The sequence below is a fragment of the Hemibagrus wyckioides genome, linkage group LG01 (genome assembly GCF_019097595.1).
Source record: "Hemibagrus wyckioides isolate EC202008001 linkage group LG01, SWU_Hwy_1.0, whole genome shotgun sequence".
In the NCBI taxonomy this organism is placed as follows: Eukaryota; Metazoa; Chordata; class Actinopteri; order Siluriformes; family Bagridae; genus Hemibagrus; species Hemibagrus wyckioides.
This window is the reverse complement of record NC_080710.1, coordinates 6,735,577-6,798,255: the sequence shown is the minus strand read 5'-3', so window position 1 is coordinate 6,798,255 and position 62,679 is coordinate 6,735,577. Positions and strand designations below refer to the sequence as shown.

The following is a 62,679-nucleotide window of genomic DNA, read 5'->3' as shown; positions in this document are numbered from 1 at the left end:
AAAAATGCATCACTCAAGGTGTAGCATTGAGAAATATTATTTGTTTGCCATAACCTTAGTATTAGCAGGTTTGGTCCAAATTGTGGACCTACAAAGGGGTACAAATAGTGACTGTTCCAAACTATCCAGAGCATATCCCCATTTACATACAGAAGTAGACTACTAGAAAGGGACAATATAATTTATATTATCCACAAAAGAGCAGCTCTGATAATACAGTAGAGAAAACTATTCCTTGCAAAACCAGCATGAACATTTTATTTAGGTTTGCCAAGGACAAAAGGAGGAAATTTTAATATTTTGTAGTTCTTTTTCCTTTGAAAACATTGGGTATCATAAGATTATGAGTGCATTTGATACTTTGATAAATGACCTTTTTAAGAAACCACTGCCACGTAACGGTGGCCTCCACAAAGCAAGATCAGACCCAAAGTGCAGGGCTAGCAGCCAGTCGGGATAATATACTTTGAAACACTGGGGAAAAACTAAACACAAATTAAAATCCAGAGAACAGAAGAGGCACACAATAACAACGAGGACTCAACAAAAAACAAACACAATAGAACCCATATAAATAGGGAAGGTAATTAGTGAAACACGAGGGACAGGTGTGCAGAGGTGGGAACGGGCTAAGGATCGGGCAGGGCAAACACGCAAGAACACAAAACATAAACAAAGACACATGGCACAGGTATAAACAAACCCTGTCAGACCGCCCTCTGGTGTTCAGGCAGGGAACTGTCTAGCAGTCCATGACAACCACTCCGTGTGTGTATGTGCTATGAGTAGTACACAATTACAAACTGGAGCTTTCGGTTCAGCCGTGTTAGCAGTAAGACGTGGTCAGACCTAAAACTGTCTGTATGAAAGGTGAAAAAAAGGGGGAACTGTCGAGTAGCACATCCTGGGGTTACTTTCAAAAAAACTAGTTTGTGTGTGCGTGTTATAAATAAGGCAGCATGACCTGAGAGAGCGTCTCTAATCTGCAACTTGTGTGTAGTAGTTTGAATTGACCCTTATGCAGAAGATCTAATAAACGTGTTATTGACTTGCTCTTACCCATTGAGACCATTGAGTCTTTATTTTATTACTTTTTCCACTTTAAAGTCTTTTACAGAGCACATTGTCTAGCTTTTGCTCATTGTTTTTTTTGTTGGTTGTACTCTCTAATCTGTACCCTCTAATCTATTGATTGTGTTTTATTTAAAAAAAGAAATAAAGAAATAAACTTAATCTGCACTTGCATCTGCCTCCACTTCCAATGTTAGCAAAGGCTAGCAAACTTCATTTATATTAACCTTAGCTCTAGTGTAAAAGCAAACTTGAATACCAAACAAGTCTTGTTCAATTTACTATGTTTGATGTAAGGGGGGAATAATGCAAATGTAAGATTTTGGTGATCAACATTTATACACGTTTGAATTGTTTACTGCACAGAGACTTTTCTGCTATTTCTTTTTTCAACTTTTGATATTTACAAAACAACCTCACCAGTGGCCTATCCATTCTTTTACAAGAATGCTTGTGTTGCTTGGGTCATGTGTGAACCTGGCCAAACTGTAAAAAAAAAATACTAAAGACTCTGAATTAAGTCTATTAAAAATCTACCACAAGGAATTAATAAATGAATCATTTGTACAGTGAACACAAATATTCTCTAAACTGGTTAGAAGCATATGCTCACATACTTTGAGATAATATCTAATTTTTAAAAAAAATTTTTTTTTAAAAAAAGCAAAACAAGCAAAAAATGTATAGGAATGAATATTAAAATTGAATTGGTCTCTACATTTCTCAAGATTGCATATTTTAAAATGAGACCTTTGGTCATGATACCTGTCATGAAATGTACACAAATAATAAATAAATAAATGCATAGCAAAATGTTTACTGCATATGTTACAGTTCAGTATCTAAGTTACTTTAGTGTATACTGGGCCATTATCCCTCCAAAAAAAGGATATTAAAATGCTCGTTTTTATCACTTTAATGATATTACCGAACTAGCTGCTTGATTGTTAGCTAGCAGAGCTAACATTTTTGCTATCGTTAGCGCTGCAAGCTATCTTGACTTCAGTGCTCCCCCAGGCTCATGTTCGGCCGAGGCACGAGTGAAAAAACTATATATTTGTGGAATTTTTGTAATGTAGCTATTTTAACTTTCAGAGCAGATGCGTGATTTAATTCTTACAGTACTAGTGCTCACGAAAATGTATAGGGTTTGAATTTTGTATCTGTGCTCCTGTTGGTGCCCCTGGAGCCTTGGTGCTCCAGTTGTCCATATGATTCATCCTCCTATGTTTGTAAATAAATATGATGTTTTCTAAAACATATTTTGTTTTTTTTTTGTTATATTTAATAGTTGAAGAAAAAACTTACATTTTCTTCTTTACTATTAAGTATCTTTGAGAACAGGTTTTCCTACTTTCAGCTTAAGAATACTCCTTTTCAGTAACAGCGTCCTCGACAGATTCCTGATGTGAATTGGGGGAGGTGGTCTTAGGTCACATGACTTCAAACCATCCTTGTGGACCCTTTGTTGTTGGCTTTTTGGCAGGGTTATCGTAATCGAGTGTAACGCTTTGTCTTTTGTCATATGGTATTTTTGAGCGCCAGTACAAGCCACAATCAGTGGAATAAAAAAAAAAACAGCTCGTAATTGGAGGCAAGAGAGAAGTCACAGTCGAGATGCACACAAAGACGGAACAGAAGAGAAGGAACGATTGAAGGAGTTCGGCATAGCCACGAGAAGGACCAAAGGAAGTGTAGTGGACTACTTACAGCAACAGAGTGAAAATTTTAAATGCACGGTTTTTCTTATTTGTGGTGAATTAGACGTTTTCGCTTCTACATTTTCCGGAACTATCCCACACCCGAACCACGGGTTTAACAAGAAACATCGTATTGTGGTAGCTGTATGCATTAGCGATAGATTTTTCTCCGTGTGTTTGCCTCATAATTAAAAATTAATAAACGAGCAGAACTGCACTCGGGCAGCACTCTGTCATCATGATATTAGGCTATCAGCACATCAGGATCGGAACACTACGATGCCGCCATCTCCACTGCATTCTCTTTTGCCTCTTGACCATCGCTGCTGTGCTCGGTGTCCAGTCGTCCTATCCCCAAGGCAGCGACTGTGCGCCTGACAAAGGAAAAGAATGTCCAGGTACGCCTTGTGTATCGACTGCAATATTACACCGTTAACTTAACCTACTTTTATGTTTGCTGTCTTTGTGTCGGGTTAGGCGAGGCACAATTTAAAAGATATCCTGAGCCCCACCCTTCACGCAGCTATAATGATCTAAGGTATCTACGTCCAGTATTTATAACCATGCAATTAAACGGGGAAACGTTTCCGTTTAAAACGGCCGTCTTTCCTCGAGTAGTTACAGACAAAATACAAGTATGAGTTAAATTACACGAATGAATTAATGGACAAGGGAACATGGCATGGCTCCTGGGCCATACCGTACCAAAGAAATGATTGGTCGGGCTCTGCAATTAGATACAAAAAATCCACCATATTGTGCAGTGTACCCGAGTATTTAGGAGTGGATGCATGTGCGTTATTCGGAGCTGCCTAATAGTATAGCATCCTGGCTAATAAAACATTAAAACATTGTTCCAAGATTATAAAACAAACGGGCCTTATAAATGATATTCCTTTATTTTAATTTTAGTCACATTCTAGGCTAGATAAAGCTTTTGTTTATGTCCTTCACATTTATAAACCATATAAATAGATCAGTGATAATAATAGACATTTTGAAGGATTTCGAAAGCTCAAAGCTCAATATTTTGGCTGTAATTTTGGAAGAGGGAGGGACTTTCATAAAAAAGATCATGGGGTAAGTCTCTCGTGCTACATTACATTCAGCATCTTGGTGCTTAGCCAGCAGCATAAACCACCACAAAACCATATTACACAATATATGTAATAATTTAAGGACTAACAAATTTCATCATTTTAAAAAGTCATTTTAAATTCAAAACTGTTGGATTTGATTTGTCTGGTGTTTTGTATGTATAGAGTTTATGTCAGCTACACAGTAATAGACAGAAGCCAAGAAAGGAAGTGAGAGCATTTAGTTCAATACTATAATAAGAAGAGAAAGGATTCTGTAGTATTAGAGTTTAGCTGTTTTATTTTTTCCGTAAATTGGCTAAGCTAATGGCTAACTCAATTTGTTTGCTGTTTTGGTGTATATTTGCATTTTAATCACTATAGGATTGGGCAAGAGCAAGATGATGAATGTTTCAGATTTTCAAAGGTTCAAATTTTGATAAATGTCAAAGATCTGTTTATCCTCTGATCTGTTTTTGCTAGCACATTAATATAACCGGGCTAGTGGATTTTTGGGAGTTTTGATATGTTCTCTACTTTTGCGTTTAAAACTGTCATTTTACGGTTGAGTGAGACAATCATGGCTTCTTCATGCCTATAGAAGATTTTTCATAGATGCTTTTATATTCTGCTCTGAGCAAACAATAATTACTATATTAGCTGCCTATTGACTAATGGTACTTTGTGATTCTCTGTACATTTTTATCATTATACCTTTGTAATACTGGAGAGAAAACAATACCTGAAGCACATTCAACCATGCTACACTACTATACTAATGTTATTACACCAATGGTGTCATTGCTATTTAGGCATCAAATTAAAAGCCCATGGCAAAAAACAAAAACTTTGTGACACCTCTTTAAATAATTATTTATCAACCTGTAACTACAATTTAATTATAACATCTACAAAAAGATTTGCATATTAATTGCCAGGAATGTCTAACCAACAATGTCAGAGTCAAAGAGTCAGAGGTCAGGGCCAGCTTTATGTACAGGACATACAGAGGATTGATATATAAAAAACAATAGGAAAGTAAATTAGGAAATATCATGGAAAAGTTCAATATTTTTTGCAAGTTACTTCAGAAAATGAAAAGTGTAAATATTCTAGACATGTGAATGTACAAAGCATTTTTTTTTTATTTTGTTTTTGATAATTGTGGCCTACAACTCAAAAACATTGAAAAAGCGTAACTCACAACATAGAATATTTCATTTCCACTTTAAGAAAATCATTTTTTATGCAGTATAAATACCACAGATCTCCTAGTCAGGTTCAGTACACACTACCACAATCATGGGGAAGACTCGATGGTTGTCCAGAAGACACTATAAAGATGGTAAGCCACCACATACAGACGTGTCCAGGAAATGGGCTACAAATGTCGCATTCCTAGTGTCAAGCCACTCTTGAACCAGAGACAATGTCAGAAGTGTCTTACCTGGGCTACTGAGAAGATGAACTGGAGCATTCAGTGGCATGGTCCTTTTTCAGATTAAAATAAATTTTACATTTAATTTGGAAATCAAGATCTTAGAGACTGGAGAAAGAGATGAGAGGCACAGAATCCAAGCTGCTTGAAGTCCAGTGTGAAGTGTCCACAGTCAGTGATGATTTGTGCCGTGTCACCTGCTGGTGTTGGTCCACTGTGTTTTATTAAGTTCAAAGTCAATGCAGCCATTTACCAAGAGATTTTAGAGCACTTCATGCTTCCATCTGCTGACAATCTTTCCAGCAGGACTTGGCCCTTGCCCACTGGTTTGCTGTCTGTGGTATTACTGTGCTTGGCCAACTCACCTGACCTGAACACTATAGGGTATCTATGGGGTATTGTCAAGAGGAAGATGCAAGACACAGACCCCACAATACAGATGAGCTGAAGGTTGCTATCAAAGCAGCCTTGGCTTCCATTACACCTCAGCCTTGCCACAGGCTGATCGGTTCTATGCCACACCGCATTAGCGTAGTAATTTGTGCAAAATAAGCCCCAACCAAATATTAAGTGCACAAATGAACATACTTTACTCAGAAGTTTGACCTCTCTGTATTATAAATCCTTTCTTTGATTATCTTATGAAATATTTTAATATTTTGAGATACTGGATTTTTATTTTCATTAATTGTGAGCCATAATTATCTAAATTAAAAGAAAAAAAGGCTTGAAATATTTCAGTTCATGTGTAATAAATATATTAATTTACATATTAAATGTATTAAAATATATGAACGTTTCAATGTTTCAATTAAGGGTGAAAAAAATTGTACATAAAATTAAATTACAAATACGACAATATTAGCAACAAGGCATTGGAGGGTTTTCAGTATATGCACAGTGTTAGTGTAAGAGGTAAGCTGCATATCTAGTGCATGTAAACAGCTAGGAATTACAGGGTAGCACTGTAGCACTTCGTGAAATTTCTTCCCTCTTCAGGTACTTAAAATAGTGTAGAGTTGTGGGTTTTGCTGGCAAGATCAGCAGATTTTATTCATAGATTTTGGTGGGCCAGGAAACCATTAATAATAACATGGCCGTAAACCAAATTAAGAGGCTCACATTTATTCTAAAGGCATTGGAAAAGCCGTAGTAAAAAAATCTTGTTTTTCATGTTATGCATGGCTTGATTCTTATTTCATCACATCTCCCTCACATTCTTTACAGTATATTTTACAGAATTGGTTCTGTACATCATAGGCACACTGTTTGTATGTACACTTTACCTTTTGTTTGCAGACATTTACTAGAGATAATTCCAATTATTTGCTATAAATAAGACCTTGATAGTTATGGCATATTTTTTTAAATGAACCTGCCTCAATGCTGCTCTATATGCTGCCCTACTGTTTTTGACCACATTTAACTAGGAGCTGTAATTACTTTAAAGCTCTAAGTGGGGCAGTGAACTCATTACCCCATGATTGTGCAATATCAATTGAATGTCAGCTTAGATTTGTCAAAGAAGTTGTGATAGAGGACTTTATAAAGATTAACATTTGTTGAATGGCTGAAATACACTATATTGCCAAAAGTATTCGCTCACCTGCCTTGACTCGCATATGAACTTAAGTGACATCCCATTCCTAATCCATAGGGTTCAATATGACGTCGGTCCACCCTTTGCAGCTATAACAGCTTCAACTCTTCTGGGAAGGCTGTCCACAAGGTTTAGGAGTGTGTTTATGGGAATTTTTGACCATTCTTCCAGAAGCGCATTTGTGAGGTCACACACTGATGTTGGACGAGAAGGCCTGGCTCTCAGTCTCTGCTCTAATTCATCCCAAAGGTGTTCTATCGGGTTGAGGTCAGGACTCTGTGCAGGCCAGTCAAGTTCATCCACACCAGACTCTGTCATCCATGTCTTTATGGACCTTGCTTTGTGCACTGGTGCACAGTCATGTTGGAAGAGGAAGGGGCCAGCTCCAAACTGTTCCCACAAAGTTGGGAGCATGGAATTGTCCAAAATGTCTTGGTATGCTGAAGCATTCAGAGTTCCTTTCATTGAAACTAAGGGGCCAAGCCCAGCTCCTGAAAAACAACCCCACACCATAATCCACCCTCCACCAAACTTTACACTTGGCACAATGCAGTCAGACAAGTACCGTTCTCCTGGCAACCGCCAAACCCAGACTCGTCCATCAGATTGCCAGATGGAGAAGCACGAGAACGCGTCTCCACTGCTCTAGAGTCCAGTGGCGGCGTGCTTTACACCACTGCATCCGACGCTTTGCATTGCACTTGGTGATGTATGGCTTGGATGCAGCTGCTCGGCCATGGAAACCCATTCCATGAAGCTCTCTGCGCACTGTTCTTGAGCTAATCTGAAGGCCACATGAAGTTTGGAGGTCTGTAGCGATTGACTCTGCAGAAAGTTGGCGACCTCTTCGCACTATGCGCCTCAGCATCCGCTGGCCCCGCTCCGTCAGTTTACGTGGCCTACCACTTCGTGGCTGAGTTGCTGTCGTTCCCAAACACTTCCACGTTCTTATAATACAGTTGACTGTGGAATATTTAGGAGCGAGGAAATTTCACGACTGGATTTGTTGCACAGGTGGCATCCTATCACAGTTCCACGCTGGAATTCACTGAGCTCCTGAGAGCGACCCATTCTTTCACAAATGTTTGTAAAAACAGTCTGCATGCCTAGGTGCTTGATTTATACACCTGTGGCTGATTCTGATTATTTGGATGGGTGAGCGAATACTTTTGGCAATATAGTGTATGTCATTTGTGGACAAGTCAACATTGAATTTTTTGGTATTTCCTGTGGAATTACCCTCTAATTATAAATAATTATATAAAGCTACAATGTGCCTACCATCATTGTTTAGGTGTAAAAAGGCTGAATGAACAAGGAAAGTCAGATGTTCATTCTTTTACAGTTGGTGGTAAATTCAACTCAGAATCTGTAGAAAAACGCTATTTATGAAAATGAGTTTAGAGGGGCATTCATGTATAGAATGTGCTTTAAAATTCTCCTTAAATGTATACTGATTTGTCTCTCTCAGCAATTAGTTTAATTTGTGTGGAGGAGAAGGGAGCGGCACAACAGGGGTTAGTTGACTAGCTTAAAATAATACTTTTCTAACAGAGAACTTAAAACTCAAAAATCTTACATCTCAGCAACTTTAAATTTGACACTAGAGCTACACAGAATTTATGAAAGGAAGTAAGTATTTGTATTCCTGGGTATGTACCTAGTTAGCATAGCCCAAAATAAATTACTAAATTATCACACACGTTTCATAAAATAACAGGATAAACCTGTAGGGCTATAGATAAAGATGTAGACAGCTAAGTGTCTGAGACTAGACCAGCAGCCACATTACAGAATGTAATGAGAGAATGCCTTGATGGACCTAGTAAAGCTTCTTCCCTACTAATGATATGATGATAATATATGTATATGTATATATGCACTGCATTACGACCCAGTCTAGAGTTAGGCTGCAAAGAGTTACCAGCTTGGGATTCAAGGAATTGATACCTTTATAATGGAACCAGAAATGACGAAAGGTTTCCACAAAAAAAGTGTTGGTACACTATATTGGTAAACGTTTTGGAACACCCCTCTAAAACACTGAATTCAGATGTTGTTTTTCAGGGGTTGGGATTGGCCTCTTAGTTCCAGGGAAAGGAACTCTTAATGCTTTAGCATACCAAGACTTTTTTGGAAAATTTCATGTTCCCAATTTTGTTGGAACAGTTTGGGGATGGATGCTTCCTGTTCCAACATGACTGGGCACCAATCAGTCTCTGCTCTAATTCATCCCAAATATGTTTTATCAGGTTAAGGTCAGGACTCTGCTTCCTCAATGTCAACCTGGCGTCTCTCCTCCTAGACACTGTCATGGTCAAATATGAAGTCCAGAGCTTCATGTGCAGCATGTCTCTTGGACAATGTGCTGCCACAGACTGAACTGTGAGCAAGGCCTCAAAAAAGCTGTGTGGTTCCCATAGAGTAAAAATTATATTGTCCATAGGTTCCAGTGGGGGTTGCCATGGAAGCCAAAAAGGGGCATAAGATGTGTGTGTGTGTGTGTGTGTGACACCTGTGTGTTGAGGTGTGGTAAAGGAGTGTAGAAATGAGATTGAACCCTGTTTTATACACTAATTGTAGTCTTACCCATTCATTTCCAATAACCGGTCATTTTGGCCGGGAACACCATGGGGGTATACAAGTTCCATAAAACACACACATTTTTATAAAAATATTTCAGATTTATTTTATGTGTTCAAATGCCAGGTGTAAACAAAGTCATGGAACATCATGACAAATGGATGAAATTTACTGCATGTTTTTAGAGAGGAAATTTGTAAATTGGTCAAATTTGACCAGAACACAACAGGATTGTTAAAAAAAAAGTATACTAAGGTAAAAATAAAAGGTATTCCTCCTAGTCATAGACCCCACCCACCCAAGTCAATTCTCTTTTAACTCCTCCCCTCCGGGAGGTGCTACATGCACAGTGCACCAAAACAACTTGGCACAAAAACAATTTTCTCCCATAGGCCATCTCCTTAATAAATATTTAATAGTGGGCACTTATATTCTTTCAAGTACAATTGTTGAGCTGTAGTGCAGTATATTACTGCTACCATGCACTATGTTTATTGAACATAGCTGTTGGGCATATGCCATACTGTATATTGGTTATAGTCTTTTTTATAGTGTTCTATTTTTTCAGTATAAGTAATGGAATCACCTGCAAACCAGAAACAAATTCCTTTTGTGTGTAAGCATACTTGGCCCGGTTCCTTTCTACTTCAGTTCTTTTCTAATTTTACAATAAATAGCAGTGACTCCTATTTATCTTTAAGCATGTACCATACAAAAATTACTTGTTGGTAAGTAGTTTATATTAAATATACAAGCCACCCTGAACTGTTTTTAAAAACATCCTTTTATGAATAGCTTTTTTGTTAACTAAAACATTTGTAGTAAAAAAAAATACAACACTAAACAATTCAACGATGGTCTCATTGCTAATTAACCAGGAATCAGTGGGAGAAAGTTGCTGTCTGAGTGTAACTGTTACATGTCCTCTCCCAATAGCATCCACAAAATTTCTTAGTAGCTTTAGTCCCTCACTACACTATGAGGCAACTAATTACCTGTCAAGATTCAAGTCACTATTAACTGTGTCAATGTCTGTGCAGGTTACCTGAAAAGTATTCTATAAAATGGCAAATATTTTACAGGAATTTATACATTTAAACAATAATAGTTTCCACAGTTAATATTGTACAGGAAGCACCTGGAATGCAAGGTTGTTGCCTCACTGTTAATTTAATTTATAAGGTAATCAGTCTAATTAGTCAAGCATAAAATCTTATAAAATATCCCCTTTCATAAATTCTTTCATAAAGTCTTTTAAATTAGAAATTAATTAGAAAAAATATAAGAATGAATGAAAGAATTTTAAATAAGTTAAAATGATTATAACCTCAGTTCTGTTTGAGAGAAATAATAAGCAGTGACTTGGATTCTGAAGGATTAGTTCTGAATAGTTTGGCTTCTTGCAATACCAAACTTATGACCAAGAAAAGGTAAAAAGGCATTAAAATGTTGAATAAAATAGAATTCAGTGAAACAGGGAAATGGAAAAAATATCAATCAACAACTATGTTAATTATAAGCATGGATGATACTCTTGGCTATTATTTATTTGTTTGTGTATCTGTAGAGCAAGACTAGCAGGTAAAATCTGGTTTAGAAACAGGTTGGGATGCTGTGTTTGACATTTTTCAGTGTGAATTTCCCTTTGGGATGAATAAAGTATCTATCTATCTATCTATCTATCTATCTATCTATCTATCTATCTATCTATCTATCTATCTATCTATCTATCTATCTATGCAGAGGCATAAAATAGCTGTATGAGTGAATAGGACTAAAAGGATTAACTGAAGTCTAAGAACAATAGTGCAAATTCTCCCTTCCTTACAATGTTGGGTTTTTTTTTTGATGAGAAGATTGATGTAGTCAGCTTCTTAAACATGAAATATTTGCTCAGATACCACTTTGCCCTAAAGTGTTTTTTATTTACTGCAGCTGATAACAGTACCCCACCGTTAATGATTAATGAATAAAATACTTACCTGGCATTAAATACTATAAATATTAAATATTTATTGACAGTATATTTCATATAAAAGTGCCATGCAGATAAAAATCCATGTAAACTATATGATTTATTTGACATTAAGTTGAGGTTTGCTTTAGTTAGTTTTCTTTTTTTTACTTTTGACTATAAATATTTATGAGTAAAGAACACAGAATGACTACCAAATTTTGTGTGTACCCAACTTAAAAATGCACCTGTTTGTATCCATATTGATAAATAAGGTTGATTTGGTGTCTAGTGAGCATACGTTAGTGACTCATGCTGATAAGTTGAAAGAGCAGGTTCACTTGACTCGGCATCAGTGCGCGACTTGTGCTTGTGACCAGTTACTGATTACCAGTTTTCTCTGGATAAAGGCGTCTGCCAGATGTGTTAAGGCATATTTTTTGGTCCCATGACCAAGATTTCAGCTCTCTTCAGGGAAGTGGAGAGCCCTTGCCTCTGGCAGAGATTCAGTGTCTCGAAAATCATATTCAAAAGTAATGATAAAGAGTATGAGATTGACAAATGGATCAAGTCACTTGTAGCAGAATTTGTTACATTCAAGGAGCTGTACACAGTAAATTCATTGTAGAGAAATGTTTGGTAGCAAGTTCCAGAGCTGTGCTTACAGACAACGGCAACAACATTCAACAACAACCCCCATCATTCTTTATCCACTGAAAATTGTACTCATTTCAGTGTGACACCAGTCATTTTGATCATTTTATAATCAAAATCACTGAACTTGCATTAGTGAGAGATGTGATGTGAGGCAGCGATGAGCTTAGCCTCACCTCGGATCCCTCACAAACTGGATTGAGCACATGTAATTGCCTGTACCTGCTGCTATCTCTTTGTATATCACCATTGTAATGTTTGTAGACACTTTTATTATATTTCCTCTCTTTCCATAGTCTAGGTAATGTATTTCGTGTATGTGTATAACATATTTACTCTTGCTGATCTGACATAAAACTGCATGAAAAAAGCAGGAGGTGAGGCAGCCAGTACCTCAGCCCCACTGATGTGTGAGCCCACAGGTGTATGCTTATTCTGCTGTTTTTCTTCTTCTTCACAAAGATGACAAGCACTTTATATGCTAGCTTAAAAAAATTAATCAGCAGTCCATTTATTTTTATTTTTTCTCTGGCAGCAACAATAGAAGATTCTATATCAAAGCTTAAATGTTTCTCAAAACAAGAGGTAATAAACAACCATTAATCAACGTGCACGCAGCCAATTGAATGTTGAATTTAAGCTACTCTACTGAATCTCTGCCTATCCTCACTGGAAGTGAGCTACTGGAAAGTAGCTTCTTCTAAAGCATTCAGTGTTTGCTTTCATCATTTACAAGACCTGCCAGTATGCTCATTTGCATCTGATATTCTTAAACTGGGTGTAAGTGCCTTTCAGTACTTGCTGAGTCGCTTGTAAGTATTACTGTGGACCACTGTAAAGAACAGGTCTGTCTATACAATATGCTTTAGATCAATACTGGTAGCAAATTAGCAAAACCTAAGAAAAGAGTGTAAAGTCTATGAAATAGAAGTCTCTGATCTGACAAACTGTTCATGCCAGCAGTTTGGTTGAAAACCCAGATGTATCCAGTTCTAAAAAAGGTGGAAGCTTCCTAAAAAGTGGACTTTAGCTGTTTGCAATCAAGGTTTTTAGAGAGTATGTAAGGCTGGGAAAAATGGCACAGGCTTTAGTCATATTTCCCAGGTCAGTCACAGCTTGCTCTCCTTCCAGCACAATTCTAACGTCTTTCTGCTTACCCCTTTTGCAGACAGTGATCATGTGCTGCATGTGTTGATGTGATGCTATCACATCATGGATCACAATGAATAATCAATATTGAATATTGATTATCTTCCTGTAACATTTACACTGTAACCATTGTAAACACTGTAATTTTTTGGTTATATATTTTAATAATAAACATGAAGTAATGATGCAATAGTAAAAAACACTTTAAATTTCTGAATAGATGCTATTGTTACTATTACTATTTGAATTAGATCATCTTCCTTTTCACTCAGGAAATGGACCAAGCAATGATTGACACTCTTGTGTAGTCAATGTTATTATCATTTCTATCAGTTATGAATTGAAAAAGAGTACAACTGAGGAGAAGCAGGCTCACTTATTTATACTGAAAGTAATTACAGATAGCCACTTTCTGATAATACCTGCGGTATTGCTCCTATTCTTTTCTGAGTCTTCAGAAGAGAATATTCTGACAAGCTTTAGAGAGTAGTGGACTATCATCTTCAGAAATGTTTGCTCCAGATGCACAGTGGTAATTCCTTCAAAATTTTAGTTTTAAAGTGCTTCAGCCACAGTGGCAATATACAGAGAAGGATATCCCAGAAGGATATATTGTGTAGCTGTGAACAACCAATATGTCATTCATATCTCACTTCACATTTTTTGGACAGTCATAAGACTTTCATTTTGCCAGTATGCCTCCCTGACCTTTTTGAGCATCACTTTATGTCATTCCAGTAAGACCAGAAGTGGTTAATGGCAAGCTTGTTTGTTTTGGTAATATTCTCATGACTTGCTGAGGTGCCGCAGTGGAATAGAAAACTTACTGACACACAGAGAGATTTCTCAGGACTGTGAAGTAAGTGGTAAGGCATCATTATCTGATGACAAGTAGCACAGTACAGCAACAAATCTTTGGAATTTATAATATTTCTCACTTGCTAAACTTTGATTCATAATGTATAGTCAAAGGCCTAGGCCAAAAGCCTCTATTCACTGTGGATTGTCCTCTAGGAAGTGGTGTATTGGGGACAGTCTTTCATGTGGAAAAGGTTTAAAATAGATGCAGGTGCTCTGATAACTTTGAGTTAAGATAACCAATACTTTGTGCAGTGAGGTGAGATAATCTTGTAAAGTATTTGCCAAGCAGCTTCATGTAAAAGAATCTTGGATATAATAAAGAATGGCAGAATTATATATTTTATAAAAATTGGGTGAATAATGTACGAATTACAGCACTTTCTAGCACTTAAGTTCATATTCATCATTTAATTTTATTTTCAAAATACTGTAGTAGACAGCTTAAATAATAATGACATTTCCACATTTTCAGTTTCGTTAACTATATCCGACTAGACACAAGAAATCCACAGCCTTGAGATTTGGATAATTCACCTCAAAGTTCAAGATTGGCTATTTAAAGCCCCTTTTCTATAAAGAACTCCAGGGGTGCAATTGGTTTGGACCCACAGGATGAGTATGTCCCAATTTAGCACAGGCATCGCATCAGGCAGCAATAGTACATGGTCAGCTTGACACAGAGAGAACAAATGATTAGGTATTAGTGGCTTAAAGGGGTGCATACTGTGGTCAAAATTCAAGCAAATACTCCAGCAGGTAGCCAATAACCAGATCTATTATAGTATTTTTTTTTGCAGTGGAGAGACAGAACGTATCACAGTTGCCTAAAATTAATTGTAAAAATAAAAATAGCATTCCATTTATTCCAAGTTTTAATGCATTTTGTATTCTTTCACACTGGTTAAAAAAATTGTGTAATTAGGCATTTTTAATGCTAACATGCACAAAGAAGGAGACACATCTAAAGAATATGTAACCATATTTACATCTTAAACCTAGTTTCTTTGAATAATCAAAAATGTGCAAGACAAGGGGAAATCTTTTCATCTTATTTTTATTGTTAAGGAAAATGTTTTACATATGATTAGAGTTTTCAACTCCACTGGACACCTTTGGTAAGAACTGAATTATCTTCCATGCCTCCTTGTCTGACATCATTGCTACCTTAACAATTGTTCTTGTGGTTAAATGGGTAAATCCCCAGTCATGCTCCAAAATCTAGAGGAAAGTCTTTCCAGAACAGTGTATATTCATAAAGTAGGGAATAAACTTGGAAAGCTTGGGTCTTTTGACCATATAGTGTATTGTAGCTGTACTGCTGAACAGAGGTTACAGTGTTGCAATACATGTGAGCACAGTGGCAGATAAGATATACTTAAATTCTATTATAACTGTATTCTAAAAGGGAGAAAAACAATTTTTTGCTCTCCAGGACCTTAGCTTTATACTTCTGATCACAAATACATAATCAAAATTAGGTTACTGACATGTATTTGTGTGTTTATGCTTTGCTGTTGTTTATTTTGTACCAGATTTGTCTGAGAAGAAAAGTGATTTACGATTGTGTGACAAATCCTCATGTCGCTATGATGGAATCTGCAGTGCTGACCATAAATGTGTATGCAAGTTTAAGGTAAAAAAAAAAAAATTCATTCATTTTACATTTTATATCACATGTACAGTTATTGTACTTTATTTAAAAATAACTTTATTAAAAAAATTCAGAATATATGCAAGCAAGAAAGTTAGGATAAAGTACTTTAAACATGATGTCTAACTTTTGTAACAGTGTCATGAAAAATACATCCCTGTGTGTGGATCTAATGGGGACACCTATCAGAATGAGTGCTTCTTGAGACAAGCATCCTGCACTCAGCAGCGTCTTGTATCTCTAGTCTCTAATGGACCCTGTGATCCAGGTGAGCCATATCATTAATACTATTATTCTTTGTGTGTGTGTGTGTGTGCATAATTGGAGAGATTGTGCTACAGTCATCTATGGCTGGGATAGACCAGGATTCTTGGGAGACAGATACTATGGTATTATATGAAATTTGAAATATGTCTTTGTAATTAGTAGTTCCAGCTATGAGCAGAAATGTGTTCAACTTTATGAGGTTTTATGAAAGATTTTTGGTACCATGTTGAATTAGTTTGTCAACTATAATTGTAATTTGTCAAGTCTCATGTATCCAGTTCTATTGATAACAACAACAAGAACAATAATAATAATAATAATAATTGCCATATTAGATTTTTTCTCTTCTCCTACAAACTTTGTCCAGCAATTATTACATTTTAATTAGAGCATTCTTAGACTATACCCCAGAAGGTGTTTCTTTTGTGTTTTGAGAAATGGGATGGGTCTAATCAAATTTCATAGATTGAAGTGCCTCCAAAAAGCTTTGTGTAAATTCACCTCTAGGTGGTGGTATAACAAACAAATTTGAAAGAAATCTTGTACATTTTTTTTTTCAGAAACATTTTTATCCCTTTTTCTTCTTCAAACATTGTATAATCATCGCCAAATATAAATCACAGCATTATAAGAAAAGTCTGATAAAAAGTCCACACATGACATGTAGCTGACAAACAGAAAGTGATGGCATTTTAGTTAGGATTGTTTCTTTTTAGGGACAAGATGACAAAATGATTAGAACACTACTGGAGTAGTAAAGTAAGTAAAGAGCCTGCTATACTGTTATTACCATAACAACCCAACAAAGTGTGTTCAACTGCTTGTGTATTAATTTACCTTTTTTTAACGAGTTTTACATTTTTTTCAACAAATCAAAAAACCCTTTTTTGAGCCAAAAAGACAAAAACATAACATACCACACATTATTAAATTGGTATTATGCCGATTAAAAAATATTAAAGGCTGTTGTCTGTAAATAATTGCACATGAAACAACAGTGTTTATGTTTTGCTGAACCAACTTTATTGAGGTCGATTCCTGTCTCATATGTGACATTAAAATGTTAGTTTGGTGCCAAAAAATCCTTGCAATTATTTTAAATGGATAGTGTTTCCTATTTGAATTTGAATTGGTTGTGCATTGTGTATCAAGCACATGTGCGGTAGGCATGTGTGCAGATTCTCGTAGATTCATCAGAGTCTATTCTCAATTCATATAACTTTAAAGACCTATTCAATAGGTGACACTATTATGGCACTCCCATTTTAATCTATTTGCACCAAAATTCATCAACATAAAATTCAAAAGTCAAATGAATTTTACTGTTATTTCTGAAATAAAGAAAATGTGGAATATCACATTACACCACAAAATGGTAAAATGAATCTATGAATATTCATAAACATACATCCCTTTTTTTTATAGAAAAACCATTACACAATCTTCAACTAACCATTGTGAATTTTGTTTTTATGTGTTTCTTTAAGTAAAAGCACAAAACAATCTAACAATTCAGTTAAATTTTATTTGTATATTGTGCTTTTAACAATGGACAATGTCACAAAGCAGCTTTATAGGAATAAAAAAATTAGAATAAAAATGATAAAGTTTCAAATATCACAGATCATTCAATTTATTTGGCTAGTGCTTTCAACAATCAATGTTTAACACAGCTTTTCAGAAGTACAGAAACATGAGCAATGGTGGCAAGGAAAAATGAGGAAGAGACTTTGAGAGGAACGAGACTCAAAAGGGAACCCATTCTCATCTAGGTGACACTGGAGAGTCTGAATATAAATAATTTTCTTCCTATAACTGTGCACTATATAGTAAAGTGCTATTAGGAGACTGAGCGTAAAACTGACTGAGGCATACAGTAGCTCAAATCCGCCTCCACAGACTTTAAAGTGGGACTATTCACAGCAGTGCCATGTAGCTTTAGGTTGTCCTCATAGGGTAAGCGAGCAGCCCCAAGCAGTTAGACTCGAACCATAAGACGGCCATTAAGGTGGATCAGGCAGGTCCAGAGATCAGAAGTGGTCAAATATGAGAAGTAGCATGTGTAGCTTGACAGACAGAGAGACAGAATATTAAGTATGCTTGTTACCAGACATTAAGGACAAGGTACGTTGTGTGCAGAGTGTAAGCAGGGACTCCAGCAAGACTAACTATGACAGCATAACTAAAAATGATACAGGCATGAGAAATAAAGCGGCCAGCCACTCCTAAGTCAACAAAACTCAGTGAATGTGCAAGATTGTGGGGGGCAACAATATTCAAAAATCCCAGTTCACCAAAACATTCTATGCTTATGAACCCTTCAGATCTACTCCACATGAGAAAAAAAATCATAAAAGCCTTGAATTAACAAATGTGTTTTCAGCTTGGACTTCAAGAATCTGAATCAAACACTATCCTGAAGGCTGTTCTGTATCTGTGGGGATTTGAAAGAATAAGCTCTGCCCCCTGCTGTAGCCTTTACTACTTGAGGTACCAACAAATAACCTGCAGTTTTACATCAATGTAGACATGGTGGATCATAAAAAACAAAAGTTTGCTCAGGTACTGCAGCACAAGACCTTTCAGTGCTTTATAGGTCAGCAGTAGTAGTTTATGATCAATGCAAAATTAGTTAAGCTTTGTGTGATTTGTGTGAGTTAAGGTTTGTGTGATCATTATACAAGGGTGCTAGTTTTTTCTCTCTAATTATTTTTGTTCTCAGTGGAGCTACATTGTCTAGGGTGTATTGAAACTTTGACTCTAAGTAATCAGTTCTCTGATGAAAGTTTTTTGGAATCAGATGGGTATCCAATCATGAGTGATAATTCTGGGAGACTATTGATATTGACCTCTTTGCAGTACCAGATGTAAATGTATGTTTAGCATGATAACATGGCAAAATGCATGTATTATGTCTACAACACATTTTAAATAAGATGTAGTAGTAGTCTGAGACAGATTCAAACTGTGGAAATGTGACTGTAAGGTCATGTGAAAAAGAAAATACACCCTCTTTAATTCAGTGATTTTAAGTATCAGGTCTTAAGTATCAAGAGTTGTTTTCTTAATAACAAGTTTAAAAACTTAATAACAAAATGAACTTTGAGCAAATACAAATTAAATCCAATTAAATATAAATAAAACAATACACAATAAATGTATAAAGTTAACAAATGTTTCAAATTCACTAATAATCAATAATGAACATTCTTAACTAATTGCTAGTTATCTTTTCTGAGTTGGTTTTAGTCCAGATTAAAGAGCAAAAGCAAAACTTTTAGCATGTTTTTTCTTTTTTTAACTGTAACAGAAAAGTCAAATTACAACAAATGAAAAGCAGCACAAAAGTATTCTAAGAAAAGTAAATAACAGGTATAATTTAAACACTGACACTGACAAACGATTCGAAAACTGGAGCTATTGTATGTCACAGGAAGTGTCTTAACTTCATTCCAGTCTGTTTCCGGTTAAAGCCACAACCTTTTGACAGCTACCTGATCCACCTATTTGAATGATTTCACTACATTCTTCTTTTGCTAAAGGAATTCTTAAAGTCTATCTGAAGAAAATATGTAATATAAACTAAGCTTGGAAAGGTTTGTTAGACATTTTGCTGAAAAGTGTTAATTTCCCCTTTGTATAGAGACTTTTGGGAATCCTGTAGCATCCCTGCATTTGTAGGTGTACTTCAAAATAATTCTGTCTTAATACAAAATTCACATTTATTTATTTCTGCTTTTATATTGAGCATTTGAAAGAGTACAGAAAAGTGATAACCATATATTTGTTGTTTGCAGATAGCAGTTCAGGATCTGGGGATGAAGGTAAGAAAAATTAAAAGAAATTTTCTGGGAACACCCCTCATTGCTCATTGTTTATGCTTCAAAACAAGGCAACTGTAAGAAGCATACCCAATATAACATGCAGTAGTTGTAGTAGTAGTAGTAGGTGGTGTGGATAGAAATTTATTTTATGGTAGATTTTAAAATTTTCACAGTATTCTCACAGATAGTATATTATAACAGTATTCATTTTCAAAGAATTATTATTGGTGAGAAATAAAATATTTTATTGTATGAATAGTCTAATTGTATAATAGATTGTTGCTTCCTATTGGTTAAAATATAATCAAACTGAGCTAAAAGTCGTAGATACAATATGGATGGAATGCCAGTCTATGCCAGTGCATTACACACACACATCTGTCCTGAAGAAATCCAAGATCTCTGCAAATAAAATTTGGGTTTGATATTGGCCTATAATTTTTTGCCTTTTCTTTCTGTTTGGTTTGGAACCTCAAAGTATCAGCTTTAGTAAACAATTTGATGATGCTCAGAGAATGAAATCATGCTTTGAAATTTCTGTCTCATGGTTTAAATTTTCACATGGGAAATCACTATACAGTGGGCACAAAAACTTGTAAGACTTGTAAGATATAAACTAAATTTTTAATTTAGCCTGAAGTCTACATAGTATGTCTTTAATTTACAAGTATGTTGAATGTTTAGTTTTCCATGACATGCACAGTTCAGCTCAGCTCTCGCTGACTGGTTCCCACCTCTCCCTTGCATGCTTTAGCCTTCTCCCTTTACATCCTCATCACTGCTCACAACATAATATCTTGGCAGTATTTCTGGCTCCCAGTCAAATTTTGCATTGTATATTATCCTCATGAGCTTTAAATGAAAGACTGATGTCTTTCATTCTGTACCAATAATCACACCAAAATTATCTCTTCTGAGTATATGTGGTCCTACTACAAGCACTTTTATCTTGTCAGAATGAAGTAGGCCGAAGTTAATAAGCATCCACTTGTCCTTTACACATTTTTTACTAAGCTGTTGACTGTCATTTGGCTTTATTGAAACATACAACTGTGTGTCATCAACATAACAATTTAAGGATTTATTAGAATAGTGTAACTAAGTCAAGCAACAATAGTATGGAGATTCAACCCTGATCAGTGGCCATTAGTAGGTCATTTCCCACTTTAACAAGTGCTGTCTCTGTGCTGTAATGAAGCCTATATCCTGACTGGAACATTTCATGGTTGTTAATCCTATGTAGGTATGAGCATAATTGCTGTGCTACAACCTTTTCTAGGATCTTGGAAATTATTTCCTTAATTGAATATACAGTAGACAAAAGCATTGTTGTATAAAAACGTTGGGTGTTTGTGAACCTGTCACTGGTTCACCAGTCGTCCTTCCTCTGACCACTTTTCTTAGGTAGTGCTGTTTTGGAAATGTTCTGACCCAGTTGTCTAGCTATATATATTACATATATATTTACATATTATATATATATATACATTGTTGCAGAGGTTGAAGGGGTGGGGGGTCAGCCTGTCAGTGCTCAGACCATACGCCGCACACTGCATCAAATTGGTCTGTGTGGCTGTCGTTCCAGAAGATGATGCACAAGAAAGCCCACATACAGTTTGCTGAAGATAAGCAGACTAAGGACATGGATTACTGGAACCATGTCCTGTGGTCCGATGAGACCAAGATAAACTTATTTGGTTCAGATGGTGTCAAGCGTGTGTGGCGGCAACCAGGTGAGGAGTACAAAGACAAGTGTGTCTTGCCTACAGTCAAGCATGGTGGTGAGAGTGTCATGGTCTGGGCCTGCATGAGTGCTGCCGGCACTGGGGAGCTACAGTTCATTGAGGGAACCATGAATACCAATATGTACTGTGATATACTGAAGCAGAGCATGATCCCCTCCCTTCGGAGACTGGGCCGCAGGGCAGTATTCCAACATGATAACGACCCCAAACACACCTCCAAGACGACCACTGCCTTGGTGATGGACTGGCCAAGCATGTCTCCAGACCTAAACCCTATTGAGCATCTGTGGGGCATCCTCAAACGGAAGGTGGGGGAGCACAAGGTCTACCAGCTCTGTGATGTCATCATGGAGGAGTGGAAGAGGACTCCAGTGGCAACCTGTGAAGCTCTGGTGAACTCCATGCCCAAGAGGGTTAAGGCAGTGCTGGAAAATAATGGTGGCCACACAAAATATTGACACTTTGGGCCCAATTTGGACATTTCCACTTAGGGGTGTATTCACTTTTGTTGGCAACAGTTTAGAAATTAATAGCTGTGTGTTGAGTTATTTTGAGGGGACAACAAATTTACACTGTTATACAGGCTGTATACTCACTACTTTACATTGTAGCAGAGTGTTATTTCTTCAGTGTTGTCACATGAAAAAAAAATAAAATAAAATATTTACAAAAATGTGAGGGGTGTACTCACTTTTGTAAGATACTGTATATATATTTGTCTAGCTATATATATATATATATATATATATATATATATATATATATATATATATATATATATATATGCTCAAATGGATTGAGATCTGGGGAATTTGGAGGTCAAGGCAACACCTCAAACTCATTGTTGTGCTCATGAAATGATTCCTGAACCATTTTTGCTTTGTGGCATGGCACCTTATCCTGCTGAAAGAGGCCAAAGCCATCAGGGAATACCGTTTCCATGAAAGGGTGTACATGGTCTGCAACATTGCTTAGGTAGGTGGTATGTGTCAAAATAACATCCACGTGGATGGCAGGACCCAAGGTTTCCCAGCAGAACATTCCCAAAGCATGACACTGCCTCTGTCGGCTTGCCTTCTTCCCATAGTGATGCTATGCACCACTTTTGATAGGTACTGACCACTGCAGACTGGGAACACTGATCTGATCCAGTCGTCTAGCCATGATAATTTGGCAGACTTTCTTAAATCCTTACGCTTGCCCATTTTCTGTGCTTCTAACACATCAACTTTGAGGGTAAAATGTTCACTTGCTGCCTAATATATCCCACCCACTAAAAGGTGCCATGATGAGGAAATAATCAGTGTTATTCACTTCACCTGTCAGTGGTCATAATGTTATGCCAAATCAGTGTGTGTATATAGATAGATAGATAGATAGATAGATAGATAGATAGATAGAAATACCTATGTATTCCTTTATAAAGTCAAGCAATATAAGAATACCACTTCTAAGTGTTTCTATACAGTTTCAAGGCCAATTTTTAGGTGAGAAAGGAACAGACATTCTTAAAATAAATAATACTTAATGTTTGGTTGCCAATCCTTTACTTGCAATAACAGCATTAAGCCATTGACCCACTTACATCACTAAATTGTTGCAGATTTTTTTTGTGTTTCAGTCTCTTCATGTGATACTGCATAGTGATTGGCTTGGCCAGTCTAAAAGGTTGCGCCTTTTCCCCTGATGAAGTTCTTTGTTTGAAGTGTGTTTTGATGCCTGATGTTCCTTCTAAATAGATTGGATGCATTTCCCTGTAATTTGGCAGGCATAATGTTTCTATAGACTTCTGAATTCATTATGCTGCTAACATTTTAAGCTCATTATCTATAAAGATAAAATTACATTAGATTAGATTAAACTTTATTGTCATTGCACATGGTTACAAGGCAACAAAATGCAGTTAGTGAGCTATTCCAGAAGCAGCAAGGCAAGCCCAAGCTTTGGCACTCTCCACATCACTTGACCGATGGGCTCCTGTTTGATGATCTCTTTTGATGTCCAGTTGTTAGTATACCAGTGGTTCCCTCTCGACGCATATTTTCATATAAGCCATCACAAGACTCTTTTAACAGATGCTTCCCTCACGGGCTGGGGCTCAATCCTAGACGGCTGCCCCTCTAGGGACATTTGCGAAGGCCATTGTCTCACATGGCACATAAATTGCCTGGAGATGCGGTCTGTGTTTCTGACATTGAAACACTTTCTCCCACTTTCTCAACTCAAGGGGCAACCATGTGTTAGTCCATACAGACAACACCATGGTGGTTTTCTACATCAATCTTCAGGTGGTCTGCTTTCCTATCCTCTGTTCAAGTTGATGCAGCAGATCTGGGTAGAGACCAGGCTGTTATTGCTATTACTATTTTGCATCCCAGGGCAGGACACATTCCCAAAGTGCCCATGATGACTGGTTGTTTACAGGCCTCTAAACCAATGAGTTGGCAGAGCAGGAGAAGCTGCACCTGCTGTGCCCGGTCCAGGTCCTTAGGGCCTATGTCCACTGTTCGAGCTCATGGAATAAGTGCTCTTCTCTCGTCATCTGCTTTGGTGGCAACAAAGGCAATCTGGTCTCCAAGCAGCACTTGTGCACTAGCTATTGCCCAGACCAACAGAGCATGCAGCCTGTCTTGCCCCTAGGTTTTAGGACTCACTCCACTAGAAGTATTGCGTGTGATATCCATGCTGTGGCAGGCTGGTCCTCTCCACACGCTTTTAATAGGTTTTATAGTATGGACCTTCACCCCATCCCTGGGTCCCATAAGGCTAGCTGATGCTCTGCTCCCATAGTTGCCCCGTGCTGTACTCACAGCCCTGCAGGACAGACATCTCCCAGCTTGTGATGCCGTTGGTATTAACATTCCATAACATCAAGCCATGGCACAGCTTTGAGTTCACTTTAAAGGGAACGATACCAGGTTACGTATGTGATTGATGTTGCATCATTTGCTACACTACAGGCATCCACATCACACTTATCAGGGAACTGGGTTACATACGTAGACTGGTGTCATTTTTTCCTTTTCATGACATTCCAAATTGTTGTACTGGATGTGGCAAATGCTTGTACAATGACTCTTGCAGATTCTTCTTTTCTCAGCTCCAAACTGGCTTGCTTTTCTCCCATTCTTGCAAACATGAAATATACAAGCAAATATTAATTATTATTATTTTAAGATGATCTGTTCTAATACTTTGTTCATCTTACCATTGCCTTGCCAAGTTGTTTACATAAGGCAGATAAATCTCCTGGCAAATACATGTAAATCATCAGTCATACCACCCACTACTACAACAGCTAATATCGTTTTAGTTGTGCTGACCTCTAATATGTGGTTCCTTATGTCTTGTAGATGATGAAGGATCAGGTACAGATACAAGCAAGAAACTCACTAAATGTAGCAACTGCAAATATGGTGCTGAATGTGATGAGGATTCAGAAGATGAAGACTCGTAAGTATCAGCTTTTTTGTTATTGTTCAAATCCAGTTGTTTTAAGTATTTGTTGTATTGTTTTTTTATGCTTCATTATTTATCTTGATATACTTAATAAAAAATCAAATTTGGGTACATTTTAATATGTTTGTTGGTAGGGTAAAAAAATTTTGCACTGCATTGTTGCACATGCAACAAATTTCTAGTGTGTTTGCTTTAGTAGATTTGGCATGACAACTTTGGACTTTTTGGTAAAAACAAAAGTTGTGACTAGAGTTGCTTACATTTTTTTTAAAATTAGTGATTAACTAGGCTGAATGAGGTTTTGTGTATAAAATACCAAACATGATACATGAACATGGGTTACATGATAGTATCTGCCAAAAGCTTTAGTGAAAGGTGGATTTAACTAACCTGTGTTAAATGCTTTCCTGATTCAGTTATGACATAGATTCTGGATAGCCACCATGGCTGTAACAAAATCAGTTTCAGAAGCAAAAGCTCGGGCTGGGAGTCTAGAGAGGCCATGAAGGGGACATTTGGGTGGCCCCAAAGACATTCTGGCAAATTGTGCCACATCTAAGAAAAGGAAAATTGAGACCTTGCTAAATATGTGCATGTTGTATCTCTGCTGGAGATTTTGTTGAGCCATAGAAAGAATACTTTGAGTAATTTATTTCCCCAGTGGCTTTCACTTGAGGAGGCAGTACCAGAAATCCTGGTTGTTTTGGAACCCATCTCTTTGAGAGTACTGTTAAGAAACAGTAGCAATAGTAGCAAAACCGCAATGGTGAAGATTTGCCTAGATTTGTTAAAAGCATTGAACAAGATCAAGAATATGTGGTAAACCTACCACTTTAATGATGCATGGTATATTTGTGGCAGTGCCCTTGGACTGGCAAACTGGGATTGTTGTTTGTTTGTTTGTTTGTTTTAAAGAGGGTATATTCCACTTATATGGGAATCACACTTCCTCCTTGGAAAATCCCAGCAGAGGAGAACAATGTTGGTTTCATTCAAGCTGTGATAAAGTAGACCAGCTATTTACTTTTGCACAGCTTTGTTATGGGTCATTAGTGTATACTAATCCAGTCTTCTTGTTGAAAAACACGAATGATCTAGTATACACCATGAAAGTTGAATGATCCCTTCACGTGAGTGGAGAGATCGACCTGCCTACCTACCTACCTACCGACCAACCTTAATTTCACAAAGTATAACTAAAAGACAGACTGAGCCACTGTTGCAGCTTCATCCCTTTATTGATCTCACTCTCTTTCCATCACTCATGAACCCAGATATACTTGAGTTGGAAATGACTTGGAAAAACTAGTTCTCTGTTAGATTTGTTATCACCATGCCTTGATGAATATGGTAAAATAAAGCACAGATATAATTCACAATGGACTTTTGTTGAGGTGACAGCCTGGTACAAAAAGCAGCCAGATGCTGTTGGTCAGAGAAGGAGGCACCAAAAGTTGTACATGATCAGAAGTACACAGCTGGCCATTTGTTCTGGAATAAGAGCTAACCCTAGCCACCTAGCTATACCCTCCATACTTTTCTTCAAAACTTTCTTCATCAACAATAATCTGGACTCCTCTGTGTCTCTGTCTATAGCTAACAACTCTAGTATAAACTTCGAGAATGCACCCATAAGGCGGTTCAATGACAGCATTCTGGGAACAATCCAGCTCAGTTACACATCATGCTTACAGGATAGGTGGCTGGTAGCTGGTAATTGGTTACAACCTGTTTCTGAAATGGAATTCTTACCTTTTTAATATACACCTTATGGCTAACATTTGATTTTGCAATTTTGTGAGACAAAAAAAGCAGAAATATGTTGATTGTAGAAGTATCCCACCCTCCTGGGATAATAATTGCAGCAATTGCAGCTATCCTGATTGTTTTGCTAAATCCCAGGCTAGAACAACTTTGTTTTAGACATTGCTAGAATGTGCAAGTTTACGCTCACTTTTAATAGCAAGTTAAACTGCTTCTTTTGAGTTTGAGGCCAGGCAAAACTACATGGGTTATCAAGCTGACTGAACTCCATATGGAGATGTATCCATGGATAGATGAACCTGCAAACTGGTCAGCAGACACATTAAGGCACTTTCAAATAAAAAAATGAGAGGAAATGTTGTGGAATCTTTACTGTGTAGTCTGGTTCCTGTACAGAAGTGTCCATTCTTTTTTCTCCCATTCAAGCTTATTATTATTATTATTATTATTATTATTATTATTATTATTATTATTATTATTATTATTATTATTTACAAACATTTTTTTGTTTCCTAGGTGTTCATGTAAAATTGACTGTAGTGGGCATAATGAGAATCCAGTGTGTGGTACAGATGGCAACTCCTACAACAACCCCTGTCTTGTACGGGAGGCTTCATGTCTGAAACAAGAGCAGATTGATGTTAAACATCTAGGGAGATGCCCAGGTAGGATAATCTTTTTCTACACTTTTTAGTCTATTCTGTATACTCTAAGTCTGTCAAAGTTTCACTTTTATGGTATGATAACCTAGTCATGATGCCACAGTATTAAGCAACCATAGAAATCCTCTAGCAACCATTTATAACCATAGAAATCCTCTAAAGACTTATAGGTCCATCTATTGAATGGTTGAGCAACTGCTGTCCTTGTGCAGTCAGGCACTAAGCCAAATACAATAAAGACTGACATAATGATGGTAGAATTAAAACAAGTGAAAGAAATGTCCGGTACTGTTTTGTATGTTGCTGTTGCACAAACTACTCATGTGTAAAAAAATAAAAATAAAAAAATAAAAATAAACTAGCAAATAGAACTGATTGCTGAAATTGTATGTGTTGTGTCCTGGGGATGCAACTAAACATATGGTTTGTTTCACTTTCATTTAATATGATGGTTTGTATGAGCATTCATTCCAAGTGTTCTGAGGTATAATTTAAGAAACTTGGGAAAGAAATGATCATGTAAAGTAATACATTTATTCAGATTTTTGTCAACTGCCAGATTAATCACCTATACTAGCATTTCTAATATGGCACAATAAGTAGTTTTAGACACTGCATCATTTCCTTTCACTGCATAATATTATTACTCTGTGTGTAACACATTTTCCTGTCTTTACTAATGAAAAATGCCTTCATTATTTCTTAAAAATATGGTTTATCTTGTTTTAGACAAGGGGAAAAAAAATGATGATGGACTGTCCTACAAGACTGATCTTTTTGGTAAACATTTATTTTTATTTACATTTCTGGCATTTGGCAAACGCCCTTATCCAGAGTGACTTACATTTTTATCTCATTTTATACAACTGAGCAATTGAGGATTAAGGGCCCTGTTCAGGTGCCCAGCAGTGGCAGCTTGGTGGACCTGGGATTCAAACTCACAACCTTCTGATCAGTGGTCCAACAACTTAACCACTTAACATCCCCATATTTAAACATTTGACGGGTGTAATCTATTACATAAATCATTATCTTAAATTATTTTACAGCCTCACATAAAATATTAACTAAACAGCTTAATTTAAATTAAATGTTTTAGATAAGAAACTGTACTCTTTCTTCAAATGTTAGACCCAGCAGATACAGGAGAAGGGAAAGGATATGGCTGGATGCCGATTCCCTGCTCAGATGACAACTTTTGTGTTCATGGCCACTGTGAATTCAAATATGGACATTCCTCGTGTCGGTATGCATTGAGTTCAGGGTTTGGATTTTGTTTTTGTTTTTTTAGATGCCTTGATTTAGAGACATGTTCATGTCTAAAATAAATGATCTTTCTTTCATTTCAGGTGTGATTCTGGGTACACAGGGCCACAGTGTGAGGAAGTTACTGACTTTAACATACTGTATGTGGTGCCAAGTGGTCAAAAACTGCACTATGTACTCATAGCTGCTATTATTGGAGCTGTGCAGATAGCCATTATTGTGGCCGTTGTCATGTGCATCACCAGGTTCGTGACCCCTGAAATATGCAAAATCTATATTCTTTATCTTTTTAAATATGGCTAATTTATAAGCAGAAAAGTCAAGGTAATAAATAAACTACTATACATAACAATAGTGTTGAACAAATATTGCTTCTCTTAACAGGAAATGCCCTAAGAATAACCGAGGACGTCGGCAAAAGCATTTCTCTTCAGACACCCCATCCAGGATGATGTAGCTTGTTTTATTTTTGCTTTTATACCTTTTGTACCATGTGGATTTCAATTAAGAGTATGTTTTGTTTTATTCTGTGTTTAACTGTGGACAATAGGTTTATTTTTAGTTTATTTATGGTGCCTTATTGTTTATTTTCTTCTGGACATTTAAGGAGCTTGTTGACAGTAGTAAGCACTGCCAACAGAATGATGAAAGCCAGCTTTTCATTGTCTACCTTTTTCTGTTACTTATTTTTGGTAAATGTCTGTGAAATGTTCTTGGTACAGTTGCTGTACACTTTGTTACTGAATGTGTTTACTTTAGTGAGTGCAGCTGAACACCAAATGGAGTTGGTTATGTATGACAATACAACAAAAATTTTTTTTAAAGGTAATTGCAGACAATGGAATGCAGTGTGGGTGGATAGTTAATGTTGCAATGTTAAAATGTGTGTAGATTTTAATTTGTAAGATTATTGGTGGTGTCCTTGATAAAGTTATTAATTTAATTCTAGACACTGCATATCGCATGAAACTGTGTCCAGTGATGTAGATTTAACAGAATTAAATGAACTGTCTTCTGATTTGTCTACTGTCAACTGTATCAACATATTTATTTATATTTTTGTTTATTGTTTTATGTTTTGCTTCCATATGCTTAAAAAATTCTTAAGAAAGCTGGCTTCTTAAGATATATAGCGGAGATAGAAAGCTCCTTCAAACATACCATGCACTTGGGAAAGGGTTTTTTCTAGACCATGCATGTACCTTGCTGTACTTGCAGTACTTGCTGTGTACTTTGAAGCTTTGGCTGTATAGTTTGTGTTTGGTTGTATCTCATATTGTGATTTCTTTTAATTTTAAGTTAAATGTAAAAATTTTACTTTATTGAAAGGGTTTAGCCACGGAGAATGATTTTGCTGACTTACAGTAATGTTTAACTCTCACATTCTAAGGACTACCACCTACATATGTGTGGTCTTGTTAGGGTTCAGCATGACCCCCATTAAGGGTCCCCACTTCTGACATACATTTGTTGTATGTATACAACTGAGCAGTTTAGTGTTAAGGGCCTTAGCAATGGTAGCTTTCAAACTACATAGCTGTCCATAACTCTCTATACCTCTCAGTATCATAGTACCATAACTCTCTAAATCTCTAAGGGACCAGCACTGAGCCAAACCCCCCCATCCATTGGTAATTGAACCCTGGTCGCAGTGGTTAGAGGGATCCTAGCCACTGTAACACAGTAAAATGTTACAGTTTTGGTGGTTTTAATTAATTACGTTTCCATTACACTCTCAGGAACACCCCCCCCCCACACACACACCTTTGGGATCTTTTTTATCATTACACATTCAGAGTGGATTCAGGATTGATCAATCCATCATAGCACATGTTTGACTACACCAGTGTTCTTTCAGAGCTTATCAAACAAGATTTGGAAATATACAATTGAATTATGTACAAACAACAATACTAGTAAAATAGCATTTTTGTGTATGCATATTTCAATTGTTTTGATTTTGAATATTTAAAATTCTCATGCAAATATCCCTTCACCTTGGATCTCTGACCGGATAGATGTCTGCATCAGATTTTAAATACTGCTTACTTACATATCAAGATAGACAGTCATAAAATAGTTAATATGACAATGTCCAATTATACAACTCATTAGACACTTTGTGTAAACAGATTAAAAACATCTTTTCCTTTTTAAAACTTAGCAACAGTTTGTAAAGTTTGTGCGTTTTTTTTTTTTTTAATAAATTGGCTGGTAAACAGTTGTCAGGCTCTTAAGGAAACCACTGCACTGCACCTTTGTGTAAAAATGTACTCCAGCAGAAATCACACTTCTGAACTGCCCCTGGCTCAGCGCATTCAATGACCTTCACCATGGTAATGGAATTATTAATAATTAGAACTTCAAAGTGTAAGATGCAAATGACTAAAGTCAGGGCAATACATATCACCAATCCATAGAACACTTTTTTATGGACGGAAATGGACGAAATAAACAGTGGAGAAAATATCAGATTTGCAAGTTAGAAGAAAGAACATATAGAAGCATGGATATCCGGACAAGTTCGTGAGCCGAAAGAATCATTTTAACAAAAGCAAGCCATACAAAAGGCAGCTGAACAACAGCTACTGGTTATGAGACTTCAGTGGTGTCCCCCGCCCCCTGCTCCAGCAAACAGAACGAGCAAATACAACCACCACCTCCGCTCCCCATTATTTATACGACTGATCAACTGAAACATCTGTTGAAGTGTTTTTTAACGTTATTGATGTTCCATATCGACTGTTAGTTTGTCATAATAAATCAGTTAAAAATATAAAAGCCCCCCTCATCTTCGTTTCATCAGTTGGTATCGCCCCCGAAACACAGCTCTCTGGGAGAGCGCACGTGGCTTCGGTGACGGAGAGGAGTCATGCCTGAATTCCCGTTGCTGCTCAGAGTAAAAATAAATATTCAAAACATGTACTCAGAGGCAGGTAGGGTAATATGGTGTAGCTAACAACTACTGCATTATACTGCATTATATTGACAATGATCTGAAGGTTCTGAGGCGACCTGAAACTCGGACTGAACTGACACCTCCACTGTGACACCTTCTCTTTACTTCATTTTCACTTTATTCCCATCATTTACAGTTGTACAGAGGAAGGCTGACTTTATGTTAGACTTACAAAAAAGATCCCTTGATCTTTTGGACTCAAAATTCTGCAGGCAGAGCTTGACAGTGACAATAAAGAATGTTTCTAAGTTTTAATCATTGTGCATTAATTTGGACTGTAACCCTGTGTACATTATTTTAGTGAAATTTTATCATAAATGCTTGTGAATGATTGATGATCTGTCTGATAGGTGGAGGGATGGAGATTGACAGATAGCAGAGGAAAATTATGTAATGACACAGAAGTTGATTACAAAGCTGATTTTTCCCCCTGAAATTGATAATAATAATAATAATAATAATAATAATAATAATAATACATTTTTAAAATAAACTCTAAAACCATTTTTTCTAAAGTAAATTATAATCAATTGTCTAAAATACAGGAATGTGTACTCTGACACCTCACTGAAATTATTATGTGTCAGTTTGTGCACATGTTCAATCTCCTCAGTTTTAATGGACACAAAGTCATCCTAGGAAATATTGTCATTCCAAATCTGGGCCAATAGTTTGGGGAAGTCCCACATATGGGTGTAATGTTCAGTTGTCTACAAACATGTCTGTCATAGTGTATGTAGGTGATAGTGTCACACATGGTACATTATTAATCTGACATTTACCGAGCATACATTATGTGTATGTGAGCATACATTATACATTACGAGCATACATTATATTTTTCTATTTTTCTATTTATTATAACCCCCCCCCCCCCCCCCCGAAAAAAAAAGGGGTTATAATAAATAGAAAAATATGTGCCTGAGATTTTATTGTTTTTATATGTTGTGACATTTATTCCATTATACTTTGTGGGAATAGTTTGGAGAAGTCCCAGTGAGGTCATACAAAGTATATTAATCTGACATATTAATTAAGCATACATTACACGCATATGTGTTTCAACTAAAGCACTATATTGTTTAAGGCAATCAACCCCTCCCCCACAAATACACCAAAGAAACAGTAAAAAGAGTGACATCATGTCCAGCTCTCCCCTTACACGTCTTTAAATGTCAGAGTGTCACCTTACCAGAGATATATATATAACTCAAATCTTGTGCTGTTGGTTTGGTGCCCTCCCTGCCTGTCAGAGTTCAGGCTCTTTCTCAGTTGCTATCTGTGTCTCTTTGGGGCTTAGGGTGGTCTGCCCTTTAAGCCCCTTGGATTTCTGTGGGGTGGGGCTTTCATGATTTTCTTCCCAGTAGTCCAGTGAAGCTGTTGTTGAGGAGTACATCTCACCCTAGTGTGTCTTGTAGATTAGTTAAAATTAATGCTCTCTTACCCTAGCTTTGAACCCAGCATCAACCTTTCTACCTGAAGACCCTTAATCTTGGTCTCTACTCTTCAAGGAAGGAGCTCAGACTTTTAGAATCTGATAAGGGTGGACATGGCGGAAAAACTGGGACTTGTGGCTGCTACAGATGAGCCCAATGCCTTGAATATTCTCTCTCTCCTGGAACGTGTGGCTGGTATCATTGACAATGTGCAGGCATGCCAGCAGCGCATGGAAGAGAGACAGTTGGAGTTGGAGAACAATGTGAAAACTATCCAAGAAGATGTAGTAAAATTGACCAAGGAGCACACCACTACCAGTGGTACTGTGGAAAAGCTACTGGAGAAAACACGAAAAGTTAGCTGCCACATTAAGGATGTGCGGGTCCGTATAGAAAAGCAAAATATACGTGTCAAGAAGGTAGAGGAAACACAGGCTGAGCTGCTAAACAAAAACAAGTTCCGTGTGGTAATATACCAGGTAAGAATATTGCAAAAATGCCAATTCAATGTTAGTATTTTAGTTTACAATTGAAGTGGGTACATCATTTAATTTATTGTATTTTAATTAATTTAGTTGATTATGAATATTTAATAATATACAAAATATATAATTAATACAAAAGATTCTAAACTATTATTGATATTTTATTATTAGACAGTATTAATATTTTTTTCCTAAATTATGTGACAATAAGCTTACCTTATGGCATGAAGGAATAAGCATTCTGACTCCATTGTTTTTGTAGCAATGTACCATAAAAATTGGCATAAATTGTACATAAAAAATATATATATTCAGGCTTACTTTCTTTATAGTTACAATATTGTAACTGTATAAAGAAAGTAAGCCTGAGCCTCATATGTTGTCTTTATTTTACACATTGTCCGCCAATTTTTATATAATAAAATATAAAATACACTATTTATAAAATACACAATAGTTATAATAAAATATTCTTATTAAGTCATTCATCTTGATGCTTATTATATAATTATCATGACTGTAACAGAATATATATATATATATATATATATATATATATATATATATTCTGTTACAGTCATGATAATTATATAATAAGCATCAAGATGAATGACTTAATAAGAATATTTTATTGTTTATATCTATAATTTTATTAATCCAGCCAAAACTATCCACCTTGTCATATAATAATTATAATATTTCTAAATTCAGAGGGATCATAGTCATATGATATTTAATAATGAGTAAGATCAAGTAAAATCATATTTTAATCTGAGAAAATACCAAGAAATAATATCATTTTAATTATACTGAATGAAAAAATATAAGTTTTACTATAATCAGCATGCAAAATAGTAGGTCATTATTTTTGTAATAAACAACAATATCCAATATAAAAACTGTGACTTTTAGCTGAACTTTTAGCATAACACAGAAATAATATTAAAGGACAAAAAAACTGTTTTTTTGTTAATGTTAATTTCCATAGTTGTATTTTCTGTGTTTTTAGGTTGTGCTATATGCAGGCAAAAGCTGACATACTTGTACAGGGTTATTCTGAGAGTGTGAAGACACATGTCCTAATATAGTGCTCTCAGCTGCGAGTCATTCTGGGTAGCTGCAATGTAACCACCTGCAATTACTGTCCTGGGCAATCATTAGCCTAATAACAAGCACAAATCAAAACCTGACATTTTCAAATGTCGAACAATGGCTCAGGATTCATGATTAATTATTTAGCAATCATTCAAGCCTAAAAACTTAAAAATCTATTTATGTATTTATTGGACATTAGAAATATAGAAATATCAGTTTGTAATATGAAAAAAAATATAAATGCTGCATCATGAAAAAAAAATACTTAGGCAATCACAAAAGGAGCTTTAATACACAAAAATATAGAATACTTAAAATACATGAAATGTAATTATAATGTGGATCTATAATAAAATTGATTCTTTTTTAATTTGATTATATTTAGAAATGTTTTCTTTTACTTGAATCTTTTTAATATTGGTGTTGGCATTACCTTCAATGAGTTCAGACTTTGTAAAAATATGTTAAACTGTGTTAAATGTTTAGTTTAAATCACAAATAAATACCTGTAATACTTTTAATACTTTTCTTTCTTTTCCTTTTCTGAAACCTGTATTACTTATCTGTATTATTTATACATTGTATTCTCCAGTTTCCTCCCACTATCGAAGAACATAGATGCATGTGGGTTGGCTAAGCTAAATTACCTCTAGGAGTTTGGGAATGTGGGTTAATAGTGCCTTGCACCATTAGGACTGGTGTCTCATGATAAATTCTCCTGTCTAAAAACAGTATAGGAATCCAGGATAGGCTCTGAATTGACTGTGACTCTGACCAAAATAAAGCGGTTGCTAAATCACTAAATGAATGAATGAATGTGTCCTTCAAGTCCAGGTTTAAACTACTGCTTCATAGAAATAAAAGGAAGCAAAAGAATAACAGTATTTTTTTTTTAAATGCATTGGTTTTATTTTTAATATTTATTACCAGGTATTATCATATGTGTGTAACAACAACAGAAAAAAATATCTGCAAGTATTCAAATATGCTTTAATCTGTTTCAACAAATTTTGCATTTTTATTAATGTGACAGTTTAAGTTAGACTAAAATAAATTCACATTCTTTTTACAGGGTGATACTGAGGTCCCAGCTGTACCAGGCCCAAAGGACACCCCAAAAGGAGCAGCAGGGGGTGATGCATCTGCTGATCCAGCTGCACCTGAGACCTTAATTCCTGACTCAGATGAAGAATACATGGTTGTTGAAGAGGCTGACTCCACAGCAGCCAAGTTGAAGAAGACTGGCCTGAAGCGTATTGAGAGTCTGAAGAATACATTTTCCCGTGAGAACATGACCAAGACCAAGGAGAATCTCGGAAGCAAGGTTAATAAGCTGGGTGAGCGCATTGTGACAGCTGAGCGCCGTGAGAAGATTCGGATGTCAGGTGAACAACTGAAACGATCTGGAGAGCGCTTCAAAGAAACCATAACCAAAAATGTCCCAGCAAAGCTGAACCTGAAGAAGGAGAGAACTGTGGCTGAGGGTCAGGAGGGGGCCGAGGGTACCACAGAGGGCATAGTACCTATTCCACCACCTAAGGGGCGTAAATCCAATCCAGAAGCAGCTTACACAGAGTCCACACAAAAGCAGGAAGGAGGAGAAGTGGGCAAAGCAGAAGAGTCGAAAGTGCCAACATTTGACATGAAAGAGCTTTCATAAGCGGCAAGTCATTGGACAAAAAGGAATGTTTGCAGGTTTGCGTCATGTTTGAGAAATGTACATTTCCTGATGAGAAGGCTGAAGATGGACTTGTACCTGGTGGTAAAAACTCGGGCCAGTCAGACAGATCGAGCAGCCCGTGTGCCAGAAATTTATTGCTGGATGGTAACCTGAAGGAATGAATAAGGGAAGTCACTTAGCATAAACCTTATGAATGAATTTAGCTATTTTTACACTTAGTATGGACTTGGACATATTTCAATGATAACATATTTTAATAAAAATGGTTGTTTAATGATTAACCTGAAAAAAGCCAGAGGTAATTAGCACAGTTGGGCGTTGGATTATTCTTAGCCTACTCTAGTGTTAGATTTTGCATGCAACATTTTGTGTTACTGTATTGTACTTATTGTGTTACTCTATTGCACTGTACTTATGTTTTACTAATCTTGATGATCTCACCTAGCTATTTGAAATAAACAAAGTCAACTCAATCAGGTGGTTTCTAAGAAGTCTTCTAAAATGACAGCTATACAGTGTTTTATTTTTGCTTCATTTTTGGGCTTCAAAGCATGTTTTTATGCATGTTAAAATCTTTTTCTACTAAAAGCTGTGTATTAAGTGATACAAAATACAATCAATTATAATACTTGTGTCATTTTACATACAATATTTCTCATCACCACAGAATATCAAATATATGATCTATATTAATATGCAATAAAAAAAATTAACTAGAAACAAATACAGTACCAAAATATTCAAGTCTTGTTGCTACAATGCTAAAAAAAAAAAAAAAAAAATTTAAAGACTTATTATAAGATTATCAAATTATGTGCAGTCACAAAGGCTAAACCCCTCAATGTCCAGTCGTGTGGGTTCTGAATGTTTTGGGGAAACACGTTTCATATGCATTTGAGGTCAGTGTGCCTGGGCTTCCTGTATACTGGACAGGGGTATAGGCTGATGAAGAAAAACTGCGAGCCAGTGAAATGTTTCATCCAGCCTTTTACAAATACTTAAAACAATCACTATTTGATACAAATTTATCACTGCTTGTTGGTTCATTTCAGCAGAAGTTGCCATTTTAAACTAATTGGGTTCACCACTTTTAGAAGCAACTTGCTGCTATTTTTTTATACATTTTTCTCTGTATTTAATAAGGAATACATTAAGAGAAGATTCTGTTAGCTTGCTGTTCTGTTTTCCCATCTAGAAAGAGTCCATAGATGTAGACTCCAGGAGGTGGTCCTGTCACATCTTCCCCATCATTTTTTTTTACATTGAGTAGCACAGCAGTATCCAGATTATTCCCTTAGTTTAGTTCATTACTCAAATTAACTCTTAATGCATAGCTGTTAAGAAATATATAAAATAATGGAACTGAATCACTCTGCGGCACAATAACTTGAATATACAACCAATATTAACCCTTCAACAGTGTTTCTGGAGAAGCTTAGTTGAGGAAAACCATATAGAAATGTATTTTACCAACTAAATGTGAGTTTCCAGTTAAACTTTTAGTAAGCTCCAAATAAAGCTATTAAAGCACAGTTAATTCTAGAAAATAAAAAACTATACATTTCTCTCTGCATTAAATGAGTGTGTCTGTTCATTAATTTAGCTTGGGATTTAAAAAATCCTGTAGGCCAAAACTGATGTAGACAACTTTAAAAAAGTGAAGCTATGGAATTGCTGGTTCCTTTCAAGAAGCTCAGGAAACCAGAAACCAAGAGTAGCTGGAACACTTTGGAATATGAGCCTCATATATATGCTGTCTAGATCTTCAGAAGATTATAGTGCTGTTCAATCAGTTGCAATTTAAGGTCAGTGAGAGTGCTACTCACAGCCTCTGAACTGCTGAATCTCCTGGCACAAAAATATGGTTGGAAATACTGGCTGGAAAAGTAAAAATTTTCTGCAAATATCTCCTCACCTACAAATCAGTACAAAAAACACATCAAATCCTTGCTTGACATATTTATTAAGTGTGAATTGCCAGGGTCAGGTGGTGGAGTGTTGTTGGGAAGATTCTACAGCCTCTTAACCCCTCTCTCTGCTAAATGTATTTACGGTATTTAACTGTTTTGGAATTACAAAAAGACAGAATATCCCCCTTATTGAAAAAAAAAGTTTTTATTATTTTTCTGTAAATCTGCTTACAAAATGTAAAAAACTGCTTACAAAACTGTAAATGTTGGACAAGATCCATTGTTTAAAAGTGCTATAAAAAATAAATAAAATAAAATTCAATTGAATACTTGGTCCATCCTGATGCCCTACTTCTCTTTGGAGTCTCTTTGCTTGTGGTGCTCACTGCTAATGGGGATGGCTCAAGCCTGGAAACCCATGGGACTGCTATAGATAGAACCACTTGAAGACTGTGGTGCCAGCTTTGAACTACCGTTGCTGTGCTCCGTATTGCACTCGGATCTCAATTATTGAATATTTAATGGCTTTTGGCAGAAAGGAATTAGTGTTAAATCTATAATGAACTTAACAATTAAACTGATTTATAAGTTGCTCAAAAGGTCTTGGTTACATGACCCCACTTCATGACTACATACAGTTGTAGAAAAGGCCATGAGGTTCCTCTCAAGGTTTCTTCGTCATATTGTCTCAGGGACTTTTTTCCTGCCTCAGGCTTGCTCACTAGGAATAAATATGAATTTAATTTGAAACTTTAATAAAACTCATTTATAATCTAAATTTTTAGATTTATCTAAATCTACTTTGAGACAATGTCTAAAGCACTATAATTAATTGCAAGCACTATATGAATAAAATTGATTTGAACTGAATTGTTTGTGGATCTCTGAAGCCACAAGGATATTTTGTGGCTGTGGGTAAGGGTCTCTCATGAACATTGATGCCATTGGCCCTAATGAAATCTTGGCTTCTGAATCAAGATTGAATAAGAAAAAAAACAAACATTTATATCACGTGTATTATCCTTTTTTCTTCTTATGAAGGATGTCAAAAAACGTGGAACAGTACATACTAAACAATGACATGTCAGAGTACTACCTCATAAGGAACCCATAAATCATCTTTATCTGGGTGACACCATAAAGTGTAATTAAAAATAATGTTGTTTTATTTTACCAGCATGTTGTTTGACCTTATTGCAGCTTCTGACATGGTATAGTATAGTATGTGGTCTGAGACTTTGCTATCATAGCTAGAATTAACGTTTTCACTGATTTGTGCTACAGTAATGCTCTGTATGATTGGACTAGATTGGCTAGCCATCACACCTCACACACAAGCTTTGGGCGCCCATGACCATGTTGCTGGTTCACCAGTTGTTCTTTCTTGGAATGCTTTATTAAATATTAACCACTGCATACAGAGAACACCCCACAAGACCTGCCTGACCTAACTAGTCATCTAGCCTTCACAATCTGGACCTTGTCAACGTTACTTAGATCTCATATGCTTGCCCATTTCTCATGCTTCCAACACACCACCTTGCTGCATAATATAATCCCACCCCTTGACAGGTACCATTATAATCAAGAAAATCAATGTCATTCACCTCACTGTCACTGGTTTAAATGTTATGGCTAAATGGTGTATATCTTCATTCCTGATCCTGAAAACAGGAGCCCCCAGGGCTGTGCTGAGCCCCTTTCTGTACATCCTTTACATTCATGTCCCAAACCATGCCCTTTAGAATAGCTCATACCACTATCAAATTTGCTGATGATACAACACCAAACAGACTAATCTCTCAGAACAATGAGTCAATGTACATAACCTTGTAGAACCTTGCAACATAGTGACAATAACATAACTTGATCAATAAATTATTCATAAACATTAAGAAATCGAAGGAGCTTATTCAAGGAGCTGCTCTTACAGATGCCATGTGCACACAACACTGCTAATGGAGGGGCTGTTGAGGTGATGTCTACCTATAAGCTGGATCAGCAGGACCTGAACTTGTGAACCTGTGAAGAGCATCATGTTTTAAATGTAGGAGTGACAAGATTCTTCTCTAACCCACAGAAAGACACCCTGTGCTGTTACTGACATCACTCTTAATTGTATGGATAAAGCAATGAAACAGCTTTCTTTTATATTTGTAAGATGTGTCTGTGGTTGTATACAAACAAATACATTCATTGAGAACAACTGTACCCAATTGTAGCCAATCAGTATGCATGAAATTATTTAGATAGCTTCAGGTAATGTTCATGTCAACCATCAGAATTAGGAACTTGTAATAGTAATTCTGACCATGGCATGATTATTTGAGTATAACCGCTGAGCTTCTGGGATTTACAGAAAAAAGTAAATTTAATCTACAAGTAATACATTTATGTAGTGGAACATTACTGCCATAGCAGTTTAACATACATACATACATACATACATATAATCCTAACAGCAAAAATGTTCTTATTTTATGTGACTGGTGTGGTTATATACCTTTGTTTTTGCGAATCTCTCTATAATGTTGAGCCTATACAGAGAAGACAGACAGTTACACCAACTGTCTGTCTTCTCTGTATAGGCTCAACATTATAGACTCCTGGCAGTCTCTGTACACATAGCATCCATATATATATATATATATATATATACATATATATATATATATATATATATATATATATATATATATATATATATATATATATATACATATATACATATATATATATATATATATACATATATACATATATATACATATATATATATATATATATATATATATATATACATATATACATATATATATATATATATACATATATACATATATATATATACATATATATATATATATATATATATATATATATATATATATATATATATGTTTAAGGACATAATGTTGGTTGCCCTTTGAAGTCACTGAGTTGTGGTATCCACCTGTTGTACGTGTTCACTGTTTATTTTTAAATGTACACACATGTCAAGGAGCAAGTTGACTCAGGGTTTCGAAACCAAAAAAATGATTTTTGAGTTGTAAGTGATTCTCATACTTTCTGAATCTTCATTCACAGGAGCATTCATTTATAAATCTTTAAGTAGAGGCCCCAAAATGTTATTTTTAAAATGGCTTAAAGACTTTTGCAGTAATGGTGGCAGGCCCTAGTTTAGACATCCCTGTATAAGGGAATTCTGTGCAATAAGCAGTGCCCAAAATAGTATGCTGTGTAAATGATGGAGACTAAACAGGTGTGTCTGGCAAACCGTCACTATGCAGTATGTTATTCTCTGCTTGGATTTATAGAGGCATTAATCACATATCTGCATATTTTATTTGTATTTCAGCTGACCTCTAAATACTCAAAGCTCTGTTATTAATACTATATACATTTACCTTCTGTGTGAGGGGCCTTTATTAGGGAAGTAAGAGAGCAGTTGACAGACAGAATCTGACAAGCAGTGTGATTCTGAAGCTCAGTGGCTCATCAGCTGTTCAAGTTAATTTCAGGGAAGCTTTTTATAGCAGTAGCCACATGATACATGTTGGGAACATTTTAGACTCTGACAGTTCATGAATGATTAGATTCAGTGTCCATGCCTTACTCCATTCATTGTGATTAAATCTGGCTAATAAAATAAAATTGCTAAATCCCTACATGAAAAAAAGACTATTGATTAATAATGTCACTATATTAATAATCAATACACTACCATACACTGTTGAAGGAAGGTATTACAAACAGGTATATACAACATGTCAGCTTTCTCACTGATATGTTAATGTCCGGCCCTTTGTGGTTCCTAGCCATTTCGGCAAGTTGCATTTTTGCCAGGGTAAACTTAACACTGGTCAGGTGTTTTTCACAGTCAGTAGTTGTACATGTGGGGTATTATGTGATGATTATTTAAAATAACTGAGGTTATTTTGACATTTATTTTAGTTTAATTAATGCTCCCTTTGCAATAGTATGGTCAGGGTACCAGCTTCAAATAGCTTGTGAAAGGCATCCACCAAACTGTCCTATCTATCAGGAAGTGTTGCATCCTCTGGAGCTGCTTCCTCAAACCAGCATCTCCAGACCTGATCATTGCATGCCACCTATTCTAGGAGACTACTAAAAGGATGCAAACTGGATAGGTGTACCAAATTTAGTCATGTCATCTATGACACCCTGTCACCAATATGCCTGAAATGTATCCTGTATCAGTTATTAAATGTAATCTGACAAATTTAATGTAATGTCCCAGATGAGTATGATTATTGTTAGATGAGTTCTATACTGCACTTTGTGTCTACTAATACGGTACTAATTTGCATGTACAATTTTGATAGCTTGTAAAGCAACAAAAACCTGTCATCGTAAAAGGGGTACAGTAAATATTAAAAAAATCTAAACATCCCTTTTACGATGGCAGGTTTTTTGTTGTGTAAAAAAATGAAACCAAGATAAATCATGTCAGGATATTTTCCATCTTTATTGTGAAATGTATATGTTAAAGTGAACCACAATAAGAATCATCAAACTATCCAAATAACCTGATTGCGTAAGTGTGCACACTCTTTTATAATTGAGAATGCACTGGTGTTCAGAATCAAACAATTCAAGCATACACTGATCAGGCATAACTTTATGACCACCTGCCTAATATTGTGTCCTCCTTTTGCTGCTAAAACAGCCCTGACCCGTCGAGGCATGGACTCCACTAGGTCCCCGAAGGTGTGCTGTGGTATTTGGTACCAAGATGTTAGCAGCAGATCCTTTAAGTCCTCTAAGTTGTGAGGTGGGGCCTCCATGGATCATTCTGTTTGTCCAGCACATCCCACAGATGCTCCACTGGATTGAGATCTGGGGAATTTGGAGGCCAAGTCAATACCTGCTGCTGTGTATTTTTGCACAATATTTTTGCACAATACTTTTTTTTTTATTTTTCTACATCATTTCACTTTATCTATTTTATTTCACTTACATTCCAGTACACGTTCTTTTATTTCTTTTCGGCGCTAAGTGTCCTGTGTTCTTTTGTGTTGTCTTTCTTGTATTTATTGTCTTTTGCACTGTCTTGTCTATGCTCTGTTTGCACCTAGCTGGACACTGTGCACTTTACGTGGCTAAGACAAACTTCTGTCCTAGCTCTGTGGTGTTGTTTGTTGTTTTGTGTTGAACTTGTTGTTGTATGTTTATGTAGCACCAGGTCCTGGAGAAATGTTGTTTCATTTCACTATGTACTGCACCAGCTATATGTGGTTGAAATGACAATAAAGCTTCTTGAATCTTGAATCTTGATCCTTGAATCTTGAATCACCTCAAACTCGTTGTTGTGCTCATCAAACCATTCCTGAACCATTTTTGCTTTGTGGCACGGTGCATTATCCTGCTATCCTGCCACAGCCATCAGGAAATACCGCTTCTCTGAAAGGGTGTACATGGTCTGCAACATTGCTTAGGTAGGTGGTACGTGTCAAAGTAACATCCACATGGATGGCAGGAGCCAAGGTTTCCCAGCAGAACATTGCCCAAAGCATGACATTCCCATCGCTGGCTTGCCTTCTTCCCATGGTGCATCCTGGTGCCATGTTTTCCCCAGGTAAGAGACGTACACACACCCGGCCACCGTCAGACCAGGCCACCTTCTTCTATTGCCCTGTGGTCCAGTTCTTATTTTTGGTGCTTTCGGCGGTGCACAGGGGTCAGCATGGGCACCCTGACTGGTCTGTGGCTATGCAGCCCCATACACAACAGGCTGCGATGCACTGTGTACTCTGCACTGTGTATTCTGGCATCTTTCTATCAGAACCAGCATTAACTTCTTCAGCAATTTGAGCAACAGTAGCTCGTCTGTTGGATCGGATCACACGGGCCAGCCTTCACTCCCCATATGCATCAGTGAGCCTTGGCCAGCCATGACCCTGTCGCCGGTTCAATATGTGCCAAACTGACTGACTGGATGGCTTGGCTAATTTCCTGTTAGAACACTAGGGGGCATTCCAGCAGGGGGTTGTTTATACCTGTACCATGTGCCTTTGTTTATGTTTTGTGTTCTCACGTGTTTTCTGTGCATACCTGTCCCTTGTGTTTCACTAATTACCTCCACTATTTATGCTGGTTGTCTCACGTGTTGTTTTCTGAGTTCTTATCTTAGGGTGCTGTTTTGTTAATCAGTGGTCCCTGATGGTTTCCAGTCTCTGTTATTTTATAATTGTGGGCTGTATCAGGAAGGGACAGGAGGAGGAGTACAGGAAACTGAAAACAGGACTTTGTTGCATAGTCTGACTGTAACCATCTGCACCTCAACACCACAAAGACCAGGGTGGTGGACTTCAGGAGGCCCAGGCCTCAACCGGAGCACGTGACCATCAACGGTGACTGTGGATTTTTCAAGACCTACAAATACCCTGGAGTACAGATGGATGATAAAAATTTACTGGACTGCCAACACAGATGCTCTGTGTAGAAGAGGTCAGTGCTGACACTGCTCTGTCCTGGACTGCACAACAAACTATACACTATACACCATTACACTCTGGTTTGCACAGAACTCTTCAATACACTGAGATTTGCACAGGACTCAAACATGCAGTTTTTGCACATTGTCTGTTCCTTCTTGTTTGCACATTACTACTTCTCATACCTAAAAATGTCTATTTAGTATTTTATTGTAGGGTTTTTATATTTTTATTTTGATATTTTATACCCTTAACTTTGGGTACTTAGTATTTGTTCCTTTTTTTATTTTATTTTATTTTTAATTTTTTTTTTTATTTTTTTAAACTACCTTATTACCTGTGCTTATGGATACTGCTGGAAGCTGTAAATTATCCACTGGGATGAATAAAGTTTAATGAATCTGTTTAATAAACCCCTGTCTATTCCTGCATTTGGGTCTGACTTTTCCTGCCTGGCACCCCATGCTCCTGACATTGACCCTTACCCACAAAGACTGAATGCTGTTATAAAGCTTATATAAGTGCTTCAGATATTAGTTTAGGGGTGTGTGCACTTATACTGTACAACCAGGTTATTGTACCAGTTTTGTTGTACCAATTTCACATAAATAAAGGTGGAAATGGGTCTGACAGGATTTATCTTGGTTTAATTTTTACACAACAAAAATCTGCCATGGGTGTGGTTGTTGTTTTGTTTTTTTGTTTTTTAAATATACACTGTAAATTATCTAATTTTAATAAACTCCCCTAATTGCATTAATAAGCTTCCTAATGGTTAAAATTAAAAGCTAGGTGAATCCCCTAGCCAATCATGGAGTTTTGATGGATTTGGAACCAATGTCACTGCCTGTTTGAATTTATCATGTATGAAACATTTTTATCACTGAAAGTTTTTTTTAATGTTGGTCACAATGACTTTTTATGGTTTTTCCTGCTTACTGTGGCGGCGGACAACAGGAAATCACTCATGTGACCACCCCTCTGATGCTGAAAGAACGGAACTGTTTCAGCACTTCTCACAGTGAAAGTCAGCATGACAAGGGGCGTATCCTAAGCTTACTCGGTGGGCAGCCAATCAGAGTGGTGGCAGAAAATCTTCATCCTCCTCGAGATAAGATAATAGTGGTGGTCTCTGGGGTTTTCCTTGGTGCTGTCTAATTTTATTCTGTGGGTAACCCAGCTTCATCCCATTGTACTTTGCTGTCCTTCTGAAAGAGCATTTTCACCTACACTAGTCTTATGTCTGGGTTAATGGAAAAGTGTTAAGATTCTCGTGTGCTCTAATTTTTGGGCTTCTGTTTTGTGTAAAGTTAACATTTGTCTAATATGCACCTGTTACACTTGCTACAGTTATGTTGACGTAAAGGCACCATACTCATAAGAATATATATAATCTTTATAGCTTTTCTGGTACAAATTAGATTTAATTTCAATCCTAGTCATTTCTTTAAACAAAGCATTAATTGTGGGAGACTTCAACATTCATTATGATAAGTCAGATCCTCTGAGAACTGTTGTCCATCTTAGATTCAGAAGGTGTTAATCAGAATGTAATCTTATTCTAACATTCAGATTATATACAGAAAATAATACACTTCCCCAGTCAGTAGCTCTCAGACCATTATCTTTCATTTAAAATGGGTCTTAGACACAAGATATGCAATTTGCCATGTCACCATGTTAAAAGTACATTTATGTCTGCTACTGCAGAGCGATGATTGGATCGCTGTCTGACCCCATAGAACTTGATCAGGCGACTGATTACTTGGAGTCAGTGTTTCACTACACCCTAGATACTGTAGCTCCACTTAGGAAAATAATTAAAGAGAAGAAACTAGCTGGTATAATCACACAAACCTTAAAACAATCAGGAAATTAGAATGTAAATGTCTAAAACTATAGACAGTATAGAAAATGTAAAAACTAAATGATCAGTATTTTAACTGATGTGGAAGGAAAGACTTCTGAGCTACTGAGTACTTCTAGATCAGCATATCTCTTTGCCCTAATCAAAGATAAAAATCTAAATCAATCCTAAATTTTTATTTAGTACTTTAGCAAAACTAGGAGTAAAACCACTGTAGAAAAACACACACCATCTACAGTGCTGTGAAAAGGTTTTTGCCCCCCTCCCCCTTTATTTATTTATTTGCATATTTGTCAAGTTTCACATCAAACAAATTTTTATATTACACAAAGATAATGCAACTAAATACAAAATGTTTTTAAATGATTTTCATTTATTCCAGGAAAAAAGGTGTCCAAACCTACCTGGCTCTACATGAAAAATTAATTGCCCCATCCTGTTAAATCATGAAAGAACTGTGATTAACCAAATTATTTTAGAAAGCTGAGTTAAATTTCACTACATACCCAGGCCTGATTACTGCCAGACCTGTTGAATCAAGAAATCACTTAAATAGAACCTGTCTGACAAATTGAAGCATGCTTAAAGAGCAACATATTATGCCGTGATCTAAAAAAATTCAAGAACAGATGAGAAACAAAATAGTTGACCTGTAACAGTCTGGAAAGGGTTATAAAGCCATTTCTAAGGTTTTGGGACTCCAGTGAACCACGGTCAGAGCCATTATCCACAAATGGAGAAAACTTGGAACAGTGGTGAACCTTCCCAGGAGTGGCCGGCCTACCAAAATTACTCCAAGAGCGCAATGACGACTCATCCAGGAGGTCATAAAAGAACCCAAAACAACATCTAAAGAATTGCAGGCCTCACTTGCCTCAATTAAGGTCAGTGTTCATGATTCAACAATAAAGAGTCTGGGCAAAAACGGTATCTATGGGAGAGTTCCAAGGCAAAAGCCATTGCTGACCAAAAAGAACACAAAAGCTCGTCTCACATTTGCCAAAAAATATCTTGATTATCCCCAAGACTTTTGGGCAAATATTCTGTGGACTGATGCGACAAAAGTTGAACTTTTTGGAAGGTGTGTGTCCCGTTACATCTGGCGTAAAACCAACACAGCATTTCATAAAAAGAACATCATACCCACAGTCACACATGGTGGTGGTAGTGCCTGGGGCTGCTTTGCAGCTTCAGGACCTGGACGACTTGCCATAATTGATGGAACCATGAATTCTGCACGCTATCAGAAAATTCTGAAGGAGAATGCCCGGCCGTCAGTTTGTGACCTCAAGCTCAAGCGCACTTGGATTATGCAGCAGGACAATGATCCCAAACACACCAGCAAGTCCACCTCTGAATGGCTCAAGAAAAACAAAATTAAGGTTTTGGAGTGGCCAAGTCAAAGTCCGGTCTTAAATCCGATTGAGATGACCTTAAACAGTCCAGTCATGCTTGAAAACCTTCCAATGTGGTTGAATTAAAACAATTCTGCAAAGAAGAGTGGGCCAAAATTCCTCCACAGCAATGTGAAATACTCATTGCCAGTTATGGCAAACGCTTGATTGCAGTTGTTGCTGCAAAGGGTGGCACAACCAGTTATTAGATTTAGGGGGCAATTACTTTTTCACATAGTGCCAGGCAGGGGTGGACAACTTTTTTTCCCTTAATAAATGAAATCATAATTTAAAAACTACATTTTGTATTTAGTTGCATTATCATTGTGTAAAGGTGGCATGGTGGCTTAATGGTCAGCACATCTGCCTCACACCTCCAGCATCCTGGGTTTGAGTCTTGCTCCTGCTCACTGTGTGTGTGGAGTTTTCATGTTCTCCCTGTGCTTGGTGGGTTTGCTCTGGTTTCCTCCCACAGTCCAAAGACTTGCTTCTAGGCTGATTTGTCTGTGAATTGCCTGAGTATAGATTGGATAAGTGGTACAGACAATGAAATGAAAATCTTTGTGTAATAAAATTTGTTTGATGATTTGAATCTTTTAAGTGTGAAAAACCTTTTCATAGCACTGTATGTGCAGCAGCAATGACTTCACGAATTACACTATATTGCCAAAAGTATTCGCTCACCTATCCAAATAATCAGAATCGGGTGTTTCAATCACTTCCATGGCCACAGGTGTATAAAATCAAGCACCTAGGCGTGCAGACTGTTTTTACAAACATTTGTGAAAGAATGGGTCGCTCTCAGGAGCTCAGTGAATTCCAGTGTGGAACTGTGATAGGATGCCACCTGTGCAACAAATCCAGTCGTGAAATTTCCTCACTCCTAAATATTCCACAGTCAACTGTCAGCTGTATTATAAGAACGTGGAAGTGTTTGGGAACGACAGCAACTCAGCCACGAAGTGGTAGGCCACGTAAACTGACGGAGCGGGGTCAGCGGATGCTGAGGCGCATAGTGCGAAGAGGTCGCCAACTTTCTGCAGAGTCAATCGCTACAGACCTCCAAACTTCATGTGGCCTTCAGATTAGCTCAAGAACAGTGCGCAGAGAGCTTCATGGAATGGGTTTCCATGGCCGAGCAGCTGCATCCAAGCCATACATCACCAAGTGCAATGCAAAGCATCAGATGCAGTGGTGTAAAGCACGCCGCCACTGGACTCTAGAGCAGTGGAGACGCGTTCTCTGGAGTGACGAATCGCGCTTCTCCATCTGGCAATCTGATGGACGAGTCTGGGTTTGGCGGTTGCCAGGAGAACGGTACTTGTCTGACTGCATTGTGCCAAGTGTAAAGTTTGGTGGAAGGGGGATTATGGTGTGGGGTTGTTTTTCAGGAGCTGGGCTTGGCCCCTTAGTTCCAGTGAAAGGAACTCTGAATGCTTCAGCATACCAAGACATTTTGGACAATTCCATGCTCCCAACTTTGTGGGAACAGTTTGGAGCTGGCCCCTTCCTCTTCCAACATGACTGTGCACCAGTGCACAAAGCAAGGTCCATAAAGACATGGATGACAGAGTCTGGTGTGGATGAACTTGACTGGCCTGCACAGAGTCCTGACCTCAACCCGATAGAACACCTTTGGGATGAATTAGAGCAGAGACTGAGAGCCAGGCCTTCTCGTCCAACATCAGTGTGTGACCTCACAAATGTGCTTCTGGAAGAATGGTCAAAAATTCCCATAAACACACTCCTAAACCTTGTGGACAGCCTTCCCAGTAGAGTTGAAGCTGTTATAGCTGCAAAGGATGGACCGACGTCATATTGAACCCTATGGATTAGGAATGGGATGTCACTTAAGTTCATATGCAAGTCAAGGCAGGTGAGCGAATACTTTTGGCAATATAGTGTGTCAATATAAAAATTGATAATATCAGGCAGAAACAACAATAACCAATAGATACAAGAGTATGGTCAATGGGGTCAAATGCTGCACTAAGCTGTTCTACTTGATAGGCTAAAACATGTTGTTGGTGTTAAAGGAACAGCCCTCTCTTGGCTCAGTTCTTATTTGACTGACCGTTATCAGTTTGTAGATCTAAACAGTGACTTCTCTTTGCATACCAAGGTTATGTTCAGTGTTCCACAAGGTTCTGTCTTAGGCCCACTGATTTTCTTCTTATATATGCTACCCCTGCTAACTCTGACAAGACAGAAGTGCTCATACTAGGACCACATGCAGCCAGAAGTAAGCTTTCTGATTACAGAGTAACTGTGGATGGTCTTTCTGTTTCTTAATGTGCAGCAGTAAAATACCTTAGTGTGATTATTGACTGCAGTGTATGATTTGAAGCTCATGTAGATATCCCTTCCCAGCCATCTTTCATCTTTCTACAAAGCCCCACAGTTACAGAACAGCCTTTGAATTAGTATTTGGAATTCAGACAGTCTCAATGTTTAAGTCCAGGCTGAAAACACATTTGTTTGGTCAAGCTTTCAATGGATGGTTTTTCTTATCTAAAGCCAGTATGCATGTTGATAGTTTTGAAGAAGCAATTAGTAAAATCAGTATCTTTAAGGGGAATAAAACATTCAGGAGGGTTCATGGGCATAGAGTACTGGTGGTACTGGGATGTTTGGATACTGTCGTCTTACCACTCTCACAAGTCGCTCAGGTTTGCTGACTGTGAAGTGGTTGGACGCTTTATGTCCCAAGAAGCTCTCATGTCTGTCACCTTCTGGCTCTCCCTTTTAGTTATGCTGTCATAGCTGGTCTTGCTGGAGTCCCTGTCTTTACACATAATGTACATTGTCTTTAACCATCACATGCTCACAAGTATACCTAATATTTTTCTATCTCTTTTTGTTTCTCTTTCTTTTTCCACTCATTCTCTCTCTCTCTCTCTCTCTCTCTCTCTCTCTCTCTAGCTATACATCCTACTCCTAAGCTCCCAGTGTTCTGGGTTTCCAGTGTGACTGCTTCTTCTTTCCAGACCTGCCTGATCCATCCAGAAACTCTGCTGCTCCTGGCGATAGATCTGCGTGGACAGCCTGTGACCCAGGGGACTGCAATGGATAGAACCACTCAGTCTATCACTCCATCTTTTGGCAAGAAGGAATTAGTGCTACGTCTATAATGAACTCAGAAATTATGCAGACCTATTAGTTTCTCAGGAGCTCTTCGTTGCACAATTCCATTTTCATATAAACAGTTATTAAACAGTAGAAAGGACATTATTCAGATTTACATCATTTACTGTCCAGTGTCACACAAATGAGGGTGAGGTTCCCTTTGGAGCCTGGTTTCTCTCAAGGTTTCTTCAGGCTCAGACTTGCTTATTAGGAATAAATGTTAGGGATAAATATTAACTTAACTTAGAAATAGAGATATAATATAATATAATATAATATAATATAATATAATATAATATAATATAATATAATATAATATAATATAATATAATATAATATAATATAATATAATATAACTGTCAACTGTTTCAGAACCCTCTAGAATTAACAAAAGTTTAAATCTCTTAAGATTATTGATATAATTTTATTTTACCTAGCTAAACTCAAACTTTCGTGTATATTAGAATGAAATGCCATTTTTCCAGGGCCATGACGTAACATAACAGTTCGCAGGACTACATAAAGTGCAAATTAAAGTATAACATAGTATAAACAAAATGCAGAACAATGTGCTGAGTGCAGAACAATTAAAACACAGTACAGAACAATAGATACACAGGACAATAAATACACAGCACTTGGGTTTTTAATTGTAAACTATTGTGCAGTGTACTAATATTAATACTACTAGTATTAAATATAGAACCAATATTGGGAGCAAAAACAAGTTCCATTTTTAAAAAAAGTGCCTATACAGCATTGTAAAGTGCAGATGTACTGTGGTATTAAGTCAGGACATTGAGTACTCCTCATGAAGAAACTTATGCACAATCTGCTGGTGGTGGCACAGATGCTCCTGTACCTTCTGCCAGATGGCAGGAGGGTGAAGATTACATGAGAAGGTGGCTGGTGGCTTTGCAGATACCGTGGTTGTTGTATGAGGTGTTGATGGTACAAAGAGTGTCCCCAATGATCTTTTCAGCTGTTGTCACAATTTGCTGTAGGGTCTTGCAGTCAGGGGTCATCAAGTTCCCATATCACACCGTGTGGCAGCTGGTCAGAAAGCCCTCCACTTTCACTCTGAAGTAGGTGATGAAATTGGGAGTGGGGGCTTGTCAGTCACTGTTACTGATGAGGCCCACAAATGTAGTGTCTCAGCAAATATGGTGATGTGATTTAAACTGTACTTTGCAGCACAGTCATGAATTATATGGTTTTCAGTGTATTCTCTCCCCACTTTATCTTTTCTCCAGCTCAGTGCAAACAAAAGACATGTTAGAACAATCCAGCACAGGTGCAGATCCTTACCACTGCGGTGTATTCCTGCAAGGCTGTGGTATCATGTTAGCTACATACATACACCACAGATTTGCATATTCCAGTCTTTATGCCCAAAACAGTCCTGAGGTGCTGAGATGGCTCCCTCACACCAGGTTCTCACCCATTTCAGAACCGGATTAATACATTTCAGGATTAGTTTTGTGACACGGCCACATGAGAGACATGTTTTCCTTTATCACTTCTGTGGCGCAAAAGTTAATGTATCGAAACCCTTGCAAAGTTAGACCTTATATTGTTTGACAGAAATATTATGTTTTGCTAATGTGGGGAAGGGATTTCATGTTTATTTCTATTTGGAGGTAATGGTAATTTTACTCATAAACTTAAATGTAGTTCCTTTAAAGAAATTGTGTCATTCTTATTGGAGGTTGTAAAGGAGAATTTGTTACAGTCTGTATGCTGGGATTAGCGTAACAGAGATATAGCCAAGGTAGAGGAGGGGATGTAGCCTTGTAAAATTGTTAATGTTTGTATAAACAAGGTCTAAAGTGTTTGTACCAAAGGCTGGCAATACTGACTTTAGTTTTCAACTTCATTAAAATTCCCAGTGACAAAAAAAAAATCCATTGGGGTGTGCTGTCTGTAAGTTCCAAATAACCCTGTAGAGTGATGTTAGCACTTGGACTTACATTGGTGCCATTTGGAATGTACATCTCAACACTCAGCACAGTGCCAAACTCTTGGTGCAGGTAGTAAGACCATCACTTCACAGTCATAAACTCCACCAGTGACAAACAGCAAGTTGAGGCCACAAGAGTATTCATTCAACAATCGTTGTTTGTGTAAACGCATTGATAACTGTTGCAAGTCTACAACAGTGCTGCTATCCTGTCAACAATATGTGGGGTTAGCATTGCTAGCTTAATGACTTAACAGAATGTTGCAATTGAGCCACATTTCCTTAAAAAACGAAAACCTGCAGTCATGGAATTCACACTGGGTAATTTAACTCTAGTCTGAGGAAGTCCATTTAATTGTTGAAAGAGGTAACATTAGAGAGAAAAAAGGGTGCCTAGGGTTAGCCTTTAGCCTAACAAGGATGCTGACTCACCATGCTTCACAGACCATTTCTTATGACCTTTATCTCAGCCAGCAGCATCAGGCAATATTGTGGTCCCAAGCAGCCCAAAATTATGCAGCTCTTCCCACAGTCCATTATTTATTCTTCCTGAGCTTTTCAGTGTTCAGCAAAAGTTTTAATGACAGAGACTACAAAAATGGCTAACATAGTGTGCAAAATGTTATCTATGGGCATAGTTATTAACAGATGGTGCTCATAAAGGTATATGGGAGTGAGCCAGACAAAAGTGTTCAGGCTGATGCAGCAGACCCCATGTATAAGCAGATGAAGAGACAAAGTAATTAAAATTAAAAATAAAATAATATAGCCCAGGTTCAACAAATGCCAGACTGTGTTTAATTAATATAATCCTATGGAGTACCATATAGTGAACTTCTATACTGTATCTTGATAAAGAGATAAATGTAAAAACAATCACTTGAGGTTAAATTTTTAATGTCAATTTATTTAAATGAGGAGTTTATGCATATTCCAATAGATGTTACACATATGATCAAATCAATTTTGTAGGTTCCCCAATCAGATTATGCAAATCACTGATGTCTAATTGTCACACCCAGACCATACACATAACAGCACACCCCCAGCATAACAATTAAAGTAAAAAAGGCAAATTCTAAACAACCATATAAGTTATTAAAACAGCACTGCATTAATGGACATCATTTCTCACCATTTTCTCATTTATACCACAAAAGTAGCATTTACATGTATGGTTGTCAGATAAAAGTGTGGTAGTAACAAATATTTGTTAATAAAATGAAAGGAAACAGAAAGGTATATGAATTAATAAAATGATAATTCACATTTTTCATTGCTTTTTTTATGAGTATGTATGTATGTATGTATGTGTCAGTCTCCTGTCTTATTTGTGTGTTTGTTCTTTCGAGTTCATTTCCAAGACATCTGAGAGTTTGTTATTTTGGAACACCAGGGCCTAATAAGTATGTTTATTTTATCACTCTGGAGACCCAAATTCACCAAATTTAGTAATGGAGATTACATGATCTGTAATGTGTGTATTTCACACCCTAAACATTGCAAGCTGATTCATATATTTATGGCCAAGCCTTAAAAACATTCCTCAGTCCCTGGATGTTCTTTTTTGTATCCACATCTACAATACTGCTGTTAAAATGTTGCCAAAAAGTTTTTTTATTATCTCTTTAATATCAAAGGCCATAAACTTTTGGGACCTTAGCAGCATGATCATTTGGAAATGAACTGGCTAATTTCCACCCAATTGGTTAGGCCCAGTTGTAGTTAGATAATAATTATCCTTATGTTGGTTTTATTATATTTATATTTGTTATAATTAAAATATTAAATATTAAAATATAGTATTTGCAAACCACAGGTGATTGCATTAATTTATTCATAAAAAAAATTCATTAAAATGTGACAATGAAATGTTTTAAAAATTGTCTATATTATTTATCAGTCTTAGTTAATTTCAATATTTTATCGATTCAAATGAATAAATATTTTAGCCTGTGTAAAAATCTCCACTAAAGCCACTAATGCCTGTGTGTCCATTCAATGCTTTAATTGGATGGAACATAAATGCTCTCTAAACAAAAATGGCTTGTAACCCATTGCTTAAATAAGACATAAGAGTAAATGAAGAGTGGACAGGTGTGTTTTGTCCAGAAACCAACATCCCAGTGTTTATTGTACAGGTTTCAGGAATGAGAAAGTTTTTTTTTTTTTGTCTCAGCATTTGTCCTGCACAATTGCAGAGTCCGCTGTTTGTAGCGGATCAATCGACCAGCATGATTTGGCACAGGTTTTACACCGGATGCCCTTCCTGTCACAATCCTCCCTAAAAGGCTTGGGAAAGGCATTGAGAGTTGACTCCTGGGGTGGCGCCCTGTCTGGGAATCTAACCTGGAGTGATGAGCAATGAGAGCGTGGGACACTGTCACTGGACCACCAGGAAGCCTAGGAATGAGCAAGATTAATAAATCAAATTCAAACATATCTACATATCTGCTGAACTGAAATTCAAAATTATGGAGAAAATGATCATTTTTGCTGTTTTGGTAAAGTGCATTGACTGTGTTTGCATGTTATTCTGTGTTCCATGTGATAATTCTTGTGATTTTTGTTTTTGTTTTTTTTATAGCCCACTGTGAAGAACTAGTGCATATGTACAGTCTCTGTCACTGTTGGTTCCCATTGCTCTGCTGATCTTCAATACCTGATTATTCAGTGCCTTTTAGTTCCCATGCATTGTTGTAGTAGCAGTGTATGTTCCCCTGGATGCAAAGGCTAACATAGCTATGAAAGAACTGCTATGATCTTCAGACAGTGCATCCTGACAGGGTCCTTATTGTCACTGAGGATTTTAATCAACCTGCCAAAGGGGCAACAGAATGTATCCTGTTTCATTATAGGACATAAAACTTTGGACCATGTATACACAAGTGTGGCTGATGCTTACAATGTCACACTTCTCCCCCACCTGGGACAATCAACAAAATACTCTCCATTCATCAAACGTGTCACCACTGTTAAAAATTGGCTGGATGGGGCTGATACCACTTACAGCAGCAGTTCTCACACACTGAATGGAGTGAATTTGCTGCCCAGTCCACTGTAGACCTGCTTTAAGTCAGCTAACATTGTGTGAGTGCCTCGCACTCTAGATCTACACCAGTTTGCTTTTTGCCCCAAAAGGTCAACAGTTGGAGCAATCTCCACACTCCATTCTGTTCCTTCCATTCTTCCATTCAATCTTCCATTCTGTTATGACTCAGCTGAACAACCACAACACTTATTCCAGGATGCTATTCATTGGTTTTACTTTAGCATTTAATACAGTCAAAAAGGTCCAAGGTTTTTTTGAAGCTTAAACAGCTTGGGATCAATACTTGGACCCTGGACTTTCTCACAAACAGACCACAGTCTGTCAGACTGGACAACCTCACATCTTCCAGCCTCACCCTCAACACTGGCATTCCCCAGAGATGCATATTGTCCCTTCTCTTATAGTCCCCATTCTCCCATGACTGCATACCCATGCATGCCTCCAAGAGCATTATCAAGTTTGCAGACTTACTAACTCAACACCAGGAAAGTGATGGTGGTCATTGTGGACTTCAGATCGGCCGGGAATCACGCACACTGACATAAACACCTGCTGTTGAGTGTGTACCCAAATTTAAGTTCCTTAGGGTCCACATCTCTGAGGCCCTCACCTGGTCCCTAAACTCTTCCTTTCTGGTTAAAAAGGCACAACATCACCTTTGTTTCCTGAGGAGACTGAAAATGGCCTATCTGTGCTCCAATATTCTGGTGAACATTTACCACTCGACCATTGAGATTATCATCACAAGCTGCATCTCAGTCTGGTATGGCAACTGTATTGCAACAGATCGAAAAACCTTTTAGTGAGTGGTGAAAAACAACCAGTGAATCACTGAAACTCAGGTACCCACTATCAAAAGCATTTACAAGAAACACTGCCTGCAGAGGGTGAAAGGCATTATCAGACACCTCTCACCCTAATCAGCATTCTGTATATAGTACTTTATAAACATGCATATATCTACAAATGTGTATGTCTTAGTTGTGTCAGTGTTGTTTCTTAGCAAATGCACTGTACCAAGCTTTGTTCCTCACTTTCCTGTTTCATGTTTAGATCTCTTGTTTTAAATTTTGTTTCTGTTTCCTAGCTTTCTGAGTTCTTGCCTTAGCCTAATTACTTATCTCTGCCTGTTATTAGTATTTCGTCTATGCCTTACATTTTGGTTTATTTGCTCTAGTGTACACTAACGCTTTCTACACATGCATTAGACATTGTAGCAATGGAAGAAGGTGGCCTGGGCTGATGAATAACATTTTCTTTTAATTCATGTGGACAGCTAGGTGCTTATACGTCACTTACAGGGGAAGACATGGGACCAAAATGCACTATGAGAAGAAGGCAAACTGGTGGACTCTGGGCAGTGTGATGCTCTGGCCAATTTTCTGCTGGGAAACCTGGCATTCATGTGTACGTTACTTTGACACAAACCACCTACCTAAACCAGTTTTCTTGGTCATTGCAACAGTGGCTTCTGCCATTGGATAATGCATCTGATTGAGAAGATTTGCAAGACAAACAAGTTCAATCCATGGAGGCCCCACCTCACAACTTAAAGGAATCTTAAAAGAATCTGCTGCTAATGCCTTGGTAACAGATGCCATAGCACACCTTCAGAGGTCTTGTGGAGTCCATGTCTAGCTGGGTCAAAGCTGTTATGATATGACATGTTATGATGTAACAAAGAGGCCCTACACAGGTGCTTTTAACGTTATGGCTGATTGATGTATATCCACAGGGTTTAGACAATGAAACTGAAACACTGGCTAATATAGTGTTGGAGGTCTATGCCTACATATGCATGGCAATCTTTACTGATTTTACATTACCTAAGCAAGGGCAGAGCAAGTCTTAGTCACAGACTTGTAGTGAATTCTGAGCCACTGTATCCAGAATAATGTCAGCAGAACACCATGAAGGACAAACCAAATCCAACAGGAATAACTGTAGATGCAATGGGATCTGAAAGCTGTCTGGAAGGGGGGGTCAGGGATCTTTCTGTCTTGTATGCTTAAGTGTCTGGTGTTTTGGGGGTGAATATGATCGGGCAGTGCTACAAGGAGCTCTTTGGACACCACTGCCCTGCAATTTTTGAGGCTCCACTGGAGTTGAGTTGTTGAGTAGTTGAGTCGTTTAGCCTTGTTTCCACATCGGAGATATGGCAATTCTTCCATGAAGATCACTTCTGGCCAGACTTCCCCGGACAGTAAATGGGTGTACCTGGGTCCCACTGGTTTCCACCAGTTCTTTGCTGCTGAACATCCGATGTTTAAAGGAAGTAGCCATGTCTTTCATCTGCTGCATTAAGTTTCCTTGGCTGACAACCCCAGTCTGCTCTGAAATCTATGCCTGGGAGAAACCTTGCTGATGCAGTATAACTACCTTATGTCTTGTTGCTCTGCTCAGTCTTGCCATGGTGTATGACCTGTGATATGAAACTGAATTCCACAACCTCACATTAGTAGCAGTTTGGCTGTTTCTCACCCAGTTTAAGCTTGTACACAGCAGTTCCTGTTTTAGTTAATGAATGTGTTTCAACCTACGTATGTAATTGATGTTCATTAGCATCTGCTTGATATAATTGATCAATCATAGACTGCAATCTGATCCTGAAGTGTACAAAGTATGCAAGATGCTGGGTTGAAGCCAAAATCTGTTAACTTCAGCAAGACAGTCTTCATGTTATAGTTATGCAGTTGAAATTTTTTGACCATATAGTTTTGTTTTGTTTTTTAAATAATTGCAATAACCACTGTAACTAAGATGAGTCTGGTTCCTCTCAAGGTTTCATCCTAATATCATCGTAGGGAGTTTTTCCTTGCTACCATCGACTCTAGCTGGCTTATTAGGGATAAATTTAACCTAATTTTATGGTAAATTTATACAGTTGTAAAGCTGCTTCACGTCAATATCCCTTGTTAAAAAAGCTATACAGATAATATTTAATGGAATAAATATAAAAGCCTCTGAAACTATTTAAGTGAAAACAGTTAAAGTCCACATCAGCAAATCATACAGCCATTTGAGTAAAAAATCAAGGAGGTGTCCTTAGAATTGATTGTCAAACTTGTCAAAGTTTTCAGTGTTTTTGATAATTATTCCAAATTGTCAAAAACAGGACTGAGATGAATGCACTGCAGGTGGCAGAGAAAAGTGGTTCTGTACTGGTGGTACCAGGACTACATGGTGCACATAAGTCTGGCTGTCCCACATACGTTTGGGAGAGCTGCAAGTTTGTGGGGCAAGTGAAAAGCCAATCAGAATCAGAAGCCAATCAGAATAAACGAAGCACTAGGGCTCAGAGGCCACACCCTAAGCAGACATCATCACAAAGACCTTTAACAGATCAGTAGAATTGGGACTGGTTCCATCCTGTTTCAAATGTTCCACTACTACTCCAGTTACCGAAAATCTTTTTTCATGACAGTACGACATGAAAGCAAACACAAAACATTTTCATATAATATATGGAATAGTTCAAACTCAAGTGCTTGATGAAAAGGTAGGTCTTTATTATTCACCTCATATCATGGACCTGTTTAAATAATCATGCAGCATGTGCTACAAATCAATGAGAATCAAAACCATGACAGTACAATATCACTATGACAGCTCATGTACCTGACAGCTTTCCTATTCTGTGCAAATATAGATTATATATGGAATATAAATGACACACACACAAAAACATATAGAGCAACACTTGCTAACTTATGAATCTGCAATTATTTATTTTATATATTTATTTATTGCATCTCTGTTTATGCTTTGTACATTAGTTAAACATTAGAATTAATTAGTAAATGCTAACAATGTATTGTTTTCTGGTGTTTTGTTATTTACTGCTTACATAGTTATTTACACTATATGCCTTTAAAGTATGTGGACATCTGACCTCACACATATGTAGGCCTTCCCCTGTTACCACAAACTTGTAAGCGGAGACTTGTCTAGAAATTCTTTGTATACTTTAGCGTTAATATTTCCCTATACCTGGAATTAAATGCTCTAAACCGGTTTCATCTGATAACGTTGCATGAACAAAAACAAGATCCATAAAGACCTAGCTTGCAAAGGCTGATGTGGGGGAACTCAAATAGCCTAAGCCCTGACTACAACCCCATTGAACATCTTAGGGTTGACTATGCACCAGGGTCTTCTCACCTGACATCAGTACCTGACCTCACTAATACTCTTCTGGCTGAACAGACACAAATCTCCACAGCCACCTTCCACTATATAGTGGAAGGCATTCCCAGATAAGTGCAGGCTCTTGCAACAGCAAAAGGGGAGGCATGGTACATATAAGTGAATGGTCAGATAGCCACAAAATGTTTCACAGTAAGGGTGGTAGTTACCTAATAACTTCTCATTTACATAAAGCTAAACTTCATCACATTATTTGCATTGCCCAATTTGTTCAAACTGCAGTGCAGTGGCAACAAAAGCACACTATTAGACTTGATGCAAAGGAACAAAGTTACATAAAGTTTCTAATGCCAATGGAAACACATGGAAACTACTACAGAAACACATTTAACTACTCCGTAGGAATGAATGTAATACAGCTTGAATGTGAAAAAATTGAAACGTATTAAAAAGTCAGTTCAAGTCAGATTGATCATTTAAAATTGGTTCAGGAACATGGCTTGTATATCTCCATCATTTTCTTCAAACAACTGGAAGTTTCATCAGTGTTTGTTCTCCAAACACTTCTTTGAAGTAAGTGACATGTTCCTCACAGTGTTCACCTAGAAAAGAGCATTAGATCACCCAATGAAAAACATCATAAACACAAATGCTGAAGCATGCAATGGCTAAACACTACCACTTGTACTACTAGCAATAATAATAATAATAATAATAATAATAATAATGAGTGAAACTGTGAAAAAAAGGGTATTTGATGTGTGCTCATTAACAACATCTAACATAAAGCATGTCAGCCCCAGCTACCTGGATTAAAAGCAGGATTTCCACGTAACCTAAAGTTTCTTTGCTCAAAGAAACGGAAGATTGTATAGAAGAGCATTGTGTCATTAGTCTGCCGTGCAGCATCCAAAAACTTGCGTGCTGAGACGTTGTCATGGCCACCAACACTGCGGACAAATCGGAGAGCTTCGAGGACTTGCTGTTTGGACAGGAGTACTTCCACAATTTCATCATTAGCTGTGGAGAGCCTCTGTTTCACACACACATACACATACACATACACACACACCATTTTCACAATTAGTTTGAATTAATGCATTTAACATAATCTGAGCAGAATAAAAACAGACTTATGAATCTGTGGTTTACCTTGAGCATATCTAGAGAGAGCTGGTGAGCAGGAGGGTATGTGCTCTCTAAAGACAGCAACAAGCATGCCTAATCAAGAGAAAAACAATATAGTGAGCTAGCTCCTAAATGACCAAATTACTACTACTACTACTACTACTACTACTACAAGGCAGATTATAGAACATTAAATATATATCATTAATGCATTACTTCTTTTTAATTACATAACTTTTTTTATGACCTAACTTGTAAGATGTATTGTTAAACTAAAGAATGGTGTCAGTTAGAACAGTAATTGACTTTACAACACAAATAATGAAAATGTATACCATCAGCAATGTGTGACTGCACGCTGGATTTAGTATTCAGAACACTATACACTGATCAGGCATAACATTATGACCACCTGCCTAATATTGTGTTGGTCCCCCTTTTGCTGCCAACAACACAACAAACTATGATGCACTGTGTATTCTGACACCTTTCTATCAGAACCAGCATTAAATACTTCAGCAATTTGAGCAACAGTAACTCGTCTGTTGGATCAGATCACACGGACCAGTCTTCTCTCCCCACATGCATCAATGAGCCTTGGCCGTCCATGACCCTGTTGCCGGTTCACCACTGTTCCTTCCTTGGACCACTTTTGATAGATACTGACCGCTGCAGACCGGGAACACCCCACAAGAGCTGCAGTTTTGGAGATGCTCTGATCCAGTCATCACAATTTGGCCCCTTGTCAAACTCGCTCAAATCCTTACTCATGTCCATTTTTCCTGCTTCTAACATCAACTTTGAGGGCAAAATGTTCACTTGCTGCTTAATATATCCCACCCACTAACAGGTGCCATGATGAGGAGATCATCAGTGTTATTCCCTTCACCTGTCAGTGGTCATAATGTTATGCCTGATGTGTGTAAGCAAATACATACTAGTGTGGTTTTTGACAGACATTTTTGCCCTCTTCATCGCCCTCATCAAAATACCAGTGATGATTATGGTGTAATATTTTTTGGAAGTTTTCACCTTGAAGTTTTTGCCAGCTAGATTACTAAGACACTGGCTAGTCTTTCTGATCATTGAATCTCTTCTATGCATAGCTGCTATGAATAGATTTTCGTAGAACTGAACTCACCAGTGGTTTGGAGTCACTCAGCACATGATATTGGAGGAACTGGTGAAGCATGTAGAAGAGATTATGCTGCACCAGAGTTTTGATAACCAGCTCATAAAAGTAGTGCTGTGTGTGAGA

The 62,679-nt window shown here is 37.2% G+C and overlaps 3 protein-coding genes across 4 annotated transcripts in view; 2 read left to right on the top strand and 1 right to left on the bottom strand.

Annotated features, from left to right (window-relative positions):
* The first annotated feature begins 2,505 nt into the window (after positions 1-2,505).
* On the top strand, positions 2,506-30,924 carry tmeff1b (transmembrane protein with EGF-like and two follistatin-like domains 1b). Its single transcript, XM_058399621.1, has 10 exons — positions 2,506-3,169; positions 15,619-15,719; positions 15,876-16,005; positions 19,802-19,828; positions 24,927-25,026; positions 27,313-27,461; positions 28,188-28,238; positions 28,590-28,704; positions 28,808-28,969; positions 29,109-30,924. The coding sequence occupies exons 1-10, from the start codon at positions 3,010-3,012 to the stop codon at positions 29,179-29,181; spliced, it is 1,068 nt and encodes a 355-aa protein (XP_058255604.1). The 5' UTR covers positions 2,506-3,009; the 3' UTR covers positions 29,182-30,924.
* A 1,982-nt stretch (positions 30,925-32,906) lies between these two features.
* On the top strand, positions 32,907-37,034 carry cavin4b (caveolae associated protein 4b). Its single transcript, XM_058417007.1, has 2 exons — positions 32,907-33,598; positions 35,772-37,034. The coding sequence occupies exons 1-2, from the start codon at positions 33,233-33,235 to the stop codon at positions 36,357-36,359; spliced, it is 954 nt and encodes a 317-aa protein (XP_058272990.1). The 5' UTR covers positions 32,907-33,232; the 3' UTR covers positions 36,360-37,034.
* Positions 37,035-59,851: 22,817 nt separating this feature from the next.
* rmc1 (regulator of MON1-CCZ1) overlaps positions 59,852-62,679 on the bottom strand; it is a 21,848-nt gene continuing 19,020 nt past the window's right edge. For both annotated transcript variants that reach the window (XM_058391993.1, XM_058392003.1), the window contains 4 exons: positions 62,563-62,667; positions 61,446-61,514; positions 61,101-61,326; positions 59,852-60,895 (listed from right to left, as the gene is read on the bottom strand). In XM_058391993.1, coding sequence (XP_058247976.1) covers positions 60,816-60,895; positions 61,101-61,326; positions 61,446-61,514; positions 62,563-62,667 — 480 coding nt within the window. In that variant the 3' untranslated portion in view covers positions 59,852-60,815. The remainder of the gene's footprint in view (positions 60,896-61,100; positions 61,327-61,445; positions 61,515-62,562; positions 62,668-62,679) is intronic.

What these genes read in the sequence shown, in the direction of transcription:
- tmeff1b (XM_058399621.1), top strand. Translation starts at nt 3,010, where the DNA reads ATGATATTAGGCTATCAGCACATCAGGATCGGAACACTACGATGCCGC. An exon ending in AATGTGTATGCAAGTTTAAG is followed by an intron (nt 15,720 to 15,875) that starts GTAAAAAAAAAA and finishes CTTTTGTAACAG; the next exon opens with TGTCATGAAAAATACATCCC. An exon ending in ACATCTAGGGAGATGCCCAG is followed by an intron (nt 27,462 to 28,187) that starts GTAGGATAATCT and finishes ATCTTGTTTTAG; the next exon opens with ACAAGGGGAAAAAAAATGAT.
- cavin4b (XM_058417007.1), top strand. Translation starts at nt 33,233, where the DNA reads ATGGCGGAAAAACTGGGACTTGTGGCTGCTACAGATGAGCCCAATGCC. An exon ending in TCCGTGTGGTAATATACCAG is followed by an intron (nt 33,599 to 35,771) that starts GTAAGAATATTG and finishes TTCTTTTTACAG; the next exon opens with GGTGATACTGAGGTCCCAGC.